This window comes from Girardinichthys multiradiatus, chromosome 14, assembly GCF_021462225.1.
Source record: "Girardinichthys multiradiatus isolate DD_20200921_A chromosome 14, DD_fGirMul_XY1, whole genome shotgun sequence".
Classification (NCBI taxonomy): Eukaryota; Metazoa; Chordata; class Actinopteri; order Cyprinodontiformes; family Goodeidae; genus Girardinichthys; species Girardinichthys multiradiatus.
The window spans coordinates 30,768,712-30,829,659 of NC_061807.1; the positions used below are offsets into that span (position 1 = coordinate 30,768,712).

The 60,948-nt window shown below is 40.5% G+C and overlaps 4 protein-coding genes across 5 annotated transcripts; 1 reads left to right on the plus strand and 3 right to left on the minus strand.

The window, feature by feature from the left end:
- Positions 1 to 18,594: 18,594 nt before the first annotated feature.
- Positions 18,595 to 31,579, minus strand: LOC124881246 (ubiquitin carboxyl-terminal hydrolase 47-like). Its single transcript, XM_047386791.1, has 12 exons — positions 31,446 to 31,579; positions 29,080 to 29,207; positions 28,890 to 28,986; positions 28,363 to 28,478; positions 28,197 to 28,267; positions 26,354 to 26,479; positions 26,157 to 26,252; positions 25,943 to 26,071; positions 25,744 to 25,872; positions 25,613 to 25,653; positions 25,450 to 25,484; positions 18,595 to 20,737 (listed from the first exon to the last, which is right to left on the minus strand). Exons 2-12 carry the CDS (start codon positions 29,135 to 29,137, stop codon positions 19,917 to 19,919), a joined length of 1,719 nt encoding a protein of 572 aa, XP_047242747.1. The 5' UTR covers positions 29,138 to 29,207; positions 31,446 to 31,579; the 3' UTR covers positions 18,595 to 19,916.
- On the plus strand, positions 31,561 to 37,361 carry LOC124881247 (E3 ubiquitin-protein ligase RNF19A-like). Its single transcript, XM_047386792.1, has 5 exons — positions 31,561 to 31,699; positions 34,137 to 34,241; positions 34,861 to 34,955; positions 35,913 to 36,083; positions 36,185 to 37,361. Exons 2-5 carry the CDS (start codon positions 34,145 to 34,147, stop codon positions 36,635 to 36,637), a joined length of 816 nt encoding a protein of 271 aa, XP_047242748.1. The 5' UTR covers positions 31,561 to 31,699; positions 34,137 to 34,144; the 3' UTR covers positions 36,638 to 37,361.
- Positions 37,362 to 37,401: 40 nt separating this feature from the next.
- On the minus strand, positions 37,402 to 47,088 carry LOC124881245 (leishmanolysin-like peptidase 2). Of its 2 annotated transcripts, none has more exons than XM_047386790.1 (15): positions 46,983 to 47,088; positions 45,491 to 45,866; positions 45,329 to 45,422; positions 42,404 to 42,455; positions 42,172 to 42,321; positions 41,595 to 41,720; positions 41,408 to 41,492; positions 41,075 to 41,217; positions 40,814 to 40,997; positions 40,665 to 40,734; positions 40,491 to 40,587; positions 40,162 to 40,269; positions 38,631 to 38,762; positions 37,634 to 37,743; positions 37,402 to 37,551 (listed from the first exon to the last, which is right to left on the minus strand). In XM_047386790.1, exons 1-15 carry the CDS (start codon positions 47,061 to 47,063, stop codon positions 37,407 to 37,409), a joined length of 1,953 nt encoding a protein of 650 aa, XP_047242746.1. In that variant the 5' UTR covers positions 47,064 to 47,088; the 3' UTR covers positions 37,402 to 37,406. The 2 variants fall into 2 exon arrangements, with proteins under 2 accessions (XP_047242746.1, XP_047242745.1); XM_047386789.1 differs by having other exon boundaries at positions 41,075 to 41,220.
- A 150-nt stretch (positions 47,089 to 47,238) lies between these two features.
- lrp10 (low density lipoprotein receptor-related protein 10) lies at positions 47,239 to 60,470 on the minus strand. The gene is made up of 10 exons (XM_047386726.1): positions 60,340 to 60,470; positions 57,402 to 57,571; positions 57,253 to 57,285; positions 56,835 to 56,979; positions 54,658 to 54,851; positions 54,000 to 54,553; positions 53,471 to 53,907; positions 51,559 to 51,753; positions 50,061 to 50,190; positions 47,239 to 49,151 (listed from the first exon to the last, which is right to left on the minus strand). Exons 2-10 carry the CDS (start codon positions 57,466 to 57,468, stop codon positions 48,465 to 48,467), a joined length of 2,442 nt encoding a protein of 813 aa, XP_047242682.1. The 5' UTR covers positions 57,469 to 57,571; positions 60,340 to 60,470; the 3' UTR covers positions 47,239 to 48,464.
- Positions 60,471 to 60,948: the final 478 nt, after the last annotated feature.

Below are 60,948 nucleotides of genomic sequence, written 5' to 3' on the forward strand. Positions count from 1 at the left end.
CAAAGGAACAAAGGCTACTGCTAAGGGAACGGGACAACTGATCCGTGTTAAGGGAAGAATGAACAGGGCCATGTATCATGAAATTTTAAGCCAAAAACCTCCTTCCATCAGTGAGAGCATTGAAGATGGAACGTGGCTGGGTCTTCCAGCATGACAATGATCCCAAACTCACCGCAACGAAGGAGTGGCTCCATAAAAAGCATGTCAAGGTCCTGGAGTGGCCTAGCCAGTCTCCAGACCTCAACCCCATAGAAAATTTGCAGAGGGAGTTGAATGTCCTTGTTGCCTAGCGACAGCCCCAAAATATCACTGCTCCAGAGGAGATCTGCATGGAGGAATGGGCCCAAATACCCGTTACATTGTGTCCCAACCTGGAGAAGACTTACAGGAAACATTTGACCTCTGTCATTGCCAGCAAATGTTATGCTACAAAGTATTGAGTTGAACTTTTGTTATTGACCAAATACGTATTTTCCACCATAATTGAGAAAAAAAATATTTGTTCTCATTTTGTCTGTCATAGTTGAAGTGTACCTATGATGAAAGTTACACACCTCTCTCATCTTTCCAAGTAGGAGAACTTGGACAATCAGCAGCTGACTAAATACTGTTTGACTGCACTCTACATGCTCAACACTATAGAAAAAAGTCTGCTGTGTTTGAAGTTCGCTAACCTACAGGTTTTAGAGGACTGGAGTCACAGGCCAGAGCTGAAAACACTTCAGCAGATAAAGTTATATTTAACGTTGTTAAGATACTGGAGCAAGTTAAATAAAAATAATCACATAATTATTAACATATTTTCTGTAATCCCCATGGGTCTAATTCTGTCATAATGGTCTGAAAAGGTCTTCTAAATGTATTTAATTAGGTAAAAGTTGTAGAAACCCTCAGTTTTACTGATCTCTAGAAGGCGCTGTTGCTCATTTCAGCAAGTTATCGGACTTTTTAATTACTGGATCTACATGGCTGCTATGACTACTTTTCCTTAGAGTTGAAAACACTCTAATAATATAGAATATGTCAGTCAATACAAGAACAATGGGGTACATTTATGAAACATGACTCAACATTCAGCACTTCCAAGTTTTGTTCTGCATTCAGAATCTTTGAGTTGATAGATTTAAATTATTTTGAAATGTTAATTTGTTTCTGATGCGTTTGACTCACCAGAAATGATGCTACAGATTTTAATGCAGTATTATGAATATAGGACTGTCCTTGTACATATGTGTACAGAGCTGAGGTTGAGTGTGTGTTCACGTACTCCATCTCAGCGGGATTCTCCAGCTGTAACATGGCAGACAAATGAGCCCTGCACAGGATGGTGAGGGGAGCTGTGCCGCTCTAAGGAATGTCTCTCTCCTCTGTCCAGGATCTGATTCAGAGCTGTTGCAGGAACCGACTCTGAACATAGTCAGAGAATCCTTACGGTCTCTACATGAACATTTTGAACTGGTGCTGTTAAAAAAAAAAAAACGGTACCAAAACATCAAAAACAGAACCACAGTACTACTACACAGCTTTCTGCCTTCAGATGCTAAAATACTGAACTGCTGTTAAGATTAAGCACTGTGTTATTGTACTTCTTACATGTTTGTGTTTAATAACTGTCAACATTTTAGATTGTTGCTGTAGAAAGCTGATTTAGTTAATGAACTAAACTGTAAAGTGATTTTAAATTCATGTTGACCAACTTAAAAGCACTTGAACACTAAAACCAACATACATTCATTTTCACACAGTCAAAGTGCGTAGCATCTCAGCTCAGCAGGGGATTTATTTCAGAAAATCGATCTTCCTGCTCAGAACCAAATAATAAAGATACTTTATATCTTGTGGCAGTTCAGGACCAAATTTACCACAGGGGCCAGGCTGGGGCCTGAATGGGGGCAGTGTTTTTTCATGAGGGCACAGAACAAAAGAATGAAACAAAAGAAACAGAGCAATAGTTCATCGTTTAATATATTAAGTGAGACACAGAGCCACTTGCGACTCTGGAGATGCAGGTTACAGACTCCTGATCTAGCAGATAAAAGCTGTGATCCTATCTCAATATGGCTGAAGCTAAAAGTGCAACATCTTAATTTTTAATTCTATGTTAAAGTAGAACTGTAAAGGTAAGAAAATAAAGTTGTTCGAAGGGACCAATCAGTTCTGGTTTCTGTGCGAGCTCATATCATAAGAAATTGATTTAGTATTATGTCTTCAGTACAGGGGCTTTAACAGGACCAGTACTACAGGCACACTGATCCAAATCAGGCTTGATGTACTAATTTATATTATTGCTATTCTTGTTAGACTAAGTAATCGTTTTCCCTTTCACATAACCTCCAGCTAATCCAGCAATTTAGGTTTTCATTTCCATTTTAACACCACAGGTTGCTGCTTTATTCTAACATCTCGTTGTGAAGGTGGATTTCAGGAATAGTAACATCTGCCGGCTGATAGTTTACACATAGACAGAATGTGTGATTAATACATAATAATTATTTAGTTTTAAGAGGGCAAACATTCCCCAGTAAAAATGACGTGACTTTCCAACTGTTTTATTTTTTCCATGTTTGGCTTCACGGCTTCAGTTTCTTGAATTAAATGATTTACATTACTTCAGATCCAATCAGTCATCTTTACAGCTGAAGGCCTTGTTTCCATGTTGTGCCACTATGTTTTGGTTTATGTTTTAATTTGTCTAATCTTAGCTTTGTCATGTCAGTAAGGACTGGGGCTGCAGGAAGATCTCGTAGCTCGATCTAATCGTAAAGCTTTGATTCTGCTCTTCTTTTAGAATTTGGTCAGAATTTGACACAAAAACTGTAATATTCATAGCTTCCTCTTAAAGGTCACAACAAATGATCTTGTATGTGCTGCATTTCAGAGAATCTTCTTTGTACTTAAATTGTACAGTAGACAAAACGCAGCTTTAAAACCACAGATTTAGTTTATTAATACTATATACAAGATAGTTATTAAAATCTGCTCTACAAATGTTCTCACTGTTTAATCCATAAAAACGCATCAGCATTTTTCTGTCTATAATATAGAGTGTTGATAAGATACAGTATATAAAGTTTTTGGCAGGAAGTGAGAAATATTTTACATCTCTACAATATTTTAAATGAGGATTAGGAAGGATGTGGTTCCAGTTAATGATGGAAAATATTTAAATTTCTAGAATGAAGCACTTTGGATCCACAAAAATTGTCTTTAGTGGTTTAAACATCAGGCATCAAGCATTCCTTGCTTCTTCGAGTGTCACCCTCTTTATCACCCAGACCATCATCTGTCCGAGGTGAAAGAGGCCCCCCTCCACCACGTAATAATAAAACCATGTATATGACGGACATATGTTGGATTCCATATTCAGACAGCAGTGATGAGTCACCCTCCAGACACTTGTCTTTGCAGATCAGTTTCATATCTTCCTCTCTACACCCTAAAAACAAGCACATCCAGAATCATAGTTAATTACAAATAAACACACAAAAATAAGCATATTTTTATACTGCAAAACTATTCTAGTATAAACAGGAGTATCAGAGGTCTGTGAGGCTGCTGTCTTTGCAGCTTTATTGTTCTTTGTAACTTCTATGTATGCTGAAAGAAGGTCCATCTGTAGCTTTATATTCCAACATTATCTTGCATTTTCGAAAATAAATAAATTCTTTATTCTTAAAACCATCAGAAAACCATAAAACATTAAATCCAGCAGTGTTTTAATTTACACTTCAGACCTTGAAATCCACAGAATCAGTATAGAGATAGGAAAGGTCTCAGTCAGTTTACCTGCGTATTGAAGGATCCTCTCCTCTATCTTTTTCCTTAGCTCACCCACTGTCATTCTCTGCATCTGCTCCTCTGTGTTGCAGAGGTCAATTGTGTGCCTATTTCCTTTTTCCGTAAAAACCTTAACCTGGTAAATTGTTGCCATTCTCTGATGTTTGCAGAGCTCCACCAGCAGCAGCGATGTCCTCTGTATTAGCGTTGTCTTACTCTGCACCTTTCAGTAACCTGCATAAAAACACATAATTATATCACTTTTACATATTTTAAACTTTTTTTAATAACAATCTAAAACCATTTTCTTCAGTACATAGCAGTAGTGAAAAACTGGTGGAAGAATACCTACCTCCTTATTTAAACCTCTTTCATGGGAAGTGAAATTATATGTAAGAGAAGCTAAACATCCCTGACCAGCTTAACTGGTTTGACTGGTTACATGACAGTTTTTTTTAAGAAGACAGTTTCTAATGAAGCTCAATATAAATGATCCTGTCCCATGTTAAATACAAATGAAGCTTAAGCAAAAATTCAATCTGGAAGTCTCTCACCAGCCTCACCTGGATCACCTGCTGCCGTGCAACGTGCCAAGCTGCAGCCAATCGACGTCGGGACCGCACGCCCTCCAAATCCAATCATCACACACGATCCCTTTCATAAAACTCCTCGTCCAGAGTTCCTTGTGCATACCAGCTGAAAGCTGATCAACGCAGTTGATATGTCTGATCTCGACTCCAATCATATCGTTGAATCCCCGCTCCTCCTTTGCGAGGATCCGGGTCTCTCTCCCTCTTTGTCCATACGCCAAAGCGCCCGTTTAGTCGCTTGCATAGACCTTCCTTCTTCTTCAGCTCAGTTACGAGCCAAAGGAATTTCTCAAGGCTCCGGCTTGGACTCTTCCCAGGTCGCCCATCTTGCCTCACTTCTCCACTAGGGGGAATCATCGCCGTCTCATCCTCCGTCTCCTCAGCCTCCTCTCTTCTCCGTCTCCGGAAAAACGCACCAAAAAGCCGTCCGTCCCTCCCATTAAGTGTCGCTGGGGTCGTCCTTCCTCCCCAGCTCTTGCTTCTCCCGGGCCCACTTTCGTTCCTCCTGCACTCGCTCCAGCTGCCATTCCATCTTCTTCGACCTATGTTCCTTCAGCTGTTCATCCATCTTCTTTCTCCCCTTTCACCAGCTGACATTGGTCTCCTTTCCTCTTCGCTCATCACCTCCATGGACACACTTAACCGCTCCGTCGCATCTCTCTCTGCTCACCTGCAGGGATTCGTGGTCGCCAGCTCTGCCACGTCTACACTTCCTCTGTCATCTGCTCAACCCATCGTTCAGCACGCAGCTCAGCCCCTCCATTCTGCGTTCACCCTTGCTCACGCCCGACCCGGACCTTCCACAGGTGAGATTTATTTTTCCAAGGCTCATTCTTTTTCTTTCCACGTTTCTCACCCGTTTCATGCGTCCAACCTCTTCTCCTTAACAGGTAGAGCATACATACCCATCCACGCACACATATTTCCCAGGCTCCATTCTAAAATTCTCCAAGGGCATTTCGTTAATCTCGTTACATTGATCCTTCCCTTGCCCGACGAGCGTTTCCTCAGCCGACGGCTTCACAGCAATATTTAAATCCTCTGATCCTCTGCTTTCTATTGGTGAATTCCTAACAGCCTCCAGTATCTATAGAGATGTCATATGCTCTGTTTACCCAGACTGTAGAGTTGAGCTCGACACCTATTTATCTATCATTGCTTATCTCCATTTGAAATACGGCCGATACCTTTTCTATCATTATCATAAGGCACTCTCAGCCAAAGCAGCAATGGTTCTTTCTAATCCGGTGTACGCTTGGATTGGTCTGTTCTGGATACAGAAATCCTAATCATGATCCCTCAAGCAATTTCCTGTAGTACCTGTGGTGTGGCGGGTAATCAGAGTTCGCTTTGCCCGACTTTCCCATTTAACCCAACTCCCCTCCTCCGCCAACCTTCCATTCCCACGCTCAAAATCTTGATCATCATGGGAGGCTAATCCAAGTATTTAATGCTAAACCCTTCCTGTTCTTTCCTCCATATATGCAGCCTGTTTAAAGAAGCCCATCGTAGGTCAATTTGCCCCGACCCTGCTTCCTTCAACAAAAACCGTCACGGCTCCAGGAGCTGATTTCTCTTCATCTCTCCACACCCGTCATTATTCCGGAATTGGCCGTCCTCCTCTCTAATCATCCAGATCGCTCCTTTGTTAATTTCCTTCTTACTGGTCTCTCGGGGTTTTTTCATAGGTATCATCTTCCGCCCATCTCCTCTTATGTTTGCCCCAATCTCCAGTCTGCCCTCCTCGAACCAGAGATAGTAGCCCAGTTACTTCTCAAAGAAGTCTCAAAAGGTTACATGATTGATCCATTTAATCCCCCCCCCCCTCTATGCCTTTTCACGCAAGTCCATTAGGAATCGCCACCCGAAAATACTCTGGCAAGAAACGCCTCCTTCTGACCTTGTCACAGCTCATCGTGGTCCTCACCCTAGCATTAACTCTCTTATTCCCTCACCCCCAGTCTCCCTTTCTTACGCCTCAGCCGACCACATTATTCGCTCATTAAAGCTGCCAGGCGAGGGGCATGGCTTGCCAAGGCCAACATCACAGATGCCTTTAAAATAATGGCAGATCATCCTTTCCAGTGGCATCTGCTGGGGCTAAATGGAACCAATCATTCTATTTTGCAGTGAGGTTTACATTTGGGTGCAGAAGTAGCCCCCGTCTGTTTAACAAATTGTCTGCCGCCCCCTGCTGGATTCTTCTCAACATAGTCAAACTTTCCTCTGTTCTGCACCTGCTCGATGATTTTCTTCTTATCGATCCTGCTTCCCCGTCACCCAGCCCTTCTCTCTCGAAGCTTCAGCAGATTTTCCACCATGTTGGCATTCCTCTGTCTGAGGAGAAACCAGCGGGCCCTGCCAAGCAGCTTGACACTTTGGGCGTCTCCCTGGACACTGAATCCATGGTGGCTTCCCTGCCGGCCGACAAACTGTCTCGCATTCGAGAAATATCTCAGTTTCAAGTCTCATCTTCAGTTCTCTCTAAACGCCAACTTCTGTCTCTGCTGGGTCAGTTAGATTAACTCCTCCAAGTCATTTGCGGGGACGTTTGCAGTTTCTCTGACCTCACCTGGCTGTTTGCGATAGAAAGATGTCGGATACTTTCTCTCTCTGATCTGGTGACACCTGGTCCGATGCTGCATTCATGATGTGTCGGAAATGCCGCTTTCAAACGATGGAATCTGTTTCAAACATTCATGTGAAGAACAGGTTGGATACCTGTCAAAAATTCGCTGTATATGAGGTTATACAGCAGAATCTGGCTTAAATGCCGCATCTGAAGCAACAATAGTAGAAAGATAGATAGAAGTTATTACAAGAAAAGAATCTCATACGACTTTGTAAGTGCTTATCATTGAGCCTGAATTAAAGAAGGTCTGTTTTCAACATGCTGAGCCCAAGCAACTTTTTCCATCTTGGTCCAAAACTACTTCAGACCGTGACAGGGATAAGAAGAACCGTTCAACTCACTATAAAAAACAAAGCACTAATGGCGTGCAACAAAAAAAGTACACATCATGCAGCAGCAATAATTCAATTCAATTCAATTCAAAAATACTTTATTAATCCCAAAAGGAATTAAATGTTGTTGTAGCTCATATTATGAAGGTTTCCTCAAAGAGCCGTTGTAGATGCTGATGGCTGTGGGCAGGAAGGATCTCCTGTATCACTCCGTCTTACAGCAGATCTGAAGAAGCCTCTGACTGAAGACACTCTGTTGTTGTAGGACAGTCTCATGAAGAGGAAGCTCAGGGTTCTCCATAATGTTCTTCATTTTATGAAGAATCATTCTTTCCACAATGATCTCCAGAGGAGTCCCCAGAACAGAACCAGACTTCTTTATCAGCTTGTTGAGCTTTTTTAAGTCCCTGGCTCTGATGCTGCTTCCCCAGCAGATGATGGCAGAAGAGATCACATTTTCCACAACAGACTTATAGAAGATATGCAGCATCTTGCTGCAAACACCAAAGGACCTAAGCTTCCTCAAAAAGTACAGTCTGCTCTGTCCCTTCTTGTAGATGGCTTCACAGTTGCATCTCCACTCTAGTCTGTTGTCCAGGTGAACATCGAGGTATTTACACTCCTCCACCACCTCCACTTCTTCTCCCATGATAGAAATAGTTTTTGACTTATTCCTGTTTAAGCTAATAAAAGTAAGCTAATAAAGTGTAACAAATGTGTCTCAAATGTAGTTTTGTGCAGTATTATTAGTCTTCTTGTGATATTTTTGTATCCTGTGGTTTGTATAACAGTAAATCTTTCTAACATGACTGATCAGTACTGTGGGACTTCATTTTAAGGAATCTTTCACTTTAAGGTGCCTCAACCTGCTGGTCATGGATTTGTCTCGTTTAATTGTTTTGCTATCACACTGATAACTTATTAATCCCAGGATATTTCACTGCAGTTCTCATTTCAGCATTAGAGCAGATTCCTGCTTTTACCTCAGTAATAAAAACACTTTTATGCTATTTTATCTGAAAGCACAGAGGTATATCTATTGGCTTTTGGGGGTAAATGACGTAGAATATACCAAGAGTAAATACTTCTCCAAGTACACATAAACACAACCATTGACAACTTCAGTAATGTCTCGTACAGAGTTATCATTTGTACATGCAGTGTAGATGTAGCTCTGTGTGTATGTAGGAATACAGTCACAACATGAACTTTATTGCTTTCCAATTTAACAACTTGTTATCCAGCCTTAAAAGCTAATCATTCCTTAAGTGACAAGCCAGACGAGCTTTTAGACAGATGTAGCTATTTCTACCGTCACTTTCAAGTATGAAAAGCTTTATAAATAAACTTTAACTTACCTTAATAATAATTAGGTCTGGAAAAAAGAGTAATGACGTAAACATTTGATCTAATTACGTTATTCAAACATGACATTCTTATAACTTCCCCCATATTACTGTTGTTAAAAATGTTTGTTTTTTTTCCTCTGGGCACTGATGGTTTTTTTGTTATTTTCACATATCTTCATTCTTTTGGCTTTCTAAACTTCTTACTGTACAAAATAGTGTATATTTTGTAAACGAAGAATGAACCGCTGTTGGACCATGTTTCATCTGTTTCATTCAGTCTTATCTTTTCTTGTGCTTCTTTAACCACAAGTTCAATTGTTTTTGGAAAAACTATTATTTTGTAGGTTCTATTTTTATTAAAAACCTTGACACTAACCCAAGCAACTTGCCTCAACATGCGCTTTATTAAGATTTTACTGGATTTCTCAACAAATGCTCCATAGCATCAGGTCAGTACATATTTCATTACTACTCCATGGTTAGAGGTGACTTCCTGTCAAGTTCTTTGAATTACCCTGGCTATAAATGGTGTTATACCGATAAACATTTGCCTTGCCTTGCTTCTCCTTACTCCTTTCTATTTTTTTAATGATGAACAGGGCTGGGTGGGTGTTCAATGCTTGGGAATTTATCCCTGACCTGTCTGCTGTGCCCCTTGATCTTCAAGGCCTCAGATGTTTGTTAGAGAACATTAGTGTGATGATGTGAGTTGTGAAGTACTGCTGTACATTCACCGCCGACTTTATTAAGTACACCTTGCTAGTACCGGGTTGGACCCCCTTTTACCTTCAGAACTGCCTTAATCCTTCGTGGCATAGATTCAACAAGGTACTGGAAACATTCCTCAGAGAGTTTAGTCCATATTGACATGATAGCATCACACAGATGCTGCAGATTTGTCAGCTGCACATCCATGATGCGAATCTCCCGTTCCACCACATCCCAAAGGTGATTTATTGGATTGAGATCTGGTGACTGTGGAGGCCATTTGAGTCCAGTGAACTCATTGTCATGTTCAAGAAACCAGTCTGAGATGATTCATGCTTTATGACATGGCGCGTTATCCTGCTGGAAGTAACCATCAGAAGATGGATACACTGTGGTCATAAAGGGGTGGACATGGTCAGCAACAATACTCAGGTAGGCTGTGGCATTGACACGATGCTCAATTGGTACTAAGGGGCCCAAAGTGTGCCGAGAAAATATCCCCCACACCATTACACCACCACCACCAGCCTGAACCGTTGATACAAGGCAGGATGGATCCATGCTTTCCTGTTGTTGAAGCCAAATTCTTATCCGACCAGGCAACGTTTTTCCAATCTTCTATTGTCCAATTTTGGTGAGTCTGTGTGAATTGTAGCCTCAGTTTCCTGTTCTTAGCTGACAGGAGTGGCACCCGGTGTGGTCTTCTGCTGCTGTAGCCCATCTGCCTCAAGGTTCAACGTGTTGTGTGTTCAGAGATGCTCTTCTGCATGCCTTGGTTGCAACGAGTGGTTATTTGAGTTACTGTTGCCTTTCTATCAGCTCAAACCAGTCTGGCCATTCTCCTCTGACCTCTGGCATCAACAAGGCATTTGCGCCCACAGAACTGCTGCTCACTGGATATTTTCTCTTTTTCAGACCATTCTCTGTCCAATGCCTAGGCTCCAATGCCTAGGAGCGATATGTCTCATTATTCTATCTAAAGCTGGCCATTAGCACCTGTCAGACCATGACAATTGCTGAAGTTCTTAGTTTTCGTTGCCAAACATTGCAGAGAGTTAAGTTAGGTATTTGGAAAACTATGATTATGAGCATAAACTGAGAGTTTTCCATTTTCAGAGTGAGAAAGAGATGATTTGATAAGGTTAGATCTTTATCAGCTAAAGAAAACTTGAACATTCATTCTTCAGTCGTTTCAGAATTCCCTTTTAGTGTTTTAACTTCATATTTGTTTGTTTGTCTTGTTAGTCAAATAAAATCAGTGTTACTAATTATTAATTACTAATTTAAATATTGATTATTTTAGTGACTAAATGCAGTACAATCATAAAATTTACAATTGAGGTGTTAATAGTGGGATTCTGAGGGTAAAGTTAGTTTCATGTAATTTAGAGAGTTTTGAATTTTAAAAGTGCTTTATTTAATTAGAGTGATATGTTTTTTAATACATGCGGATGCATGCCATGCATTGTGTTAAGCATTAGCAGTGAGATATTTATCCAGGAAACTTATTTCCCTACACGTTTCTTCTCTAGTGATTGTTCAGAGCTGAACCGTTGTCGTCTTTGTCGTCTTCCGCTTTATCCGGGACTGGGTCACGGGGGCAGCAGACTCAGCAGAGACGCCCAGACGTCCCTCTCCCCAGACACCTCCTCCAGTTCCTCCGGGGGAGCCCAAGGCGTACCCCGGCCAGCCGAGAGACATAGTCCCTCCAGCGTGTCCTGGGCCGTCCCCTGGGCCTCCTCCCGGTGGGACGTGCCTGGAACACCTCCCGAGGAAGGGGTCCAGGAGGTATCCGGTATAGATGCCCGAGCCACCTCAACTGGCTCCTCTCGATGTGGAGGAGCAGCGGCTCTACTCCGAGCCCTTTCGACCGGAAAAGGGGGGCTTGTCCTCTTCAGGTTGGAGGGGAGTTCCTGCCTCAAGTGGAGGAGTTCAAGTATCTCGGGGTCTTGTTCACGAGTGAGGGAAGAATGGAGCGGGAGATCGACAGACGATCGGGACGCTGTGCCGGTCCGTTGTGGTGAAGAGAAAGCTGAGCTGAAAAGCGAAGTTCTCGATTTACCGGTTGGTCTACATTCCTACCCTCACCTATGGCCATGAACTTTGGGTCATGACCGAAAGAACGAGATTCTGGATACAAGCGGCTGAAATGAGCTTCCTCCGTAGGGTGGCCGGGCACTCCCTTAGAGATAGGGTGAGGAGCTTGGCCATCCGGGAGGGGCTCGGAGTAGAGCCACTGCTCCTCCACAGAGCTGAACCATAACATTGACTAAGGATTTTCCTTTGTGGACCTTCAGTTAATCAAGAGAAAGGAGCAAACAGAAAGGATTTTCAATGGTTGCTTCTCATTTAGATTCTTTAGCTATACTCATATTGGTTTCTTATCCTTTGGTAACTGACTAGTGACCCCTTGAGGGTAGAAGCAGAAAGAAGAAAATTACTCATTGTGTTATTGAGACCAACTTTATTACAATTAAAAAATTAAAACGTCCTAGTTTACAGTTTTTAGACATCAGAATGAAATACAATTATTTTTTTCCCACTGAACTATTATCACAGTTTAGTGTGAATCTGTATGTTCAAGAGTCAAGGTTTGTTAAAAGGAGTTGGGAATAAGGAAAAAATTAGCACAGATAGATTATGACCCAGTGAAGCGACAAAAGCGCGTCCAAATTCACAGGCTCCTCCAAATGCATCCTTATTTGGTGGAGAGAGAAAAACTGTGAATAAAGTTGGATATGTGATGCTTTCTGTGAAACAAGATTACCTTTTTGGATTAGGGTACCTTTAAAGCTCTAAATTGCAGTGAAATAATGGACTACATAATATGATGTACAGTATCCAACAAAGTGATTATATTATATAGATCTAAAATTATTTTACATGTGTTTGTTTTTTTAGATTTTATTTTCACAGTTTTACAGTTTATTCCCACATGAAGGTTATTGTTCTATATACATCTTTATTCTTTATTTCCTCTAACAATATTTTAATTTAAACAGATATAATTCATTAATCCATGACCAGAACTTACAAAAAAATTAATAAAAAGTCAGACTGTTTGTATAAAATGAGTTTTTTTCCAAATGAAACCCAACTGTTTTGTGTATGAAAGCAGATGAATATGGCTTTACAATTTCTCACAGAGGACACAGCTTCATTTGCCTGAATCCTGTTCTCCAAAGGATCCACATGGTTCCACAAAGTCAGCTAAACACTCCAAACTTAGCCTTTTTTTAACCTCCTGTTTGTCCTCAGATGAATGTGAAGGCATTACGGGATCTTTACGACATTGAAACTGAACAAGACCAGCACTGGCTTCAACTGTGGACATGTGTCTTAAAAAAAAAGAAGAAAAACAGGTACATATGGTCCCATCTGCAGGACTTGATAGACATGCTTTCATCTAAATGTATTTAGTTTAGGCTGCTACATTAATTTGGTGCAAAAAATAAAGCAGCACTGCAAATACCGGTGCAGGACCTCTCCATTAAGGCCTGTCCCACCTGTGGTCAGAAGATGGAGGTTTAAAAGGACAGTTTGTATGAACATCTGTCGTGCTGCCAAATGAGGTTCTGCTTTGTATGTCTGAAGGGTATTCTTCATCCCCCACAACAACATTTAAACCGGATAGCACGAAAATTAAAACAGCGCAAACATATGTTCTTAACCTTCCACTCAGCATTGTTCTTTTGGGCCTGATTTATTCTAATTCAAGGTTAATGGTTAGTTTAAATTTGGATATGTATTTATCTTCTACTCCAAATAACTAAATACATCTTAACAACTCACCTGTAAGTTGGATATAATAAAAGAATTGCAGCGAACAGTTTAGGCAGCCAAAAGAGAGAGTTTTGGGTCATAGCAAAGCCTACTACTTAACAGATTCAATCAAATATAATGCTGACATTTTTTACGCAGAAAATTATGTTAATACAACACACACACACACACACACACACATATATATATATATATATATATCCAAATTTCAAAAAGACTGGAAAAAATGCAACATATTTCATGCAGAGGAACTTTAGCCCCCTCTAGTGGCCAGTCACATAACCACACTAAATTATAAAACTGAATTTACAGCTTAGCTTTTGAAAACAGTTTATATCCAACTGAAAAATAACTTGGCACACATTGGACTAATAGACTTTTATGTATAAAGAGATATCATACAATATGAAGATTTTATATCAGTCCATACCAAACGTTTTACATTTATTTATTCAGCATCGGCGCTATTATATGGGGTCCTAAGCACCAGTCTTTAAAACCTGATGAGAAGGAAGTATTGTCACTGAAATGATGAAATCAAATGTTTTTTTTCTTCGCACCTCTGAGTAAAATTTGTAGTTCACACTAAGAACAGGTGCTATAATTAAATCCAGGTAACTCTCTGGTCCGAAATATATCCTCCATAATTTTCCAAATCAGTTTGTGAGATCTCAATTATTATTGTTATATTGATAAACTATCAATAAATGACTTTTATCTGAGGCATGAATTATTTTCTCTATTAAATTACCACTGCACTTAAAATAAAATAAGAAGACATTTATTCTGGATAAACTTGAGAAAACATAAAAAAATCTAACAGACAAACACCTCTCAGCTTCACGCTATTTATTGAGGAAGAGTTTATGAAAGGACGAACACTGTTTCCTATAACAATCAGATCTGATTAAAGAGGTAAACGTTATCAAAAGTCTGGGAGCTGAAAGAGAAACATTCTTGGTTTTAAAAGGTCAAGATCCAAAGGTTGGTTCACTCTTCAATAGGTATAGATCTACACTTTCCAAGCAGGACAAAAATGTAATATCTGTAGTTCTATATAAATATAAAGATATTAGCAAACGGATGGGAGGTTGTTTAACCTTCTGCAGACACAATAAACAGATCGTTATTTAACATGTTTGAACATGCATGAAATCCTTTGTGTTTTCAGTATTTATGAAGGCTTTTACAATGTAGGAATAAAAAGAAATGATTTGCTGCTGTTCAGTTTGGATCATATGTAAATACTGCAGCTTCTTCAGGTCTGTTGCTGGAAATCCATGAGATTTAGATGGTTCGATGGCTGCCCACAGAGGCTGCTTCTTTAGTTGCCTGAACTTTGGTCTGAAATTTCAAACTGTTGCTCAAAATCAGCCACATATTCCAAACTTCTTCGTTTTTTATCGTCAGTTTTTTCCTCAAATAAACGTATAGGACAGAAAGGGAGGCGGGCACTACAAGTCTGAGAGAGGCAATAGCTTGCAGTTATAGTAGACATGTTATATATTCCATAGTCAGACAGCAGAGTGGAGTCTTCTTCTAGCAGTTTTCCTTTAAAGTGTACTTCGTAGACTCTTACATACCAATCTACAAAGAAGAATGAAGAGTAAAATGTTGTATGAGCATTAAAACAGGTCAGAACACATTGTAGCCTAAATAATTTTTTAAAAATCACAAATATTTTTGGTTGTTTTTCTTTCAATGCTGTCTCAGTTACTCAGTTACAATACATCGTTTTACTCTGGCAAATTTATGAAGATTTTCCTGATTTGTTGCAGGTACGACAAAGTGCACAGTGTGGAAACAGTCATTAGGACCTCCCTCTGAAAACGTCAGAGCACTACTTATCAAAGAGACATCTGCTGGTTAAAACCCAGGTTTTTAATAAATCCATAATGTTCTGATCTAATCGGACTTTAAATTCGAGGTGTACTAAAGGTATAGAGGTTGTTTCTTAGTAAGTCAAATTATGAAAATAAACCATTTTTTGTCACTTTGTACATCACTTTCACTAAAAGATCTAAGAAGACATGTTTTATTTGAGGGCTATTTAAAATAGACAACTTCCAGAGTATTTTTTATTATTATTCCTCTATCAAGTCTAAAAAAAGGACTAATAAGAAATGTGATCAAAATGAAAAGTTTTACCAGTGTATTGGAGTTGAATCTTGTCTCGAGTCTTCTTCTTGAGCTCCTCCAGAGTCATGCTCCCCATGTGCTCCTCAGTGTCGCACAAGTCGACAAACAACTCCTCTCCTTGAGCTATGACCACAACCCCAACAGCCATTTTTTACTTTTCTCGTCTGCAGTTTAGAGAAATTGAACAGAAGTAGGTGTAGAAAGTGTGGTTCGTCCAGTTTTATTCCCCCAGCGCTCCTCCTCCGTGGGTGCACATTCAGGAGGACCGGTACACTCTCAGGTATCTCCACAAACATTTCACATTTAGCCAAAGAGATGCCTTTCTTCTTCTGCTCATTTTAAAATGTATTCCCTGAAATCAATGCAGAATATCCATAATCAAATGAACCACATTGTTTGATAAGAACTCATGCACTGTTCAAAACCAAACCTGTGAGTTACTTATTCGTTATTATCTAAATCCACACTCGTGAACTTCTTTCAGGTTCTTACAAGGAGTTGAACAGTGTGTGTCTGGATGCCACAAAGCTTACGAGAACACCAGCCAGCAAAAAATAAAGACAAACCTGTTTAAAAAGTAATACATATCCATAGTGGTAGCCACAGTTATTAGCACCCCTTTTAAAGATGAGTAAAAAGTTCAAAAATAAATAAATTACCTGTGGTGCTGGTTTCACCTAAACTGTCTTTGTGTCCGGCCAGAGATTTAATCCCCTGCCGCATTGTCTTGGTGTTGTTTATGATAAAGTGTTCTTGTACCTATATATCCTGTACCTTGTACCTACATGTGGCCTCTCTGGTTCCCTTCTCCAGCTTCTACCAGGCTTCTTTGTACGCCTACAGGTTCCCAGATTTAAAAGCAGCCCGTCGAGCAAGGTTTTAACTCTACTGATGAACCGTGGTATTTGTTTTGGGAACACTTAGACAGGTTTAGTTTTGCTCACTGTATCTGCACAAAAGTTAATATGTGAGAGGATAGAAGATGTGAGTCCTTCTAGGTCTGTGTTCTCAGTGAAAACCCCCGAGTCTCTGTATTCAAAACAATCCTGCAGCGCTGAGGTGAGTTCCTCATTCCCCGTATTTACTGTTTTGGTACCTTTTTTTTAAAAGATCATGAACAACCTTTCATAATTTGACACTTTTCCTCTTATAAATGATCACATCTAATTCTGAGAACTCAGAAGGTTTTGCAATAAATTCCAAGTGTAGTTTCTCCACACAAGACACAGGACATTTGATAGGACAATACCACAATACCTTGCCTATCTGCAGTAAAAGGATGTCATATTACAGTGAGTTTCTAGAAAATTGCATAAATCATGAGAGTCAGAAGGCTAGCAGCTGGGCAGACTGACCTTGCTTCAGTGTTTTTTTGCCAATTTTAAACAACTCAAAAATCATATCCATGGAATACAACACTTTACAGATATAAAATGTATACACAAGAGTCCGCTGTTAAATTTGCTGCCCTTTTTTCAGCCAAACAATTAAACGGACACTAGTATTTTTAACACCTAAACGTACTTCGCAAGAATCTCTCCCAAAGCAGTTCCTCTGTTCCTGCAGATCTGGTTTAACATGACAAGGCAAGCCTATTTGTAAAGCACATTCCAGTAAAAAGACAAGTCGAAGGGCTTTACATGATGAAAACATAAAGGAAAACACAGAAAAAAGTACATTGCATTGGCGTAATGAAGGAAAATAAAGAAAAGTTGGACTACAGACTGAAATTAATGATGTTTCAGTTAATAGTCTAAATAGAACATTAAAAGCAACTCTAAACAAATGACTTTTAACTTGGATTTAAATGAACTCAGGGATTTAGCATTTTTCCAGTTTTCTGGAAGTTTGTTCCAGATTAGTGGATCATGAGAACTGACTCCTACTTCTCCATGTTTGGTTCTGGTTGTGAAGATGCAGAGTAAACTTGAAACAGAAGACCTGAGTGGTCTGGAAGGTTGATACAATGACAACAAATCTTTGATGTAATATTATGCATGAAGTTTTTTAAAGTATATTCTCTGAGCTACAGGGAGCCAGGGTAAGGACTTTAGAACCGGGGTGATGTGCTCCACTTTCTTAGTTCTAGTGAAGACGCGGACAGCAGCGTTTTGGATCAACTGCAGCTGTCTGATCCACTTTTAAGGCAGACCTGTGAAGACACCGTTGCAGTAATGAGTTTTTCGAGATCCTGCTGAGACATTAGTCTTTTCATCCTTGAAATGTTCTTCAGGTGATAGAAGGCTAAGTTAGTGACTGTCTATATGTACCTCTGGATGTTCAGGTCTGAGTCCATCACTACACCCAGATTCAAGGTCTTATCTGTGGTTTCTAGCTGTAGCAACTGAGGCTGTGTCCTGACTCTTGATCGCTCCTCCTTTGGGCTAAAAATAATTACTTCACTTTTGTTTTTTTAATTGAAGAAAATTGATTTGCTGTATGGATCTAGCTAACTCTTAAAGAGGCTCATAGTCACCTGACAATGTAATGTGGAGCAGTGTATCATCTGTTTAGACAAGATACAGCGTTAGTGTGTTTCTGTTATTCTTCACTGACACTGAATGAATCATTTTAAAACATATTTGATTAGTTGTTTCAGGTGGTTTTATATTAAAATGGTAAACATATTGTAGACATTCATGCTACATAAGGTGAGGTTTTATATTCCTTCTTTTATCATTTCAGGAGGATGCTCTCCTGTTTTCAAATTAGCTCTAAAGCATAACAATTAACAATTGTGATATGTGTGTAGCTTTTATGGTGAGGCTGTAACCTTAACTTTATTTGGATATTTATTCTTATCTAAATTACGTTTGTTTTTTTCATGAAAGTGTCACAGTTAGTAGTTCAGCGGAATATAGGATGTTTTGATGCGTCTCTTGATTAGAATCCACACAATCTGACAACCCATTCAGAAAAACTTTAACCATTTATTAAACGCCTTCAGTTTTCTTCACTTAAACAACATCCGTAACCAATATCTAAATTAGTTTTGATGTTTTTTCCTGGGAACTTGGCTTGTAGCCTGTGAAGCTATTTGTCTACGGTGAGATATGTGCAGGTATGTCTGAACTTCTCTGCTGCATTGACATGACCTATCTTTTATTCACATTCTTTACTCAGTATTGTTAAAGATTCAAAATAAATCTACCCCTCGATCCCGCACTTCTGCGGTGGCCCGGATTGCTTCTCTTTGATTATTCTCAGGACTAATCACACTTATTTAACACCGGTCCTGGCACTGCTTAGAAATCAAAATCAAATACAGAAAATCTGAGAATGTATTTGTATCTAATAGTGAATATTTATTATCATCTTAAACCAAGCAGGTTCAACAGACAATTAGAGATAATATGACAAAAACCCAAACATAAGCAGACCTTTACCAGGCCTAGAACAAATATGCAGGGTTCCGGTTCCTTTTAAAGCTGAATCTCCTGAGTCAGGGCCGAACTCAGGACTTTGTAAAGTCCTCCCTGTTCAGGAATATGTTTTCTTTTTGCTGCATATTAGTGAGTTTGCTAGCCTGTTGCTGCATGAGGCCTGTCTCCATCTACAGCATTCAAGGGCTGCCTTCTTACTTCACTGTATTTATTGCCTAGGTGATTAAATCAAACACGGTTTCCCTAATCATCTTATCTAGATTTGCACCTATAGTGGGAACTACATTCAATTCTAGTCCTCTGCTACACTCTAATATGCTGCAAAGGTCTCTTTAAATCCGAATTTTACATTTTGGAACCTTGATAATTAATTTGAAATCGTTCAGCATGGAGTTTGCATTTTCTCCTTGGACACGTAAGGAATTTCTCCAGGTGCTCCAGCTCCCTCCTAGTCTGAAACATGCATGTTAGCTTAATTGGTTTCTCTTAATGGCTCTTAGCAGTGACTGCATGCATACATGATTTTGTTTGTCTGTGCTGCACAGTACAGGGTTTTGAAAATGGATCGTTATTTATAACAATGTACAACTTCAGTTAAATGTGCATCAAAAGTTGACCAAATTCCTAATCCATGTTGTTTGGAAGTGATTCTATTACAGAAGAGACATGAGAGCTTCAGTCATCAAGGAAACAGCAATCAAATATTGAATTAGCTGCACCGTTTCAGTCTGCAGTAAAAGGTTTAAACATCTGGAGAATTATCAGCACTAAAAGTATCACACAGAAGTTCTCGAGCTGCGCCAAGATAACGCTTCAAACCAAATAAATCACATTGCTGGATTAGATCTGTGGGTAGGATGCAGTGGTAGAATAAAGTCAGCACAGTTCATGTACTGTATGCTTATAGTCTTTGTAGTAAACCATAAACTGGTTTTCAAAAAATAGGTTTAGGGTTCTTTTCCAGGAAGTTATACCTCCTGCATGAATAAATCTTCTTAAAACCTGTTTGGATGAATTCATCAGAATAAACCAGGATGTCACCATTAAAAATGGTAAATAAACAAAGCAGGACAATCAAACGTCAGAACTGAGTGCTCACATTTAACAGCAGCACAAAGACTGTTGACATTTTCAATTGTTTCTTGGAGAATAAAAATACAAAACTATGTTTTTTTCAAAGACAAATAAAAAAAAAATCAGATCATAAATAAAAATGAGTTCCTTCATCTCCAGTGTTGTTTTATTATGTTGGGGTCAGAAGGTTTTACTTTGTTCTCGTTGCTTGAGCTCAAGGTTCTTTTGCTTTCTAAGATTTTTGGTCTATGTTTCCCCTTGAAGCTCTGTGATGTTGTCCAAACAGCTGGTGAGCCACTGGGTTCAGCTGCTGTTCTGAAAGACTGTGAAGATCTTGTGGGAGATGAAGTTGGAGAGCAAATATAGTGTAAGTTTGCATTATAGTTGCCCACATTATTGCTATAAGTCTTTTCAGTAATTGTACGGCCATTTCTTTCTCCTGTTACCACAGCCGGAGCCTCCATGTGATTTAACTTAACTGTAGTTCCTGCAGACTTGATTCTTTCTCTTGGAGGACTGTGATTACAAAGATGTGTGTTTGTTCTAGTCTTTGTTTCATTGTTACCCTGTTGGTCCCTGAGCTCATTCACTCCTACATCTTTATTAGGAGCGATAGATCTTTGGGGCATCTTCCAGTCTGAGGATTTTTCTGTGTTAATATAACACATTCGCTCCTTTGTAGTCTTGTCTTCTGAAAGCCTGATGCTTCCCTGTGGCATAAACGTTGCTCCTACTTGGTGTGGTTGTTTATTCCGTCCTGTGAAAGAGCTTGAGCAATTCACACCATTTCTGATTATCTCTCCGGCCAAATGTGGAATGCCTTCTGCTTTGCGGCTTTCAGTTTGCAGGAGATGTTCAGAAATGAGATCTTCTCTTGGTTCTGCCTCATTGCGTCGGTCTTCAGTTTCATCCAAAGGACCACAATAAGCTTTCAGAGCACTTCCATCAGTCTTCTTGTCACGTCCACTCACTTTGAACAGAAACAGGGACACTTATTAATAAACACAAAGAGTAGAGGACCTCTTATTTCAACAAAAAAAGCTTTGGTAGAATAACAATGAAGCAATAAATATTCAAGTGACATTTAATAAGAAGTGCAGCCCTTCAAAAAAGTGGAGTTTTAGATAACAGCCCTATCATCTGTGTGTAATTTCTGCTTAAGGCCTTATAATGTTGTAACAATCTTAAAGTGCTCTGTTGGCTAATGTATTGTGACTTGTTTTTTTCTGTATGAAAAAATATAAATATAATTTTTCTCATACGAGTTTAGTAAAAGTAATGCTAGAAGAGGCTGCATTGTTTAGATGCATTGTTTAGAATGACCAGAAGGGGACAATATTGGCTTTAGGTGTACATTAAAACAGCATGTTTTTCATTACATGAATATTATATTCCTATTTGGTATTAATCATGCCCAATAATAGACACATTATTGTACTTAAGCCTTGACAAATCTTTTTTTTAAATCTTTTTTGTCATTAGATATCTTCATGAATTTTCAAGATAAACTTGAGAAATGCTCAAACATTGAATATAAATTAATTCAATTGTGTATCATTATCTGAAGATTTTCATTAATATCTAAAACTTGGTGTTATCCTTGATTCGAAATTGTTTTGTTTCCGCCAAATCAACTCGGTACCCATTGAGACAGATATGGAAAAAGGCCAGTTTTTAATAATCTCCAGATTTCTAGTCCATATTAGTACACCACCAAGAGTTTTAAAATATAAAATATATTTAGATTTTATTTTCACAGTTTTTACAGTTTATTCCCACATGAAGGTTATTGTTCTATAAACATCTTTATTCTTCGTTCGTTCGTCGTCTTCCGCTTATCCAGGACCGGGTCGCGGGGGCAGCAGACTCAGCAGAGACGCCCAGACGTCCCTCTCTCCAGACACCTCCTCCAGCTCCTCCAGGGAGAGCCCAAGGCGTTCCCAGGCCAGCCGAGAGACATAGTCCCTCCGACGTGTCCTGGGCCGTCCCCTGGGCCTCCTCCCGGAGGGACGTGCCTGGAACACCTCCCGAGGAAGGCGTCCAGGAGGCCTCCGGTATAGATGCCCAAGCCACCTCAACTGGCTCCTCTCGATGTGGAGGAGCAGTGGCTCTACTCCGAGCCCCTCCTGGATGGCCGAGCTCCTCACCCTATCTCTAAGGGAGTGCCCGGCCACCCTACGGAGGAAGCTCATTTCCGCCGCTTGTATCCGGGATCTCGTTCTTTCGGTCATGACCCAAAGTTCATGGCCATAGGTGAGGGTAGGAACGTAGACCGACCGGTAAATCGAGAGCTTTGCTTTTCGGCTCGGCTCTCTCTTCACCACAACGGACCGGCACAGTGCCCCCATTACTGTGGCAGCCGCACCGATCCGTCTGTCAATCTCCCGCTCCATTCTTCCCTCACTTGTGAACAAGACCCCGAGATACTTAAACTCCTCCACTTGAGGCAGGAACTCCCCTCCAACCTGAAGAGGACAAGCCACCCTTTTCCTGTCGAGAACCATGGCCTTGGACTTGGAGGAGCTGATCCTCATCCCAGACGCTTCACACTCGGCCGCGAACCGCCACAGCGCATGCTGTAGGCCTTGGCTAGGGGGGGCCAGCAGGACCACGTCATCTGCAAAAAAAAGAGATGAAATCCACTGGTCCAGACCCCCTCCGGCCCTTGGCTGCGTCTAGAAATCCTGTCTATAAAAGTTATGAACAGGACCGGTGACAAAGGCAGCCCTGCCGGAGTCCAACATGCACCGGGAACAGGTCCGACTTAGTGCCGGCAATGCGAACCAAACTCCTGCTCCGCTCGTACAGGGACCGGATGGCCCCTAATAAAGGGCCCCCGATTCCATACTCCTGGAGCACCCCTCACAGGGCATCACGAGGGATGCCTTCTCCAGGTCCACAAAACACATGTGAACCGGTTGGGCAAACTCCCATGAACCCTCGAGCATCCTGTAGAGGGTATAGAGCTGGTCCAGTGATCCACGGCCGGGACGAAAACCACACTGGTCCTCCTGAAGCCGAGGTTCGACTGTTGGCCGGACTCTCCTCTCCAATACCCTGGCATAGGCCTTACCAGGTAGGCTGAGGAGTGTCATCCCCTGTAGTTGGAACACACCCTCCGGTCCCCCTTCTTATGAAGGGGGACCACCACCCCAGTCTGCCAGTCCAGAGGCACTGTCCCCGACCGCCACGCAATGTTGAAGAGGCGTGTCAACCATGACAGCCCTACAACATCCAGAGACTTGAGGTACTCAAGGCGGATCTCATCCAGCTTTTTAACCACCTCGGTGACTTCAGCCTGGGTGATGAAAGAGTCCAACCCTGAGTGCCCAGCCTCTGTTTCCACCAGGGAATGCGGGATGGCAGGATTGAGGAGATCCTCGAAGTACTCCTTCCACCGCCCGATAATGTCCTCAGTCGAGGTCAGCAGTCTCCCTCCCCCACTATAAACAGTGTTGGCGAAGCACTGCTTCCCCCTCCTGAGGCGCCGGACGGTTTGCCAGAATCGCTTCGAGGCCAACCGGTAGTCCTTCTCCATGGCCTCACCGAACTCCTCCCAGGCCCGAGTTTTTGCCTCTGCCACAGCCCGGGCCACAGCACGCTTCGCCTCACGGTACCCGTCAGCCGCCTCAGGAGTCCCACAAGCCAACCACAGCCGATAGGACTCCTTCTTCAGCTTGACAGCATCCCTTACTGCCGGTGTCCACCACCGGGTTCTGGGATTGCCGCCGCGACAGGCACCGCAGACCTTACGGCCGCAGCTACGGGCAGCAGCATCGACAATAGATGCGGAGAACATGGTCCACTTGGACTCTATGTCTCCAACATCCCCCGGGATCTGGTCGAAGCTCTCCCGGAGGTGGGAGTTGAATAAATCCCTGGCCGAGGGCTCTGCCAGGCGTTCCCAGCAGACCCTCACTATGCGCTTGGGCCTGCCAAGTCTGTCCGGCTTTCTCCTCCTCCAGCGGATCCAACTCACCACCAGGTGGTGATCAGTGGACAGCTCAGCCCCTCTCTTCACCCGAGTGTCCAAAACATGCGGCCGAAGGTCTGATGATACGACAACAAAGTCGATCATCGACCTCCTGCCTAGGGTGTCCTGGTGCCAAGTGCACTGATGGACACCCTTATGTTTGAACATGGTGTTCATTATGGACAATCCGTGACTAGCACAGAAGTCCAATAACAAAACACCACTCGGATTCAGATCGGGGAGGCCATTCCTCCCGATCACGCCCCTCCAGGTGTCACTGTCGTTCCCCACGTGGGCGTTGAAGTCCCCCAGCAGAATAACGGAGTCCCCGGGAGGGGCACTATCCAGCACCCCCGACAGGGACACCAAGAAGGCTGGGTACTCCGCACTACCACTCGGCCCGTAGGCTGAAATGATAGTCAGAGACCTCTCCCAAACCCGACCCTCTCATCCACTGGGGTAAACCCCAACACGAGACGGCTGAGCTGGGGGGCAACAAGCAAACCCACACCAGCCCGCCGCCTCTCCCCGTGGGCCACTCCAGAGTAGAAGAGAGTCCAGTCCCTCTCAAGGAGATGGGTTCCAGAGCCCACGCTGTGCGTGGAGGCGAGCCCGACTATTTCTAGTCGATATCTCTCGACCTCCCGCACAAGCTCAGGCTCCTTCCCCTCCAGCAAGGTGACATTTCACGTCCCTAGAGCCAGCCTAAGCATCCGGGGATCGGGCCGCTGAGGTCTCCACCTTTGTCCGCCACCCAATCCTCTTTGCACCGGTCCCTCACGGTTCCCCCTGCAGGTGGTGGGTCCACTGAGAGATGGCCTCGCTTCTCTCGTTCGGGCTTGGCCCGGCCGGGTCCCGCGAGGAGCAACCCGGCCACCAGGCGCTCTCCGACAAGTCCTGACCCCAGGCCTGGCTCCAGGGTGGGACCCTGGCTCCGCCGTACCGGGCGACATCACGTGCCTCGATATTTTGGTCCTCATGAGGGATTCTTGAACCACTCTTTGTCTGACACATCACCTAGAGCCTGTTTGCCATGGGAGACCCTACCAGGGGCATTTAGGCCCCAGACAACATAACCTCTAGGATCATTTGAGCACTCAAACCCCTCCACCACATTAAGGTGGCGGTTCAAGCAGGACGTTTTCAGGGACGTCCTGCTTATTTCAGCAAGACAAAGCCAGGCCACATTCTGCACGTGTTACAACAGCTTAAAAGGGTGCTGGTACTAGACTGACCTGCCCGCAGTCCAGACCTGTCTCCCAAAGAAAATGTGTGAAGCATTACGAAGATCAAAATGCCACAACGGAGACGCCGAACTATTGAGCAACTGAAGTTGCAAGAATGGGAAAGGTTTTCACCTACAAAGCTTCAGCAATCAGTTTCCTCAATTCCCAAACGCTTACTGAGTGTTCTGAAACGGAAAGGTGACGTAACTCAGTGGTAAACATGACCCTATCCCAACTTTTTGGGAACGTGTTCCAAGCATCAAATATAAAATGAGTGAATATTTAAAAAAAACACTAAAGTTTATCAGTTTAAACATTAAATACCTTGTCTTTGTGGTGTATTCAGTTGCATAAAGGTTGAACAGAGATTGCAAATCACTGGATGCTGTTTTCATTTACGTTTTACACAACATCCCAACTTCACTGGAATCGGTGTTGTATAATTTTAGTAGTTGTTTGCAAACAAAATATTTGTAAACTCACCCATTTTGTACATGAGGAGATAAGCTGTCGTTGAGCTGTTTGAATGGAATGAGGTGTAGAAACAACAACATGGTTAAAAACCAGGAGCACGGTGAGTTTTCACTGAAAGTATCAGTCGATGGCATCAAAAATACTCATCGTTGTTGTGTTGAAGTATATTTACCTTATTGACTTATGTTCAGATTTAGAATAAAGTTTATGGACCTAAAGGAGTGAAAATATGAAGTTATTTAACCTTCACTCTTCATGGTGTCAGACGTTCAACTATGTATGAACATTAAACACTGGTCTTACACTTTTAACAGTGTTGTCATTGAAGCAGTACCAGTTCCCAGTTTCAAAAGATTGGATGTCTGCGGTGTAATGGCCTCCCATCAGATCTCCATAGTGATGGACTACAGCGTAGAGGCGGTACCTGCAGTTCTGAAGAGTAAAAAGGTATAAAGTTAGAAAGAAGCTAAAACTGTTTTCATAGGTGTGTGCTGGTAAATACCTTAATTTCTAAAGTCTGGACCACTTTAGCTTTGCACTGCAGCTTGACGTAGCAGTTCTGCTGATAATCAAAGGAGAACCTCTTCAGCAGCAGCGCCAGAACATCTGGAGGATGTGTCATCTCATATTCCTGGGTTGTGGGATCAAAACAGCTGCATGTAGAGGAGACGGCTACCATTTGCAAACAGAATATTACCAAACAAAACGTGACTTACAGTCTTAGCGTCCTGCTTTTCGTTGCATCTGGTGCAGAACATCTGGTTGTCCTCGCAGACTGTTTGTACCTTTAAGAAACTGTCTAATCCTTGTCTCTGGAAACAGAGAAGACTGGTTAAACCTTCAGATTCTTTTGCTTCTAAATATGAATAAAACACAAGCAGTAAATCATATTCTGGGTAAAAAAGTGCAGTACCACACTGTAGGTGCTAGACTTTGGATCTCCCATTGACAGCGGTAGAACCCAGAACAAGTTTTTTGAATCATCCGTCTCGTTGCACTTGAGGCATGTGGATTTATGATTCAGCTCGCCTTTGAATATCTTGACAGAAGAAGGCAGGTACTGGTGATTTTATGACACTTTAGGAATTTAAAAGAACGTACTTTAGGACATTTAAACGTCAAATGCTCAGAGGTTATGACTTTTATTTAATTAAAAATAAGATTTTCTTAGGTCAGAAAGAATGTTTTAAAGCTAAAGATGTGAGGGAGGAACGTCTGAACATCAGAGCAGCTGATTAGAAGTCGATTGAAGCCACTGCTGCCGTACTTTGCTGTTCATGAATGGTAGCGAGGCACTTCAGCCTCGTTTCTCTGTCCAACTTTGAGAGATTTTCCATATAAAATCATGCAAACAACATCTGTTTTTCTGGAGAGGATTTATGATTTATTTACACAGAAGTTAAATCAAGTTAATATTAAAGATTAAGCCAATGGCAAATATTTGCAATAAGTTGCAGCCACATATAGATGTTCTCTCTACACACCACTGTTAAAATGCCAGGTTGTTGTGCTGTAAAACAGTGAGACCATGCTAATAACATAAAAGCCTTAAGCACATAATATGTGACATATATCCTGTGCAATTCAACTGTAAAGAAAACAAATCTGTTAGAAGGGAAGAACAGAAAGAAAGTGGCAAAAATCAGCTGACTTTGATTCTGAAAATCATTCTTTTGCAGAAACCTAAAGGTTTTGCACCACAGCTGTTCATAAGCTCATCCGCCATGAAAAACTCCCAGCTCCATCTAAAGAACAGCCACCCCACATCATTATGCTGCCACCACCATGTTTTACTGTGGGTATGATGTTTTTACGGTGACATGCGTTTATGTTCGGGTCACATATGAAGTGTGACCTGAACGTTCATCAGACCATAACCTGATGTCTCGCAAGGTTTTAGGAGATTTTAGCATGATATAGATGTTTTCTTTCTTTCTCTCAACCCTCCTGCTTAGTCTAGTTATACAGCGAATGCAGTAGAGGAGACTGGTGTCACATGTAGAGCACAACCAGTAGTGAGCAGAAATTCCTACAGCTCCTTCAGTGTTGCTCTCAGCAGCCTCCTTGACCGCTTTCTGTCTTGTGTTTTGACCCGATACTTTTGATACTTTGTAACCTCTCTGCAAACTGTGGTTTTAGTTAAAGGGTGCACATGAGCATATGTCAGGAAAATCCAACAAAGACAGCCGAATTTTACTTAAGTTTAACCAGATTCACTACAAATAATGGGAGGATAGATGCTGAAATAAAATCGAAAGGCGCTTTAAGAAAGTATCAGTTTAAGGGTGTGCACATTTATGCAACAGGGTAACTGCAGCTTTTTATTTGTGTTTTCTTCTAAAAATGTGTTTCTCCCTTGAGCTGTGCAGGATAAATGTCACATTTAAACTTTTGAAATGAATCTGTATGAGCTCAAAAAAAAACAAGTATTGTCAGAGGGATGCATTTTCAAAGCTGCTGTAAAACTGCTCAAACTTTTACTTTAACACTACAAAAAACAGCAATTATCCAAATTAGGTCACTTATTTTAATCCCAAACTTAAAATTTCACAGAATTATTTTATTTTATTGCATACATACTTAGAAAAAAGATCAGAATACCTCAGTAATGTATTTGTGTAATTTTTCTTTTGTAAAAATACTGGTAACCTCTGACCTAAACACCAGCACGCTGCAAGTTGCGTCGGCCACCCTCTGCAGTCTCCCAGTACATTCCTGATACTAAATAAATACAAGTGTAAAAAACGTGTTTCTACCTTCGAGGCCTCTGGACTGGTCCGACAGAGGATCTTCTCAAAGTACTCAGCAGCATCACGTTGCTCATAAACTAAAATCATGAGTGAGTGAAAGAAAAAAGTTTAATATCTTAGGACTTAGAGGCTAACTTCTTCTCTTTGTGACGCCTTCTGAATCCGACCCTACCGTCTTTGATGCCCAGTTTTATTACGATGTTGTGTGTTTGGGCCATTTCTCTCTCCAACATAGAGAACAGATTCCCCAGATGGGCATCAATGGATGTTGGCTTTTCACTGCAATTTCTACACCAGTTGGGAGAGAAATAAAGACAATATTATAACTTAAAGGTAAAACTAACTCGTGTCAACTGCTTCAATCTTGAATCCTAAATATTTGTTGCATTTAATCTTCACTGTTCATTCATTTAACAATTTTTGCCTTTTTTATGATGTGTTAAACAGATCATATGGTTTACAGCATCCAGTGGCTTATTATTCATCACACTGTTTTAACTAAATGTTCATAAATGCATTTTTTTTCTGACTAACGCCTACAATAACAAGTGAGTGGATCTCTGGTAAAAGACACTCTGAAGAGCACACAACATGCCATGCTGCAAACCGGTTTTCAGGACTAATAATCAAGATTAGTAAAAGTCCTTTGAAGGATTTTGATTTACTTTCTCTTAAAATACAGAGCTGAGGTTCCCAAACCTTTTCACGGCTTCGCGAAAGTCTTCAGTCATGAAAAGCACCTGCAGGACGCTGTTCAGATAGCAGGTCAGACCAGGACTCTTCAGGCCCTGATAATCTAAAAACACAACAGAAAGAAAACAACAGTCAGACTATTTTACACATGAGCTGAATCCCTCCACGTGGTTTTAACGTACTGCACCTCACCTACCTGAGATAGACAAGTTCTCCAGTTTCTCTCTGAGATTCATTACAGTGTAGCGATTCATGTTTCTGGATTTCACATTGAGGTTTTGACATCTTGCATTTGAAAGTTTGTTTTACATGTATGGGTTCATCCTATTAAGACAAAAAAAAAAAAAAAATCAAAACAGATTTTAAAATAAAACTATTTTGCAGGTCAAGAAAAATCATTTAGAAAACCAAGTAAAAATCGTGCACAGAAAGTCAGGGTTTTATATGTTTAGGTTAATATTTTGTAAACATGACCGTAGAAGCAGGGAGCAACAGGATGTGTGGAAAACATATTTCTAATTATGAGTTGCTGACATTTTTTAGGCATCCCTCCACAAGCTCATCACAATAGTTTTCCAGTATTTTGTCCTATTCAGTCCCGACAGAACTGCTGTAACTGGGTCCGGTTTGTAAGCCACCCTGCTAACACAGGGTCAGTTCTGACCAAACATTTTCTATTTAATGTTATTCTATGTTATTCTTGGGGTCCTTGCTCATTTGGGAGACACATCTGCGGCCAAGCTTTAACTTCCAGGCTAAAGTCCTGAGATGTTGCTTCAATATTGTCACATTATGCTCTTTCCTCATGATGCCATCTATTTTGCGAAGTGTACCAGTGCCCCTGCAAAAAAACAGCCCCACAACATGATGCTGCCACCCCCGTACTTCACAGGTCGGATGACTTTCTCAGGCTTACAAACTCCCTCCTTTTTCCTCCAAATGTTACAATCACCATTATGACCAAACATTTCAATATTAGTTTAATCAGACTACAGGACATATCTCTAAGAAATAAGGTCCTTGTCTCTACGTGCATGTGCAATTGTAATCTGGCTTTTTATGTTCTGATTTGAGTAATGCCCTCTTCTTCTTCAGAGGCTTTTCAGTCCGGGTCTGTACAGGACTTGTTTCACTGTGGATAACAACACAATCTTACCAGCTTCAGCTAGCATCTTCACAGGGTCTTCTGCTAGTCTGGGATTGATTCGCACATTTCACACCTAAACACATTGATCTCTGGAACACAGAGCCTGTCTCCTCCTGAACGATATGATGGCACCACATTCCCATGCTATTTATACTTCAGTATAACTGTGTTAATGTGGCACCTTCAGGGACCTGGAGATCGTACCCAAGGATGAACCAGACTTGTGGAGGTTCACAATGCAATTCTAAATATCTTGGCTAATTTATTTTTATTTTTCCAAGACATAACAGCAGTAAGCAGTGTGTCTTAAAAACATCCAGAGGTTTGACTGCATTGAACTCAGATGTTGTAAATGCTGTGAAATAATCAGAAGCTAATTATGCGTCATCATCTGGGCTTCCACAGGTTGAAGACATAGTAATCCCAGTATGTAATCTTGATTTCAAAAAGTAATATATAAATATATATTTATTCTGGCTTTCAGTAAATAAAAAATCTGGTGATCCTAACAGATCTAATACAGGAAACAATTAGTCTGATTAAATGTGAGACGGTGAGGAAAAAGGTTACGTGTCTTTTTTCCTTTTTTTAAAGGTATTTGCTTAGTTAAGATCCAAACAATAAGAATCAATGTTATTAAAGTTGTGCTATGTCCATAAAATCATTTAAATAAATCCCTTACAGTAAGTTACTTCTGGCTAATGTGTTGCAACATATATGATCTTTTCATCCCAAAAGTTAAATTAACCTTACTATTAACTTTTATTAAAGTATAAAATATGATTTTTTTTTTTTTTTTAGAATATTTGGAAACACTAAAGGTGAACTTTCAGAAACTATGGCATACACTATGGTCACGACAAACTAGAGGCATTTTTTAACTATCAGAAAATAGGTCATAATGTTATACTTGATTGAATCAAGGGATAAAAAAAAAAAAAAAAACAATGAACAAATAAGCTTCCTAATCTGGCCCTGATTTTTAGAAATCGGCCTTTGATAAACAATGATCGCTCGATCAATAACAACCATCTTCATTATCCCGCCTAAAACGGTAACATGCGTCATATTACACTAAACCACAGCGTCATAAAACACGATTGATGCCTTCATTCGGTGAAATATTTGGGGTATTTCTAGTGTAAACCAGCCAGTTTTGCATGTTAGCACAGATTGGCGGTCAGTGAACGCAGCAGTGGAGTTTTGGGGGTGTTATGGAAACACACGCAGCTTCTCCTCCATTATTCCTCCAACAGGTTGACTTTATACACCAATTTAAATCACCAAGAAACGATAAAAAGTTTATCACAAACTGCCTGCTGCAAACAACTCCTTACTGCTCCCATAACAGCCGCGATAACAGTCGGTAACGGTGTGTAAAGTGATGGGAGGGTTACAAATACGAGAATACTCACCGAGCAGCAGCCAGCCTATCTGATCATTATAACCGCTGCTGTCTTTCACTTTCGGTACCAGTTAGGAAGGAAGAGGCGAGGCAGACACAAACCGAACCATCAGCTGCTATACAGACACCAGAAACATAACTGAAAACCTTTAAATCTGGGTGGAATACCTCTCTAGAACTAAGTTTTTAGAGTCGCTGTTCTACTTCCGGGTTTTGACAAAGACTTAAAGGGGAAGTTGTTAGAACTACAAACTGGACCAGCAGGTGAGAAAAACGTACATTTCCACTTAATATCTTGTTCATGTTTTGGCAACATCCTCCAAAGATAAATTATAGCCGATCAGCGCTGAACAACCCTTACCAAAAAGAAGTATATGCAAGTATGCTTCAAGTATACAAATTTTAAACGAGAGTATATTCAGTTTGTTCTTATCAGAGATATTCTTAAAGTTTCTGTTACCTATACTTGGCTTATACTAAAACATATACTTACAACCTAAGTATATTTAGCCTTTACTTATGTAAAAATTTGACTGATATACATAAGTAGTAGTACATTAATAGTACATTTTCACATACTCTGGTTTCTTTGTGGTATCCTGCAATATTTATATCCTGTTTTTAAATCCTGTCTTGTACGTTTATGGCAACAGGTATGAATATCTTAAGAGTGAGTAATGGTGCAGGTGAACATGTCATGTACAGTGTTATTAAGCCACAAAGAGATAGATACACATTTCTTTCTTTTTGTTTGAAACCAAACCTGACCATTTTTGATTCATACTTCCCTCTATCATAAGTTATTACCCTAATACAGCTGCTTTTTTAAATTTACAAACAATGTATTAAAATAGGAGAAATGACAAAAGAAGAACACTTGATTTGTGGTAGAATGACTGAGGCTACTAGAGGCTCTTTTAATCACGTTCATATGGATTTGGCAAAAACCCAATTTCACTATGATCATGAATCAGGCCAGATGGCACATACGTTTGCAGTCTTCCTAACCTCATGTATTAAATTACTCTGTACATTTATCTGTGAATCTTTACATAAATCCTGCTCAATTCAGCCAGTTCTTCAACCAAAACGAAGCAATGTTTGGTACATGCACAATACCCAGGGGTTTGATGTGCACACTTGTGCAAACAAGTTAGTGATTAAACACAATTGACCATCTTTTAAATAAACAGCACTGTTGGACCTTTTCTTTATTAGGCCACATGTCTGACTGTGATGCAGAACTCCATCAACCAAAAAACATCTATAATACCAGAAGTTGAAAATGTATTTTTATACACTAAACAGTGGACTAGAAGTGTTTAATTAGTAAACTAACAGCAAAGTTTACTCCTAGTTTTACTTTCAGTTTACATTAATGTGTACTTTTAACTAAACGTAGACTTGAAGTTTATCATGAGTAAACTAACTTATACTTCAAAGTGTACTTTCATAAACTTAAAAGTGGGCTAATTTAGTCCCAAGAAGTAGTAAACTGCTAGTATATTTGTTTCAGAGCACTTGGTAAATAAAAGTACACTTGGAGAAATATACTTTATTATACTTCAATATACTTGATGACGTACTTGAGGTATACTTCTTGTTGGTAAGGGGATGCATGTTATGTCATTTTTAGCAGCAACCTGCAAATAAAAGTCTTATTTTGGTCTTTTTAAGGGTGTTCTCTGATTATTTCCTCAAATCTTTCATCAGTTTAGTTACTACCATTTTCTTACCTAATTAAGAAAACCCAAATCATTTTTCTATTTAGGAAACTGTTCCTGTAATTCAGTGTCAGGATGAACTAGCAGGGAATTTCCTGAGTGATCAGGTTTTATAGTTTCTGATAATCTGTTTATGTTGGTTTACAGTCAGTCGGGTCAGAGGGTTTCAAGCTATAATTAGTAGCTCAGTGAAAGCTAAAGTGCCAGCATAAAATATTCTATTTCTTGCATGTTTAATGGTTTATGTAAATGAAACCACCGCTTTAGAATATGTGATTAATGATTCAAGAAATACCCAAAACCAGTTTCATCTTATTTTCTAAGTATTGATAGATAATTGCTCACTGATTCACTGGTAACTCACAACCCTGGAAGCCTTTATTTTCAGCTGCATAAAAATCATTTCAGCATTCCCTGTGTTCTTGTTCTAACTTGTTTAGACCAGGAAAGTCCTTGGCTTAATGTAGAGAAGTTATGGGCCTTTTAAACATGTTTTAAACTCATAAAGTCTTGTGGATGTTAAACGCAGGTACTGCTTAGATTTCTTTTCATCATATGCGTGTGAAAAACATGAAGGCTGCATTTGAAAACACATCCAGAGATTAAAATACTAAGAAAATATGTTTTAAATGTGTGACGTGCTGCTAAAACAACTTTTGATGTGGATTTGTCTCATTTATTTTCTGTCTGATGGTTTCCGGGGTTTTTGCTCTCTTGTCCATCCCTCACCAAATCAGTCATAACATTATGACTACTGACAGGCAACTAGCGTAATTATATTAACCCGAATTAAAAGAGGTAGAGGGGGTGTTTTAAAACCTTTGGGAACGCAGTTAAATTTGCACAAATCAACAAAAAAACTTAACAAATTTGTTTGTTTTTTTGTTTATTTTTCTCAACAGATAACATGCTATATGTGTAACAGGATAAATCATGTAATTTTTTTATTCTTCTGATTACACTGTTTTGTTCCTCAGAACCAACAATGAACATTCAGGGGCAGGACTTTGCAGAGAAGAGATACGATCCACTTGACAAAACTCTGAAGTTTGTTAACAGGGAAGATGATTTGGATCCAGTGTGTAAGATTAATTTTCTTTTTCTGTGACTCAGCAAAAAGGCAACATGACATGCAAAACTGGTCCAAGGCCTAGGCAAACTATGCAGCTGCTTAGGGCCCCAAGACCAATAGGAGCCCCCACCTAGAGCACTACAATCATCACATAATCCATGAAAATGCAAAAAGTAAAACATCTCAATCGGCTTTGCAAAAGAAAATGTTTAATCCTTGATTATTTTAATTTAATCGGTGTTCATATATCCTTTATTTATCTAGTTAAAAACTGAGCTATTAGCGATAGAAATGATCTTTAAATAGAGCCCTGGGCACCATGACAGTAACACATACAGCAAATGAAACACATGACCTTTGTGTTGTCAAGAGTTTATTGAGACTAAAGATTTCTGAGTTAAATGTTAGTATTAGTCTAGCTGTTTTTATCTTTCTACACAGTACTGTCACCTAAACTAAAGACGTAAGGAAAAACACAGAAATATTTGAACACTGATGATATCAAGGGGTTATTAGCTAAGCTGTGGTCATTGATGGTGCTTGGAGGAGCCCCAAATAGCCTATTATTTAATTTGGATGAATAATAACCATCACTGGATATCTAATGCATGATTCTTTAATCTCCTCAGCCTCCGATTATAACTCTCTCAGAGCTGAGATGTCCTGCGGTCATGCGGTCACTCCTGATTCCCTGACACAGTGGTGTCGCAGCCAGCTGGACGAGGTATGTTTAACACAACTCATGCATACTTAAAAAGAAAACCTTGGTTCTTTGACCACAGATGGACTTAACCATTAGGCAAAGCTACGTAGTCGTCTGGGGCTTCACGATAACTGGGGCCTCTAAAATAAACTCAAAGCACGGGATTCATTTTAGGAGAAACATTGAGAAGCTCACCTTTCAAGATACATGTAATCCAATCAGTTATATGTTTATATTAAAAATCTGAAATAGATTCCCATCCAATATATCTTTTATATAATTCTGAATATCCTAAACTTGTAATGGATAAAAAAAAGTCATTAGTGATGTCCAGTTCTCAAATGATAATACAACTGGAGTAGCAACATGCAACAATATACTTACAAGCATCTGCAAAAAGAGAAATTAACTTTTCAAAATAAAAAATGAAAATAAGTTTTTAGGTAGAATCAATAGTAGTTCAGCTCACATAAAGGGTGAAAAGTGAAGTGAGTTGTTCTTGGAAGAATGAGCTTTGAGGATGTCTGAAAATATTAAGGATGTTTAGGAACTATTGAATATCTGCATACATATACAGTCTAACCAGTACAAATACAAACAGCTACTCAAACTTTAAAGATTTTAGATATCTTAAGCTTAGTTGTCCTAATTTACTTCTAGGGTTGGAATTCTTGCATTATAAATTGCATAGAAACCTTGTCTAACAAATCTTAAAATTTGTTGCTTTTAATTAATACAGTATCTTTTATTTCCACCCACATCTATAGTTGAAGTGAACCAGGATTATAAATGTTTTTAATGGTTAGAAAGACATTAATTCATCAGCCACAATAAGGGTTGAGTTAAATAAGGATTAAGCAGCAAAAAAAGGGCAAAATTATTGCTTTTAACTTTGGGCACCGGTATGACAAAGTCTGCCTCTGGCCTTCAATAAAGTTTGGTTCTGTGGGTCCAAATTAACTATGTTTTATTTTTAAGGGAATTTGTAAATTCAGATGTCCTGCGGTGGTGGAGGGCACCAAACTGTGCAATAGACTGTGGTCGTACCAGGAGGTGCGCAGACTGGCTGATCTGACCGTTGATGAAATTGCGGATTTTGAGCAGCAGATGGCCAACCTGTCTGTTTCAGAATACTGTGAGGTTCAGTCGGTGAGTCGTCAAATGATCCGGGCCTCTTTTTAAACTTTCCTTTTTTAAACTAAACCAAACACTGAAACTTAGCGATTGGACCTTTCTGCTTTTCTCATCAGTGTCCAAAATGTAAAACCAGCGTGGAGAGGAAGGATCTGTCCAATCTGTGCGTGGAGTGCGTCATTTGTTCAGCTGACCAGAAAAATACCTACTTGTTCTGCTGGCAATGCCAAAAGAAATGGAAGGGCCCGGGTCCTCGATCAGATCGCTGCAACAATGACGGCTGCATCAACAGGGACCTACAGCTGCTGCAGACCTGTAAATACATCAGCCTGCCTGAGGTGGAGGGCGTTACCAGCTGTCCCTCAGTCCGAGCCTGTCCTGTATGTGGCATGAAGGTGGAACACAACCAAAAGTACTGTAAAAATGTTACGTGCCCTCGCTGTCGCACAACCTTCTGTTTTGTGTGCCTGAAGCGAAAGACTGAGTGTGTTCAAACCAGTTCACCGTACCAAATCTGTCCCAGCGGCGTGGCTCCGAGACAGACCCGCATCCCTGTGTGGAAGAAATGATGGCAGGACAGTTTGTCTGATGAAAGTTACAATTTAACAGGAGAATTTCTGGAGTTTATAAAATCTAAAAAATATATCCAAAGCTACAGACTGAGGGGTAAACAAAAGGTGTTATTTATGGACATCTTATTTTAAATGTTTATGTAAGTCATAGCAAATTTAATTACTTTAAAGTTTACACAAATTAATGAATGGTTGAAAAAGCTCTTGAGCATTAAGGAATATTTCTCATCTGCTTGTTTGGCTACAGGTAAAATATACATAGTAGTTTGATATATTTCGAATTTTGCCTCATATTTCTAAGGCTTAAACGCTGAAACATGTGACATTGTGTAAAAAAAAAGCAAAATAATATGCATCTTAACAGTTTTCTGTTCAGAATGTTGTATTTATGCTTCTGTGATTCTTTTATTTTGCGTTCAATGAATTAAAATAGGATTTTGTAGAGGATCAACCAAAAAAGAAATATATTAACACTGATGTTAAGTGAATCCAATTAATATTTAACTGTGAGCCATTGCTAAATATTTATTGTAAATAAAACCCTGGACGTATACCCTCTGTATATGAAGTGCCCGCTACACAATGCAAACGTTTCATCTGTTTGTGTTACCATGTTTGCATATTATTGCCTTTTCATTACTTCCTTCCAGTACTTTCAGTTACTGGCTGTGAAATGGGAAATAAACTACCTATTAAAATGATTCATTCATGGTTTAAAATATCTCAGATTTTCGCATTACAGTTCCTTATTTCAAAGACAGGTTTTCTACAGATGATCCTCTGGAGCCACAGTGCGGCTCCTGACCGTGCAGGTCCTATACTTCCAGTACGAAACCAGCAGAGCGACCAAGAAGAACACAGCAGCAGACCAGGTAACACTGGGAGCTAAAATGATTTTCCCATCGGGCTCGCTGTTGAATAGAGATCAGAAAAGTTAATTTAGTCCTGGCAGCATCTTGCTGTAGAGCAGACCAGACTATGAAGTATACTTGCCCTGTGCTGCGACCAGAGGGTGAGTTTGTGTCTTCTACAGGAGGAGCAACATCAGGGTACAGACACAACCGTCTGTCGGGGCAAAACACTTCCCCTTGGTATCCTTTCATCTGAGAATATAAGAAAACAGATAAAAAAGGCTGTGGAAATTCAGATGAGAACCTGATGTGCTGAAAACTGTACTCATACAGATTGATGGAAATCTTTTGTACATTTATTTACGATATTTTTATACTTATATCCACTCAATGTACAGTTGTAGCCAAAAGTCTTGGTAGTGACACACATGTTTTGTGGCTTCAAAGGCATTTTATAAATTAAAAAAAGCTTTTATTAGCACATGAATAAAATGTACATGACTATAATATTTGCAATGTTGACCCCTCTTTATAACTTCTACAACCTTCCTTTCAGCACACTGGAAATACGCTTCAGGTATAAAATTCTGTCTGTTGGTGACCACTTCCTGTCTTATATGTTTACCTTCACCTTGTTTACAATTTGTTTGTCACGTCTTCGTCTAAGGGTTTCATCTCACTGTGTATCTAGAATCACTCACCTCCACTTGCTGCCAGTACAGAGCAAGCTCTGCACTGCAACCAAATTTCTCACCTTCCAAATTTAATAATCCAGAAAACTGTTATTTGAGGTTAAGCAGCACTTTACTGCATGTCAAGCTATTCTGCTACAAAACGGTGGCTGTTTGAAGAAGACAATGTTTTTAAAGCACATCTGTCTTTCATAGCACTCCGCGAAATGGATCAGTAAGGATTTCACCTGATTAAGCTCTTAAGTAAAAATAGATCTGATTACTGTGTTTGATAATCAAAAACATTATTAAATTGAATATTTAAAACCAAAAAAAATACAAATTTATATATGCATATATAAATTTCAACAGTAAACATTGATTATTTGTTTAATTGTAAAATACATTTCGTTTTACAAGATTATTTTTTTTAAATCCCATGAGAAGCAGTATTTCCCTTTATATTACCTGAACGGCGCCCCCTGCTGGACAGTCTACCCATTCAGAGCCAGGTAGCTGGATCTGGTACCTGTTCAGTCCAGAACATCTGTGTCTGTAGCAACGACCCTCAGCAGAGCTGCTGATCCGAACAACACTTCCCTGAAAGACAGGAAGAGAAACAATGCAGGGTAAATATGTTTAGGAGATAGATAGATAGATAGATAGATAGATAGATAGATAGATAGATAGATAGATAGATAGATAGATAGATAGATAGATAGATAGATAGATAGATAGATAGATAGATAGATAGATAGATAGATAGATAGATAGATAGATAGATAGATAGATAGATAGATAGATAGATAGATAGATAGATAGATAGATAGATAGATAGATAGATAGATAGATAGATAGATAGATAGATAGATAGATAGATAGATAGATAGATAGATAGATAGATAGATAGATAGATAGATAGATAGATAGATAGATAGATAGATAGATAGATAGATAGATAGATAGATAGATAGATAGATAGATAGATAGATAGATAGATAGATAGATAGATAGATAGATAGATAGATAGATAGATAGATAGATAGATAGATAGATAGATAGATAGATAGATAGATAGATAGATAGATAGATAGATAGATAGATAGATAGATAGATAGATAGATAGATAGATAGATAGATAGATAGATAGATAGATAGATAGATAGATAGATAGATAGATAGATAGATAGATAGATAGATAGATAGATAGATAGATAGATAGATAGATAGATAGATAGATAGATAGATAGATAGATAGATAGATAGATAGATAGATAGATAGATAGATAGATAGATAGATAGATAGATAGATAGATAGATAGATAGATAGATAGATAGATAGATAGATAGATAGATAGATAGATAGATAGATAGATAGATAGATAGATAGATAGATAGATAGATAGATAGATAGATTATTACAGACTTGTCCAAATAACATAAAAAACAAAGAGGATAAAAAAAATACATAAAAAAGAAAATTCATAAAAAAACTCCTAATCTTTTAGGAGGCAGTCGTACCAATGTTTCCAATGTGCAGATATGTATCTTACTGCACTATATTTAATGTTAGTCAGCAGTAGAATAATTCTATTATTAGATTCTGAAAACTGAAAACTACTAAGTCATCAGCATACATCGGGTGGTTTACAACTGTGTCTCCAACCACACAGCCAGTTTTACACAGACTTAACTGCTTAGAAAGGTCATTCATATAAAAATTGAACAATACAGGTGAGAGAATGCCTCCCTGTCTGAACTGTTTACTGTTTAAATTTCCTTCCTGTTTTTATATATCTTACCATCTATAAGATTACTGATTGAATAAAGATCTAATAGAACATGTACAAACATTAAAACCTAACTATAAAGCTAAGCCTAAAACCAGGTTTTAACCTTTAAAAATCACTTGGATTTGTGGTAACTGCATTTTGATCCCTCTTTGTCAATATTGTCCTGTAAGGTTTTAATATTTCGCATTGACAGTAAACACACTCACCTGTCTGATGAGGCTAGAGAAGAAGCAGCGGCTGTCAAAGCCAAAAATCTCTCCACTCCAGTTATGTGCAGGAGACCATTTTGTGTTTTCTTGCTTCCAACATTCACTCTGAAGAAGACAAAAATAGTTTAAAACAAAAAAGCTTTCACAGTTGAAAGGAAACATCCTGAGATTGCATGAAAAACCCTGAGAGTTCAGGAAGTTAAAACACATATGTGGATATAATTTGGTGTATTTTTACAGGAAAATGTTTTAAAAATAATAAATGTACACAGGATAGAAAAAAAACAAGAGCCAATGACTTCCTTATTGTAAAGATGACAACTCACTCCATTCTCCAGGGGTTTATAGAGCCGACACCCTTCCAGGTACTGATCAGTCTGACACTTCCCCTTGTGGAGGTGAAGAAAGTGACATCCAACTCCACTAAGAGCAGAAAAACATGCTTAAAAAATGAATAAACTTTGTTCCTGCTTTAAACAAATACAAGGTTAGAACTCTACCTTCCAGAGCAGAAAAAGGATGATGAGTTGTCTGTGCAGGTCAACGGTGACCCAAATGCGTCTCCTTCACCTGATAAAAGAAATCACCCTCAACCTGGGTCCCCCTGCAGGTTTCTATGTTCATGCTGCATGTCAGCATTGGCTCTTACCATCTCCCCAGACCAGACTCTGTGCCTGGCTCAGGTTCACAGAGTACCATCCTGTGTCCTGTAATGCTGCTAATGTGACTGGGTCGATCCGGACTGTGGTCGGGTCTCCCAGCGACGCCGCCATGATGGACCCCTGAAGGACCCGGGACTCCCAGTGAGAGGAAACCTTGCGTCCAGTTACATCCTGAAGAATGAAGGTTAAAGTCATGGCATAGTGGAGTTTTACTCAGCATACACTGTTGGACTTAATTTTCTCAGTACCAGGTTCTCCAGTGGCCCACCCAGTTCAGGATCAGTGGACATCAAGTGTTTCTGAAGGGCTGAGATGATGGTCGGAGTGTAAATCCTCATCTGTCCAGATCCATCTGAGTGAATCACTTTATTTCGAGGAGAACATGAAGCACCTACTTCAAGAAAAGAAAACAGAGATCAGACCAATAAACTCAGATAAAACTCAAACATAGACCCAAAAGTAGATGGGATCTCTCCTAAAATTTGATCAAAGCCGCAAACATTTTATTAAATTATGTTTGTCAAGACTACAAGAAAATAACAGATACAAGAATGTGAGGAAATTAGAGGGTCTCTAAAAACCTTGATGAGAAGATGAGCAGTCTTGCCAGGAGCTGAAGAGATCTTTAGAGAACCCAAGCGCATGAAACATCTCATGGATAACAGTCTGGAGAGCAGATAATCAAACGTCATAACCACAATCACCTAATTTCTGCTATTTCTCAGACAGATTGCTTCATGTGATCAGAACCCATCATTTTATTCAAACCTGGACTGTAGTCTGGTGACTATATGCAGCTCCAGTCAGCCTGTCCCTGCAGAGGACCACCACACCGGCCACAGGTCGTCCCAGGGCGTCTGTCTGGCAGTGGACAGCGTAAGCTAGGACGCTGGGCTGAGTGTACAGGAACCAAAGAGGAAAAAACTGTGAATAAAAAACTTTTATTAGTGAGCCTTAGCATCTTAGACAGTAAAAATATACACCAGGTGAGGGCGTTAAGGGTCCATTTAACTGGTTCAGTATTTAATTGGTATGAAGAGCATGGATGAATGCTGCTTGACATTTAATATCCTGTCCAATATTGCATCCAAGCCATCCTGTGTAACTGGGAAAACACACCCACTGATATTGCGATGACGATTCGATATATTCTACAGCTTAAGATAAAATCGGTTTCGTGATATAAAGCGACATCATCTTTTAAACATAAAACAAAACCACAGAAAGAAACCTGGTCTAAATGAAACTATAGAGTGTTAAATTAGTACAAGAGAAAATATGTCAAATGTTTCCAAGAAATAAACAAACTCAAACTTCGATCAGATGTAGTATAATGGATCTTTACCTCTGCTCTACATTTGTCAGTGGCTTGTACATGGATGTAAATCAGGAAGTCTGTGTCAGGAAGTCCAGTTCCTTCCGGTCTGACAACGGTCCCGTGAAGAGAATTAGGCTCTGGGTAAACGTAACATCCAGACAGATGGTCATCTGGGATCTGTTCATGCAGAGGGAAGGTAAATATGGTCTGATAACATCAGGAGAAAAACAGAGGAGTTACTGGACTGATCTCTGCTTACTGTGACATGAAGACAAGTTTCAGTCCTATAGTTTCTGTTGGCTCTTCCACATCTGGGATCAGAAAACTGTTGTTAGTAAATTAAATAAAAAAATTAAGGAAGTAATGATATTTGATCCCTGGTCTAACTTTGAATCAAGACGACCCACTATAGTGGCAAAAGCATTAATCTATCTGCCCTCAAACACATATGAACTTAAATAATATCCCATTCCTACTCCATAGGGAACAATATGGTGTCTCTCCATCCTTTGCTGCAGTGATGTCCAAAGTCAATCCTGAGGGGATGGTGTCCTGCATGTTTAGATGATTCAGATGGTCCAACATACCTGAATTAACAGAACTTGATGACAGGCTGAGGAGGTCATTCAGCAATGAATCAGTTATTAGAGCAGCTATACATCTAAAACAAACACTCCCTCCATTTCTGCTACCTGTATGACCCCCTCTCTTTTCCAATGGTTATAATCAGTCTGACAGAGAGAGGTATCCCAATCATTGTGGTTTTTAGTATAACAATGACCATCAGTGGGACCCTTTGTGAGGTTCCTTGAGACGACATTGTTGTAAATAAGCGTCGTTTAATTAAATAATCTAAACTGAAACTATCTGTGTAGTTATGCTGCTATAGGCTTAGGCTGCTGGAAGACATAATGACCACTTTCACCCTCTTCACTACATTCCCACTTTAGACATTAGAAATACATTCTAATTATTACTAATTATATGTGCTCTTTTTCAGACTCTAACCTTGAAAACTGGCTCAGAGTTTATCTGTTCTTTCTTTCTAGGTGAAACAACTAAAGGAGCTACATCCATTAACATTTACTTTTCCTTCCCATAGAAGTACTCCTGGATCAGTGCTTCTTTGTTCTCTTTGTGTCTCTGCTCTGTTCTCTCAAACCCCCAGTCGGTCGTGGTAGATGGCCGCTCACACTGAGCCTGGTTCTGCTGGAGGTTTCTTCATGTTAAAAGGGAGTTTTTCCTCTCCACTGTCGCTACATGCATGCTCAGTATGAGGGATTGCTGCAAAGTCAACGCCAGTGACTGTCCACTGTCTCTACATGCTCATCCAGGAGGAGTGAATGCTGCAAGTCACTGACTCAATGCAATCTGCTGGGTTTCCTTAGACAGAAAAACTTTTTATCCAATTTGAATAAATAACTAACCTCAGCACAAAGAAGCAACAAGTTGACAAACAACATCATGCTGGGAACGATGAAGGTGGTGTGAGGGGTACATATGTTTATCTTGAGCATGTGTGTGTGTGCAAGTGAGTCCATGAAGCACTGTCGATGTTGATGGTACGTTGGAATGTTCATCAACCGGCCCAGTCCTGAGCAGGTCCACAGATGTCCTCAGGGAAGGGAGGGAGCAGAGGGAGCAGAGGAAGCAGAGCATCATGTTAACATAACTTCCAGGAGAAGTTGAAGATAGCCAGCCATCAAGGCCGTGCAGGGGAGCCAGATTCAGAAAAACAATAATTATTTGGGTAAGGCTGACTCTTAATTTTCCGTCAGCCTTGAGAGTCTCGCTGGTGCTTCTCAAAGGCGAATCCAAACAGCAAATTCCTGGTCTTTCTGCCAGATCCGAGTGAATAACTTTCTCCAAGATTTATCCCATTTCACCCCTGAGTCCAGGAACCGCAACCTGCCTGCGATCCTGTGTAAGGATCACATCCAGTCTGCGATTCAGCTCACGTAACATCTCAGTCTGAGTGTTGATCGCTCTGAAGATCCCATCACACATGCCAGGCAGCCTTACAATGGCCAGAACAGCTGCTGACACTCTCCAAATTTCTCGATATGCCAGGTAACCGCTGACTCCAAAAAGCAGAAATCCTGATATCAAACATCCAGTTATATACACATCTTCCACATCCTCGACTGACATTATCGACAGACACACAATCCTCCACTTCTGCCAGGAGTCTATCGTGTATCCGGAGAAAAACGTCCAGTCCGGACAAGTTGGGCTCTTCTTCACCCTGTCTTCTCCTCGAGAAAATTTGATCAATTGCATGAGAGACCAGCTGACCAAATCCATAACTAAGAATTTGGAAGATTTGCAAAAATAGGCTCCAAAGACAAGACACATAGCTGATGCACTGCAGATATGGGTGGTGGTGGGAGACAGAGAAAAAGCGTCCTCCTCCACCGAGAGCAGAAAGAAAGAGTATGCTGCAGCATCTAGAGTTGCTTCACTGGGACTAAGGGGCCTAGTCCAACTCCTGGAAAAACAAATTCAGCTCAACAACAAAAAAAGAAAAAAAAACAGGCCCAAACCATAATCTCCTCAGCACCAAACTTTATAGCTGACACAGCGCTGTTAGGCAGGTGTTTGGCAGGGAACTGCTGGAACCCAGACTCTTTCATGGTACGGACAGAGAAAGACATGGTTTATCACTCTGGAGAACACGTCTCAGCTGCTTTAAAGTCCAGCGGCGCTGTGGTTTACATCACAACAACTTTGCGTTGCACTTGGTGATGCATGGCTTGGATACAGCAGCTAGACCATGGAAACCCAATCCATGAAACTCTCTATGCACTGTTCTTGAGCTAATCTGAAGGCCACAGGAAGTTCAGAGGTCTGTAGCTGTTGACTGCAGAAGGTTGCTGACATCTACACTACGCATGGTACCACGCTGGAATTCACTGAGCTCCTGAGAGAAACCCATTTTTCCATAAATGTTTACAGAAGCTGTATGCATGACTAGGTGCTGCATTTTATCCCTCTGTAACCTTGGGAGCTGTGGAAACACCTGAATTCAATGATTTGGGTCTGTGAGTCAATACATTTAGTAGTATAGTGCATCACTAGAGCATTTCTTTGTGACATTGTCTTAAACATGAAAAACTAGTGATTTTGCATATAAACGTCACTGAAAACCGGCCAAATGAGTGAGCCACATACTGTGCGTACAAACCTGTTGTAGTTCAGCAAGCTTGAATTCCTCCAAACAAACTTGCAGTATTTGTTGATGTCTCTGCTCAGAAGAAATGTTCTTACAGTTCTGTTCACTGATAGACAAATCAGGTTAGTTCCCATATATGTGATTGTGTGTTAGTGTGTCATGTCTGCTTTTTACCTGAAAGTAAAGAAGACACCACCCTCACAGCCTCTTCCACAGCTTTCTCCAACCTCTCTTTCTCAGCTTCAGGCAGTTTGTAACTTTCTCTGGCTGTCCAGGTTTTTATCCTGATTGGCTGCAAAAGGCTGGAGGAAGGTTGGACTACGCTTCCCAGGAGGCTCCTCCGTGTGACTTCAAGTCTCGAATGTCTGCTTAGACGTCCAGGGCTTAGCTGGTGCTTCTGCCCAGTCAGAGCTCTGAGTCTGGTATGAGTGGATGTTGCTCTAACCACTCTGACCTGAGTCCGAACCTCATCAAAAATACACCAGTGGTGAGCAGCAGGCAGTTCAACCACCAACACTGTTAACACCAGCAGCATCCATACCCAGATTCTCTGGGGTGGAGGAAAAAACAGTGTTAGAGATAAGTCAGACTTTGATTTATAAACTTGATCAGGATGCAGCTGCATTTGTGTTAAGACCAGTAAAAACTAAATGTCCAACAGCCTTTCAATAAAGATTTCTACATAATATGAAAGTTCACCACATACTGAATGCTATCTGCGTCATATTTAGGTTTTAAAAATATCAACCTTGGTTTTCCTTTTACTGAGTCAGTTTTATAGTTTGTCAAAGATTTATCATTTCCTTTTTTGTGTACTTACAGTTTCATTTTAGTTTCTTAAATTCTATGTGATATTTTGTGTTTTCATGTTTTAATGTGTATCGTATGTTCATTTGCTTTCCTGTAAAGCACTTTGAATTTCCCCACGTATGAACGGTGCCATATGAAAAACCTCTTCTAGAGAAAAATTAACAATGAACAGTAAAACACAGTGGTGTCAGCACCATCCTGTGGGAATGCTTTGCTTCACGGGGAAGGTGAAGCTGGTCAGAGTTGATGGGGAAATGGATGGAGCTACATACAGATAACTCCTGGAAGAAGACCTGTTAGAGGCAGCAGAAGACCTGATGATGACCAATGAAGGTGTATTATATTTGTATTTTAGCTAAATCTGCCACTCATACTGCTTCTCTTTCCTTGTTCACCATGTTACAAACTGGAAGCAAAGAAAACTGTGCAACCTAAAAAGGAAATGTAAAACTAAAAATGAACACTATATAAACAGCAACATTTAGGTCTGCAAAAATCAAACAAGGATGTCTTTGTTTGAGGAAAGTAAGACTTTAAAATCCATATTAAAAATGTAGCAAATCATCCAAACCATCACAGTGTTTTTCTGTGAATAACACATTAGCATAGTTTAGTTTTAAAAGCCTTTGTGTAAAATGCTGGAGTTAAAATAGGTCTAACTTTAAAAGTTGAAACATTTGTAGGAGAGTCTCTGTTAAAATGAGCTCAGATGTTGCTACCAACAGGTCACACTTCCTGCTTTTAACAGTTAATCAGAGGCAGCTCAGCTTTAAATAGTCGGCTAGTTTTGCACCCATGCTGATCCTGACGAAGGCAACGATACATGCTTTAAAAGAGAAAGACGGAGTTCGCTTACCTGGATTTGAACTGCGACCTCCCCTGCTTCAGATGGTTTTCTGTTCTGCTGTGAAGCATGGAGTCTCTTCTGTGACTCCATCTATCCTGCAAAGCTTGGATCAAAACCTCTATCCTCCTTCCAGCATTTCGAAATAAGAGTTTACTCAGGACTCAGTGAGTATTTCCACAGGACTCCAGAATACAAAGCACAATGCAACAACCCCCTCAGGTGAACAAGCCCTCCCCCCTCAATAAACAAACATCACACAACACAATAAAAGTGCAAATCGTTTAATCTCAGCCACATTTTTACTTATATACAGTGAAGTTGACCTTATTAAATCATAAAACCACGTTCTCTTTTATTTACCTAAATACATTGCAAATTTTAAAATTTCTGGCTACTCCACATCGACCTCAATACATTCAACAAAGCAAAAATTAAAACACAAAAGGAACTTAAAGGGGAAAAATACCGATCTGTTGCTTGCTGAAATTAAAACACCTTAAAATGTACAATAAGAACATGAATGGCACACCGCGAGTCTCCTGTGTCAGAAAGCAATCGAGTCCTGCAAGATGTTGAGGTTATCTAGGGAATTTGGGGCCCTCTTCGTCACCTGGGCGCCTCACACTCCTCACACGTGTCACTAAATCAGGCACCGAAGAGATTGTCATCGAAACATTGACTTTTTGTTGGTTACATTCACCCGCTTGGAAAGGGTTTACTTCAACAAGTTTGCACTAAAACAACGTTTGAAAAGTTATTGCCAGCTTGCAGGGTGCACATGCATTTTTCTAAGTTATAATCAAGCCACTAAAGTGTTGATTCGTGCATATGTGAAGCAAATACGAGCCTGTGTGTGCGGTTGTGAATCCAGGACGCCTTGATTTACCTAAACTGTCTACAGGAAACTCCTCAAAAGGCACTTAAACAGAGGGAGAAATGACTGCTTTCTGCTAATATTTTTCAGCTAACATCGGATTGGATGCAAGTGGCAGAGGTATGCAGAGAAGGTTCGCACATGTCCAGTCAACACCACCATCCGCTGGAAGAATAAAATGCGATCTCATTCACGCAGCTGCAGACACACAGACGCCATCATTTTTGTTTTTAAGAACTCAAATCATTCAGTCCGACAGAAACCTGCCTCAGTAGCTGGATAGGGAAGGTCCTACTGTGCAAAAGTCTCCCTTTTCTGTGCAGCCAAGCATGATTTAATTAAGTGTACATCTAAAACTAATCGACCATTTGTCTCAACATACGTCAGCAATGGCCGTCGTCTAGATTTATTAGGGAGATCCTCAAAAACAGTCCAATAATTGATTTAAAGTGTCAACAAGTCAAACAATTTAAAAAAAAAAGGCACCAGACGTGCACAGGGAGGATGAGTCTTCCTGGGGGAGGCGCTCCTGTGCTCAAAGTCAAACAGAAGTGGAAAGACTGGGTTCAAGTTGTTAAGAGTGTAATGGGGAAAGAGAGGAGGTGTGAGGAAGTCATTCAGGTGAGCATGGGAATGTCATCCTCTGAGGTGGTATCCTCAGACAGCGGGATAAGTAACACCTCGTCATCTGAAGAAGAGGAGGAGGTGGAGGAGAATGAAGGGGAGGCAGAAAGAGGCATGTAGTTGGTGGAGGCAGAGGGCGAGGCTCTGAAGAGGGAAATACTCAGGCCTATTGTTTGGAAGATGGAGGCCAGGGAGGGGCTGCTTGGAGCGACGGCATCAGGAGGAGTGTGGGGAGCGGCCGGCGGGGGAGCTGGGGGAGCATATGGAGGGGGAGGTGTGGGGGATGGTGGGGACAGTGGCAGGAAAGGAGCCGAGGCTTCCCCCTGCTGCTGCTGCTGCAGCTGCTGCTGCTGCTGCAGCTGCTGCTGCTGCTGCTGCTGCTCTGTCTGAGCCAACAGGCCAAGTTTTTGCGGCACCGGCTGGTTGACTGCCTCCACGGCCGACGAGGATCTCGCGGGGGAGGACTGGGCTGCTTCCTGACCAGAGGGAGCAGAGTTCGGGTCCTGCTGGTTGGAGCCGGAGGTCTGATTCTGTCTGCTGGAAGTTCTGGGGATGAGGCCCCACCGCCTCATGCGGCGGACGGCGCGGCGGACGAAACGTGGCCTGCGTCTGCGGTGTGGCGAGTTGGTGGCGTCCTGACGGAGGAGCTGGAGGATCCCCCTCAAAGATAGAGACGAGGTCTGACAAAGGAGAAAATGGAAATGAGCACATTGACTGAAAACAACAACACCACCACCTGACTGCAAGCACTAGTCACTCTCTATTCACAAGTAATAAGCAGCGTCAGATGAAGCAGAATATCGTTAACTCCTGTTGCTGCTCACAACCTACTTGGGGGAAGAATTATGTTTGTGTACAAAGGATGAGCGCTATAGACCTAAAATTTAATCTAGATATTTATTGCAACGACGAGAAAAGCCATAGGCAACATAAAAAGTCAAGGAGAACCTTATAATCATATTAGGTAAATTAGAATATGTGTTCTGATGAGGCCCATTCATCAGATTAAAAGTACCTTTAAAATATAAAAACCTTTAAGCAGGTACTAAACACACATTGAGCCCACATTTCTGTATCAACAATGTTTTTATTGGTTTGATGTAATATTCTTAGCTGTAAGCGGAACATCACCTAAAATCTAAAAATAAATTTGTAAATAAGGAAATAAACTTATTGTAAGGAAGTTTCTTTTTGTACAAATTCACTGGTTCCTCTCCACTGTGGCCACATGCTTGTACAGGAACCAGTGTACAGTATGTGACTGGATACAATCAGCTGAGCTTCTTCAGATGACTTTTTACCAACTAGCACCAACAGCTTTGACAGTGTGATTGAATAGTACTGGACTCTATGTACCAACATCTGAATGTGACTAAATAACTGGGTTATAATGCAAAGAACTGGTCTGGTTTGAACTGGGTGCCTTTGTCTCGTAAAGTGTCTTAAGACGACATTTGTTGTGAACCAGCGCTATTTAAATAAACTGCTTTGAATTGACGCTGCATCCACCTTAGCACACCATAAAATAAATATCAACTGAAATAAAGGACTTGAAATGAAGAGTCGGGTGTAGTGTGCTGCTTTCTGACCTCATTGGGATTCTCTGTGGGGAAGTCCTCCACCGGGGGGATGATGCCCTGGGCGATCAGCTGGCCGTAGGACGGAGGAGCCTGCTGCTGGATCAGCTCTGCTTCCATCCGGCTTATTGGAGCAAACATGCTGCAGCAAAAACAGATGTGTTCAGAGGCATTCACACAATGTCAGGAAATGTCAGCACACTATTTTTTTTACAGCACAGATGTTTATTTTATTTGTTTTACAGAAAAATTGAACTCAAAAATCACAAAATCCTCATGTTCTTAACCTTGTTTTGTACCCCTCTGAGACAGACTTTCATGTTTGAGGAGTTCACCTTAAGCCTTTAGAGGGTTTCACAAGCCTTAATGATTTCGTACAAATGCTGCACATTTTTATAAGCACACCCAACATGACTCATGGGTCTGAGACAAGCCAGAACATGACAAACTTCTCTTGTTTTTCTCAGGTGATTGACTGCAGAGCGTGCCGAGGATTTATCCGGTGGTGCTATTGGGAAACGAAATATCTGCTGAAACAAACTATCAACCCAAACATTAAGTACAGGAAAAGCCGTTTCAGGTCTAAGTAACTAACATTCAAAATTGACCACTCTAATTAACAAATCTAAATGTTGGCCATCAACATGTTTTTTCAGGATACTGACTGTTTTTGACTGAGTAGGAAATAAAACTAGTGAGTTGTGGCAAAAGGCAGAGAAATTAAAACTACAATTTCAAGCAAAAAAATGAAGCAACCTCCTTTGGTTTTGGCACATATGAAACTCTGTAATAGTTCATGCAGACAAAGTGATGACGTTTCTCATCGAGGTGCTGCGAACGGCTGATTAAATCAATGGAGCTGCGTCTGGATTATAAGGTTTTATTTTTGGCAAACCCACTGGTGGAAGGAAACAACACGATGGGCCTAATAAGTGACGGAAGTGGTTTTATATGCAAAAAGAATGATTGGTTTTCATTCTAAGGTATTTAAAAATAGGCATGCAAATGAGGGTGGGGGAATTCCTGTCGACCTTAAAGGTTTAAATCTGAGACGTAGGACACAAGGAAGAAAGGAAGTAAGGGAAGGATGGAGGGATGACATAAAGGAGGAATGAAAGGACGGACATGAGAGGAAACGGGAAGTAAGTAAGGAAGAAAGAAAGACAGTAAAGCAAGGAAAGAGGGAAAAAAGGATATATGGCAGCAAAAACAATGGCAGGAAGTTAGTAGAGAAGGAAGGAAAGAAAGGAAGCTAAAATAGATACAATGAAGGAATGAAGTAACATAGGAAGAACATAAAGAAAAGACAGAGAGACGGACAAAACATTTAAGGTACAGGAAAAAAAATCTGGAAATACAAATATTCTTTTATACTTCTTTTTTCTTTTTCCACACTCATCCAGACCTGGAAAACTCTGGAATCAAGTTTCGTACTGAAAGTCTGCTGAGGAGACCAGCAAGGCTTTCTTTGCCAAGCTGAGATGGAAGTGGGTCACAGAGGAGAAGTTACCTGTACTCTCTGGTCCTGAGTGAGTACAGCTTACATGTGCAGCCCATGGCGATGACCAGCAGCAGTCCACATATGAGGCTGCCCACCGTTGCCGCGGTGATGACCTTGCGGGGCAGCATGACGGTGCAGTTGAGTTCGTCCGTGCCGTCTTTGCAGTCCACCTGTCCGTCGCAGCGCCAGCTTTCAAACACACACCTGCAGGAGGAACAAAGAGCCGTTTGTTATGAAAATATGCAGCAGATTTACCTCCATAAGAAAATTCAGGCTCTAACACCAACCATCAGCCCTAAAGAGATCACGTAACAGAGTAGTGGATTTACAGTGTATTGCTTGTTTGTTGTATTTTAACCAAGTTGTTTTTAATTTATATAAACATTTATATAAATAAAGACGGAATAAAAATATAAACATCTATACAAACGTTTCTGTGATGTAGTCTATCTATAAAAATGAGAACAAGACGAAACAGGAGGTAAATTCGATCATCTCGTTTTCCCAGCTCCTACTCAGAAAGTGTCAGGCTAACTATTAATAGAGGCAAAAACTGAAAACTGGTTTCTGTCAATTTTATGCCTTCGATTGAGAGATCCGCCTAGAAATCGACTAGACCGGCCCTGATCTGTGAGCAACCGGTCAGAAACTAAGAGGTAGATGAGTGAAAGCACCATGCATAAGCACTCCCAGGTTGTCTTTAGTGTGAGATTTATTATTGAATGAAGAAGTGATTTCCATTTATCCTTTTGAAGCATCCAATTCTCTGCTTTGGAAGATGTTGGGTTGGGAAATCTTTCAAACATCTTACAGTTCAACTAAAAGTCCACTAACTCTACAGGTAGACTGATGGGTACTATTAGTATTGCTAACCACGCTTACTATGCTAATTGTGCTTAACGCTTACATAAGATGTTAAAGGCAGTTTAAGTTTAATACATGTAATTTTCCTTCCCATAGAAAGTACTCCTGGATCAGTGCTTCTTTGTTCTCTTCGTGTCTCTGCTCTGTTCTCTCAAACCCCCAGTCGGTCGTGGCAGATGGCCGCTCACACTGGTTCTGGTTCTGCTGGAGGTTTCTTCCTGTTAAAAGGGAGTTTTTCCTCTCCACTGTCGCTACATGCATGCTCAGTATGAGGGATTGCTGCAAAGTCAACGCCAGTGACTGTCCACTGTCTCTACATGCTCATCCGGGAGGAGGGAATGCTGCAAGTCACTGACTGGATGCAATCTGCTGGGTTTCCTTAGACAGAAAAACGTTTTATCCAATTTGAATAAATAACTGAATCTGATTGCACTGTTCAATGGTTAGGATTAATTGGAATTTATTAACCTGACTTTGTAAAGTGCCTTGAAACAACATGTGTTGTGAATTGGCGCTATATAAATAAAACTGAATTGAATTATTTTGTCTTTGTTTTACTGCAGAGCTGTGTAACACTGACTGCTCTCTCGCCCACAATGTGAGACCCAACTCTGGTCCTAATACTGCTTCAGACCAATTTATAGTGACAATAAATTAATTGCATGATTTATCAAACAGCTAAACAGTAAATCTGAGCTTTTCCCTCAAATATTAAGTTGGAAATTTATTTAATATAATTATTTTCTTGTTCTAAATGGGTTTCAGTGGAGCGGTGACTCCTCTGCATCATGTCTCTGTTTTTGAGAAAATCATTATTTTAACTCTCTATGAACATTTTATTGTTACCCCAGGTAGTCAGTTTTGTATTGGCAAGTTAGTGCTTTACAAACATTGGTGATAAGAAATTGGCCACAAAATCTCAGATTAATTCCTAAAATAAACGTATAGCAAAAAGAAGACCCACAACCTACAGATGGTAACAGCATCCATCAGACGAAGCTCAAACCAATATAATGCATCCAGTTAACATGTTGACGTGTACGTTTTTCACTCTGACCTGTTGCTGTCACAATGAAAGGTCCCAGGCTGACAGACGCTGCAGTCCTTCTCATCGCTACCATCAGTGCAGTACAGCTGGTAGTTGCACCTCTCTGTCACCGGGTAACATACCGGTGTGCCTGCGTAGCGGCTGGCCGCCAACGTTCTTTGTCCCGTCAACCCGCAGGCGAACTGGTTCTCACTGCAGCCCCTGCAGCCTTGCTCGTCCTTCCCGGTCTCAGGACAGTCCCATTTCCCGTCGCAGCGCTGCTCCTTGGTGAAGCAGCCTCCTGCTGCTCCCTCGCACCGCGTCTCCCACGGAGGACAGTAGCTGCCCACATGGAACGTGGCTTTAAAACCGGTCCCCAAGGAGCCGGCAGCTTTCTCAAAAACCAGCGACATGAGCCCGGTGTGGGACTCGACTTTGACAGACTTGTAGTTAAATGTACTGGTGATCTGATAAAATGCAGAAAGACATCAGTATATTCAAATATATAGTGTGAGTTATACGAAATGTTTGGTTGCATTGTTCAGCAATGTAAACTCACATTTTTGATAGCGTCTCCTTTGCCCTCCTTCTGGTTGTAAACAATGAGTCTGTCCGAGGGCCCCAGCAGAATCTGTTGCAGGTCCAATCTTAGCGGCCTGGAGTCCTGAGGGTCCAGAGTCCAGAGACAGGACATCATGCCACTCACAGACGATGGAGAGGAGAAGGTCCCATAAAAGTCCTGAAGAAGGCCCCCGCAGGGCCACTCAATGGGAGTGGGTGTGATCACATGCTCCTTCTGAGTGGGCTGCTCTCCAACACTCTGCTCCAGGTCCCTCTGCAGCGACCAGGTGTCAGGGAAGGGGTACCGCTCCGTTGATCTGACCCAGTTTTTATCAATGAGTTTGCTTTCTTCAGTGTCCAGGCCTGCGTTCCGGCCTGTATAGGTCACAGGTTTGGACTCTGGGTAGTCTACATAATCATCACAGCCCACCTCATCCAAGCCGTTGTAGAGGCCGTCACCGAGACACTCCACCTGCCCATTACAGCGCCAGGAGAAAGGGAGGCACCGACCCCCGGGACATCGGAATGACGTCTCTGGGCAGTCCCCCGAATCTGGACAATTGTAAACAGGAGAAGATTAAAAAGAAGAAACACAGTGAGAATTTTAGACAATATAAACTTTAAGCAAGAAAAACCCGGGCGCCCCATCACCTTACCTCTGGCGTAGTTTAGCATAAATGATGAAACAGGGAACACGTGGGGAGAGAAGTGGTGCACCAGGGTAATATTTCCCCCTGGAAACTCCAACAGCTGTGGCAGCTTGGAGCCACAAAGTACATGCGGCTCTCCTCCAGCTGATGATTTAATAGAAAGCCATTCTTTTTCACACCGCACGGAGAACTGAGAAAAGCTGAGGAAGAATATTACATAAGGAAAAAGCTAATTAGCCCACTGAAAAACAAATGCAACATTCCAACCATCTGTCTGCTCCACAAGATTTTCAACTCGCTAAATAGCAGCAAAGATGCATTTTCATTTATTTCATAAACAATGCGCAACATGTAAAATGGCTTAACATGAGGCGTCCACCTAAGCGACTGAAATAGATTAGAAAAAACCCATCTTTCCAACATGCAAAACAGACTAGTGCAAAATAAATTGATCAACCCACAGAAAGCTTAATCTGGAGTCAAAGACAAATTTAAACTGAAAACCGATGCGGTAGGCCAGTCCAATCTGCTGAAATATTATTGCTGCAGCTCAAGATGCTGCTCAATAGTCTGTGTGGCCTTCATATGTTTATATGCATGCCTGACAACATTGGGTCATGCTCCTTTTGTAATAATGGATGGTGTCCTGGGATACCTCCTCCCAGATCCTGACCAGGGCATCACTGAGGTCCTGGAAGGTCTGAAGTGCAACCTGGTGGCGTCAGCAGGACCTAAACATGATGTCGCAGGGATGGTCCATTGGATTTAGGTCGGGGGAGCATGGAGGCCGGGCTATATCATGCACAAGGATGGGTTAAGGACCTCCAACGGCTCCTGTCCAGCTCTCCTAAAGTAACTCTCCTGGAATCACTTCAATGCTCTTGAGGCTGTGTTGGGGACGCTGCAAACCTTCAGGCACTGCCATGTATTGATGCACCATCCTAGTGGAGGTGGGACTGCCTGTGCAACCTCTGTAGGGTCCAGATATCGCATAATACTACCAGTAATTACACTGACCCTGGTCAAATGCAAAACTACTGGAAGCAGTCAAAAAAATTAGGAGGGAAAAATGTCTGTGGCCTCCACCTGCAATACCAGCCCTGTTCTTGGGGTTGTTTAATTGTTGCCCCAGTTGTTAATTTAATTAACACCTCCTTCTACTACAAAACTGACCTGATTAATATTCCAGGAGTTTAACTGACCTAATGTTAAACTCTGATTAAAACTGTTCCTTTAATGTTTCAGAGCAGTGGATATCAGGAGAGGCACAGAATCCACTGCAATCATCAACCAGGAAATTTTAGAGCACTTCGTTCTTCCTTCTGCTGACAAGCAGCAGGACATTGTACCTGCCCACGCTTCCAAAGGTACTAACAGCTGGTTCAATGACCATGGTGTTACTATGCTTGACTGGCCAGCAAACTGGTCTGACCTGACTCCCACATAGAATCTATGGAGTATTGTGAAGAGGAAGATGAGGGACGCCAGTCCCAACAACGCAGATAACCTGATGGCTGATTTCAAAGCAACCTGGGCTTCCATCAAACCTCATCAGAACCACAGGCTGATCGCCTCCATGCCACGCTGCACTGATCCAGTAATTCATGCAAAAGGACATCTGACCAGTTATTAAAGGTATATACTGTACAGCACATGGATGTACTTCTCAGTAGGCTGAGCCTTCCTCATTAAAATTGTTTTATTGTTCTTTGGTAACATTTAAATTTTCAGAGCAACTGAATTTGGGGTTTTCATTTGTTGTAAGATATAATCATCACAACTAAGAGAAATAAAAAACTGAAATTCGTCACATGAATTTAATGAATCTATACAACGTACTGGCCTCACTTTTGAATTAATTTACAGAAATATTTAAATTTATTTATTTATGTGTTTTTCAAGTAGGCTTAAATATTCATACCGGGTTCACCTTCCTCAAGAATAAACAATAATTATATAAAATTGCGTCATGTTTGACTTTAACAAGAATGCTCTTACTTTCTTTATGTAGTGCTATGAGTAATCATATCAATCATATTAAATATTGACCAAAACAACTGTGATTAGTATTCTTATTTTTTGCCATAGTAAAGCAGTCCTACAAACAATGCCAGGTAAAAATATCAACTCTGTTGGCGTTTCACATTAATACACAGAACACTAAACCTTCTCAGCGTCTGTACCTGAGAACAATCGGTTCATCCTCCGAACCCTTGATGACCCAGCAGTCATAGATAAATCCAAAGCGGTAGGACCAGCTGTGGTAAGCAGAACTTCTGATCTCTCCCACTTTACTATCTATGACCTGAGGGGCATGCCCGCAGTGGGCTGGGAAACAACAAAACAAAATGTTTTCTTATTATTTTGAGACAACAGCATTAAACAATAAAGTTCAAGAGAAAAGAATTAAATGTTTTGCCTTTTCATTTTGTTTTATATACTATCACAGCTATGAAGCTTGACTTATCAACTGAGCATGACGGGTGTTTGTTTCATGCTTAATACATTGCTTAATTTATTGCTTATATGTTCCCAATAGATTTATTTGACATTTTAATCAGAACCAAAGCACTGAAAATATTTAATAAGATGTGTACTTACTAAAGCAGTCAGCAGGATCAAAGCGGCTGCATGCTGAAAAGACAGAAGCAGTCAAACAGAGGATACCCAGACAATAGAGAAGCTCTGACTGATGAATTTAAATCAGGAAACTTAAATAAATAAACAATAACTTCTATGATGTCACTTACCTGTTATGGAGGAAATCAGGAGGGCACATAAGGCGTGACTGACTGTCATTGCTGCAGCTCTGCTCATTGAAAGTGTTTAAAATCAATTAAAACTGTGAAGACTTGGATCGTTTAAAGGTAAATGTAAAAAAGAGCCATTTTAGAGGGGGGTGGGTTCAGGAAGACTTCACCTGCAAAGGGGGAAAAACAGAGAACATAAATGATAAGAATGTTTGTGGGAAACACCTTCACCTGAGGAAAAACAGAAGTAACATTTTCTGAAAATATGTGAAAAAACATCAAAAACCATCTAAGAGAATAGGAGCGTGTGGTATATTGTGGCCAAAGTGGCTGAAGAAGGGCAGCAGACTGATGTTCTCCAGTGTAGCAGGTGATTTATTTACAAAAAGAGCAACCACAAATATGTACAAAAATGACTTAAACTTGAAAGTGACAAAATAAACATAACTATACTCAAACCAACCAAAATTAACGTCACGTGCACACAGCTACACTGACCTGGTCCTCCCTCCTTAACTTCTCTCCTGATCTGCTTAAATACCTTCATGCCCTTCCAAACACAATTAACTCAAATGGAATCTTCCATCTTACAGGTATATTCCAACATGAGAAATACTGTCAAATCACTGAGCTACTTCTATCTAGCAACAACCCTGTGTTTAACAATTATATCCTAACTCTAACACATCAAAACTAACAAACAAAACCCTAAAGATAACTTAACACTTTAACAGTTTCTTCTCCCCTCTTCACCTGGTACCTCCTATGACATCACTTCCCTGAAACCTCCAAATACAGGAAGTTAGGCCGCACCTCCTCCTTTAGTTTCTTGAACACAGGTAAGTGGTAAAATCACTAGCTGGAACTAGGCAAATGGAGTTCATCCATTTTACCACAGAGAGATCAAAACATCCAGATGTTTAGCGTTTAATCAATCTCCCATAATAAAATCCTTTATAAAAGGAAACATTTAAGCTCAAAAATAGTTTGGAACAGATTTCAAATCAGGCTGTGAAAGTTTGCTAACTGGGAAGCACGAATGAATTGACAGAAAATGTTTTGGCATCTCATTAACCTGTTCTGCTCCTTCATGATCTACCATCATCATATCGCTCACGCCTCATTACAAATATTTCTAAATATTAGTGGTGCGCAGAAGAAAACTAGGGAGGGTGACGCAGATAACAGGCGTGTAACATAACATTGTTTGCACATTAAGCACCCGCTATAGGAAAAGCAAGGGAAGTCGCTGGGTTTCGTGCTTTAAAAGAGGCATTTATTACCCAGAGGTTTGTAAAACAGATTAAAATGATCAAATTGGTTATGCAGACTTGACATAATTCTTACAACACTGACTGGGCAGCAAGAAAACAGAAATGCTGTGATATCAGCTGTGATTAACCCATCATTTCTTCAATAATTTGTGTTTCTCGCCATCACAAAGTTGCCAATTGTCTCCTTGAACTTTAGGATCTTCAGATCTATATGAGCTGTAGACCCAAATATTATTCTGACAAGCAGAGTTTTTATTTAATGGCACCTGAAATATTATATCTTAGAACTGGGCTATATGAACACAACAGAAAACACAATATTTTTTTCTGTTATGAATGATTTAGATAACATGTTTAGATAATATGTTATAATATTGGTTGAAATGAACAACCCAGTTTATAAGACAGGATCTGTTTCAATACAAACTGAAAAAACAAACTCAATTTAACATAATTCATAACTAATAATATTTATTTTCAAAATTTGCTTTAAACAAAACACACGATTTCTTTCAGCATTGTCGGACATTATCGGTCACAATGTCTCAACTAGCAATATATTGATAGAAAAAAACAAATGCACACTAATTAGTGCAAATATGCTTCAGTACAAGAATTTTAAAAAAAATGCAAACCAAGTTGACAAGTTTACGGTTTGCCATTTCTTCATCATCGTATAAAAGTAATGCCTGGTAGACCACATGTATGACCTGTCTTATTGAATTTTAAAGCCTATCTTTATATTGTTACTATCACCTCGATAAAACATCGTAATAGCTTTATTACCCAGCACTATTCCAGTGTAACCAACTATTGTGTCCTACCTCTGCTTTGTGATTCCCATATTGGGCATTCTGCTATGGGGACTGTGACCTGATATATTACACAGCTCTAACTCAAAGACTTATCGGTGGAGCCCTGAAGAAAAACATACTGTTACACTTCAAATTAAGTGTTTTTCATGATAAATCCTTTACTTTAGAATTTGTTGATCAACACTGCCCAAAAAAAAAAAAAAAAAGGCAACCTCCATCACAGATTTAGTGTTGCATGGTCCTCTGACATACAGCTTTAACTATGTACTAATCTTTAAAAAAGAAAAAGATAAACAGAGGAAGTGATTTTGTAGGAACAGTAATGCTTTTGGTAATCTACATTGTGTAAAATAATCAGTAACTGAACTGTTTCAAGCAACAAAGCACTACAAGACAACATTTCCCCAGGCCGAAGGAACAGGCAGGTTATTTTTGTCTCGTTAGCACGCCAGACAAACAGCGACTTCCTTCCGATAATCTTCTCAACAACGTCCGTAAAAAGGCTACCATTTACAAACTGCCTCCACGTCTATTTCTGCCGTATAACTGACGTCTGTCTACTTAGAGTCATTTGCTGCCGATATTTGTTTGTTGCTTGATAAGGCTCTGCCCCAGGAAACGATATGAACCAAACAGTTTCGGTTTGAAGGATTAACAGCGAGCTAGCTTCTAGCTGCTTACATCCTCTGTTTTCCACAGCTCGTTTGGTCGCGTTAAGAAAACACGAAACAACTCGACAGGTGTTAAAAACACGACACATTTCAGTACCCTCACAAATCATAATATGCAGGTTACAAGCGGCAGTGATAGCATTAAATCATTAAAAACGGCAAGGAGCAAATTCGTTACCGTGCTGTCGGCCTTTCTTGTTGTCAAACTCTGAGCTACTTCCGTGTGACGCGGTTTCATGACACAGTGGGCGGGGCTTGTGACGCACAGAAACAGTTTATCTTTTCATTCATGAAAAAATAAACATCTAGCTCATTTTATTAAATTCATTAGATGTTCATTCTTAACTTAACTATTATCAAACACTGATCCTTCATCTATTCACACAATAGGACTCTGCTGACTGATGAAGTGGGCTGCTAAGGTGCAATGTTGGATTTTTAACACCAGGTGTCAGTGTCGGCTGCGATAAATGTCCTTTAGTTTTCATTCATAGAAATAATAAATTATAATGAGCAAGTATTGAAGAGATATTTTTTCTTACCTATTTATTTCTATGGTTTTCTTTGTAAATTCACCTTCCTTTTAGCTTTTGTTATAGCTACAAAAATATTCACGCTTTTTTATGTTTTAAGACCTTTTACTGGTGAAATCATTATTTCAGTCATGTTACTATTATTAAACTACTTAAAAAACAACAACAGTACTACAAAGTTAAGGTATGGATGTTATATGTTAAAGTTTCATTATTTAGTATAGGTAAATAAGAGATAGTGGTCGGATGATAGA

Coding starts and splice junctions, on each gene's coding strand:
- LOC124881246 (XM_047386791.1), bottom strand. CDS start 29,137: ATGAATCGCTACACTGTAATGAATCTCAGAGAGAAACTGGAGAACTTG. Junction 28,987..29,079: donor GGAGAACTTGTCTATCTCAG/GTAGGTGAGGTG, acceptor TTGTGTTTTTAG/ATTATCAGGGCCTGAAGAGT. Junction 26,253..26,353: donor AGTCTAGCACCTACAGTGTG/GTACTGCACTTT, acceptor CTCTGTTTCCAG/AGACAAGGATTAGACAGTTT.
- LOC124881247 (XM_047386792.1), top strand. CDS start 34,145: ATGAACATTCAGGGGCAGGACTTTGCAGAGAAGAGATACGATCCACTT. Junction 34,242..34,860: donor AGATGATTTGGATCCAGTGT/GTAAGATTAATT, acceptor TAATCTCCTCAG/CCTCCGATTATAACTCTCTC. Junction 36,084..36,184: donor AATACTGTGAGGTTCAGTCG/GTGAGTCGTCAA, acceptor TTTTCTCATCAG/TGTCCAAAATGTAAAACCAG.
- LOC124881245 (XM_047386789.1), bottom strand. CDS start 47,063: ATGGAGTCACAGAAGAGACTCCATGCTTCACAGCAGAACAGAAAACCA. Junction 41,221..41,407: donor CTGCTCATCTTCTCATCAAG/GTTTTTAGAGAC, acceptor CTTTTCTTGAAG/TAGGTGCTTCATGTTCTCCT. Junction 40,998..41,074: donor GTGGGCCACTGGAGAACCTG/GTACTGAGAAAA, acceptor TTCATTCTTCAG/GATGTAACTGGACGCAAGGT.
- lrp10 (XM_047386726.1), bottom strand. CDS start 57,468: ATGAGCAGAGCTGCAGCAATGACAGTCAGTCACGCCTTATGTGCCCTC. Junction 57,286..57,401: donor CCTGATTTCCTCCATAACAG/GTAAGTGACATC, acceptor CTGTCTTTTCAG/CATGCAGCCGCTTTGATCCT. Junction 51,754..53,470: donor TTTCATTGTGACAGCAACAG/GTCAGAGTGAAA, acceptor TTCCTCCTGCAG/GTGTGTGTTTGAAAGCTGGC.